Consider the following 72,089-nt stretch of genomic DNA (forward strand, 5'->3'; position numbering starts at 1 on the left):
GTGCTTAACTGTGGAGGGTCAGAAGATGGCCCACGTGTTAGCTAGAACCCATTGATTTTGTGGCCCTCTAGGCCAGCCATTGGAGATTAGAGGATCACACTTTTACTAGCCCTTGATCCCTACAGCCTGCAAAAGCAAGACAGTGTGGCAGCTACCCAGGACAGCAGGACAATGCCCAAAAATCAGGATCATCTCTTAAAAAAACTAGTCTGTTGGGTGGTACGTTGTATCTAAATCTCTATCTCCATGCTTATATTGGTTTTATATATATTTTATTTATTATTTAATACTTGTGATATTTTATTTGATGCCTAAGTCATCTGGAGCATAAAAGAAACTCCCAACAGTCAATTTCCCAGAATATGAAGTATCTTATACAAAATGGATATAAATTTAGTTGAATGAAGCATTTCATTTGCATATAAAAGTAAATTCATTTTCTTGGACTCAAAGAGAACAAACACTGCTCTCTCTAAGCTATTAGAAGCGGAGCATAAAGTAATCTTTTATAGTCAGGTGTTTTGTGTTCCAGATCTGTATCACAGATGGTATTTTATCCACAATCATGGTAACAATTTTCTCACCAAGGTATATGGAAATTCAACCTTTTTTATGGAAATATTCTATTCCAAAATACTCATCCAATTATTATTTATGTTGAATGTCTTTTTTAGAGATTGAGCTCTCTGTCTCCTAGCAAGTAAAACCCTAACTTGTTTAACTTTGTAAAGGGATTAATCTTCTGAAACGTCTCCTCTTTAGCGATGTGAAATGTGCCTTATTATGTATGCAAATACGCACACGCAAAATTCAAATTGTATCTCCATTATTCCAATAATGTTAATATTGTGCTCACAGTGAAATTCCTTCCTGCGTCTCTATGTATATATAACCCTCCCATGGGAACAGAGGAGGCGGTAAATAATTTAGCGAAAAAGGGAATGAGTAACTTGCATAGACTGATTATAGTTAGCAGCTGTCTTAGATAATGTATTCCTCCCAATCTTTTCCGTAACAGTTGTTTTATATAAGTTTTTTTTTTTAAGTTCACTTCAGTAGAAACTCTAGAGAAACCAGAACAGGATGACCTCAAACTCATCCACTTATCCATTTTATATGACTGAGTGATTCAAAAAAGTATTTTTTTCTAGATTATTCCAGTGGCAACTCAAGAGAATATGGCGTTAAACACTCAAACTAATCCAATTGCATAGCTGCCAACAGTCCAGACATTGGACTCTCGCGTAAGATAAGCGCAACCAAGTATGCCACCCCTGGTACAGCGTACCTGTGTGGGATGCTTTAAAATTTGGGAAGTATCCACTGGCCAATAGATGACAAGACGAGTGGTCCGGCCAGGGCACATATTTGTAGGCAATAAATACTCTCTGGTATTAAGCGGAGGATGCTAACATTAGATCAACATTACTGTATGTTTAATGTGCTACATGCTATCTACTGGGCTGAACAAAAAACATTTGCTAAATGCAAATGGTGTAGGGGAGCTCCTGGCTACTCTAAGATTTGGGACCCCTGCAAAAAGTTTAATTTTTCAATTCGGCACTGGGGGAACTAGAGCCTTGGGGTCCTTAGGCTCCATGGACTTTCTATACAGTCTCCTTTTGGTATGTTAGAACTTAATACTAGAGATTAAGCATGTGCCACATATGTTTTGCACAGCTATATCTCACAAGCTGAATGTTGACAGCCCATACCTGCTTGTACATATTGCATTCAAAACTACTTAAGAAAAAATAGAGCCATATTTCATGTTCCTCCAAAATGATATCAAATGAGGGCAACTACTCTTACTGAGGAATAGAAGGGTCATGGATTCTACACACAACACTGCATCCACTGGCTAGGCAGCCGTATTAGCGTATCTTCTGCTGGAATAAGTACGTCTAGGTCATTTATGGAGCAGGCAAACAGAAGTCACAGCTAAGATGCCTGGACAGTAGGTGACCTGATTAAGTCATCTTACATCAGACTCATGATGGCATTTCCCTTCATATAATAAACATTAAGTATTTAATATAAATAGTAGTTAAGAAAATATATACGTTCTCTAAAGGGTTATGTTGAAACCACACTTATCAATATTAATTTATTCTATTTGAATCATTAGATATTTTAATAAGAGGCTAAAACATAAAATAGTGCACCTTTTGGGTTCTACTTTTTCCTTCCATTGCAAAATGTTAATTATAATGCAGTGTATGCAAACTCTATTGCAGGTCACAGCTGAATGGCTCTAAGTTCTATAATAATAGTCTGAATCATTTATGACTATTAATCCACTTCAAACAAATTTAATCACACTTTTGATTAAAGAACAAGTCAGTGAGGGTTTAGTTCATTTCCCGGTTGATTTTTTTTCGTGCTACCAGTAAATTTGGAGCATGAAACTGTCTGATATTACTCAATTATAGTTATATAGGAAAAGAAGATTATATTCTAGAAACCAGAATTTTAAGGCAATCAGTTATTTTCAGGGTTATAAGTGAATATTCTTAGGCAGTGAAGGTGGAAATGAGGACTCATCAGTTAGCAGGAAAAGGTGAAATAATATGTATTTTTTCATCTTGAAATACCAGAGATTTCAAATAATTCCTATGTGACGGTATTGCAACTCAGGACCCAACAAATCCGCAAACTGTGTTTGAATGTGTATTCCATTTGATGTGCTCTCTCTCTTCTCCTTATTCACACCACTGCATAGGCTACCTAAATTAATCAATAACAATCTGAAAATTAACAATAAGGGAGAAATAACTCAATGGAGTGAAAGAATCACAGAGATCATAAAATAAAAGTGTATGTGCATATTGTAGGCTTTTACCACATACAGTCCATACTACACTTAGTACATACACACTACTATGACTAAAAGCGGACACCTAGCTATCACACTTATATAAGCTTGTTGCCCAAACCCCCCCCCCCCTCACACACACACGCATACACTTTCAGCCAAAAGAGCACTTGTGAGGTCAGGGACCTAAGGTATGATGTTGAACAAGAAGATCTGGATCGCAATCTGTGTGTTTGCAGCCACAAAGTTTTCTGTGTCCATTAGATGGCGCTTGTGAGCATAATTGTCAATGTATTTTATTCCCATAATGCATTGTTACAAATCACTTACATAAAGGATTGAATGGTCTTGTCATCAGAAGTCATAAAGTTATCTTTCAGAATCATAAGCCATCTGATTAAGAAAATTCAAGATACACACCCCTCTCTTAGTTCACAAGCAGGCAAAAGTGGTATGTAGGTGTATTTGTGTCTAATTATGAGTTTCCAGTCATGTGTTTTTTGATGTAATTGACTGTATGTCTGATGATTTGTCTTTCTTATTTATTTTTATTTAGTTCTACGGTGTTGATGTAACTGTCTTAGTTGGAACCTGATATGTGCATTAAACATCTGTGAGATAAGAACCTCAGCCTTCTCATTGTGACTAAGGGCGGCATAGTAGAACACTTCACTGCATCAGTGAAGGCCTTGAGATGGTAAAGCTGCATGCAGAAGACAGCCATCAAGAGATGCCACATGTTTTCTAAGGGAAGTATAACATTGGGAGTGATCACAGTTAAATGACTGAAGCAGCCAGTGAGCAAGTAAAGGCTAAACAAGGAAGCACCTTTAAGTTAGTGCAATTAGCAGAAGAACTTGTTAACTGCTACTGAAGTTTAATTGTGCTGGAATTTCATATTTATTCTAAGGACAACAGTGGACATTTTTCTTTCACTGGATGGCTTTATAAGACGCTATAAAGACTAAATTGATAAGTAAATGTACATATGGTATGTTTAGAACAGACTAAATGCTTAAAATTTTAGTATTTTTATTTGTGCATATATCATTCAAGTGTGTTGACATTTATTGCTATGTTGCATTGCTACCATTGCTTGCACTAGAACGTCTTTACCTTTGAAAAATTGCAATACATAGTACTGAACAGATTTAGCATGTCAAACGCAAGTGAAGTTAACCCTGCAGATACCACTGCACAAGACATTGTCAATACACAGCAGGCTGATACAGATGAGCAAGCTGAAGTGGCTGCACAAATGCAACAGCCTCAAGTGAGCACAGGTAATACACAGCTCCCAGACATTAGAAGAAGCCAACGTACACGCATACTCACCGAAAGAGGTAAAGCTCTACAAGACATCAAATTAAATTATCTAAAAAAGGATTTTGAACAGAAATATAGAAGATGGAAATATCACATCAATGGGTTGAAAAGAGCCATTAAGAATAGTGATGAAGCAGAATTGATTATTGAAGTTGTGAACATCATTAATGCGACTCAGTCGGAGGTCGACCATATTTATGATGACATAAGAAGTATCTCAAGCCCTGAACCTGAAATCCGGAGAAAAAATGACACGTGCTACGCAATTACCAGCACTGCAAATGAAAAGGCTCAACGCTTTCTCAATAACGATCTGGAAGACATACCCTGGCCTGAGTCAGAGTCAGTTTTTGAAACTACTGTGTCCAGCATGATCTCAACAACCTCCAGTAAGCTAAGATCTGGTTCTAAGATGTCCAGTCAGTCTTCACTGCAGAAGAAACAAGAAGCAGCAGCGGAAGTAGCAGCGACGCAAGAGGTAATTAAAATAATGAATACACAACATCAATATGAGGAGGAAATTAGAAAACTTGAGGCAGAGGATGCAAGGTTAACAGCTGAGAGAGAAGCTCAAGAAAGGGAAATAGAAGCTGAGAGTGCGAGAAAAAGAGCTCTATTTATTTCAGAAAGCAGCAGTATAAAAATTAAGTTGGAAAGGAAGAAGAAAGAAGTGGAACGACTGGAGGAACTAAAAAGGCACAATGCAGCACAAGCAAGGCTACATGTGTATGCTGAAAGTATCAAAAGGGAAGATGAAGAACAGCTTTTGGCTTCTCTTCCTCAGCAAACAAAGGAAGGTTATGTTTCTCAACCAAGCGATCCAAGTTCTCTTCCTCAGCCATTCCTGCTCACCCAAGCAAAGGCTCCTTTGAACCAACCCCTTTATCCACCTCAAAGGGTTAAATTCACCCAAGATCCTATTTCTCAATCAGCTATATTTACTACCTCTCATGATGCTTCTAATGACCTTGTGAAAGCACTTGTTGAAGCAATTACAGCCAATAGGATTCCAATTCCAGAACCTGCTATTTTCTTTGGAGATCCTCTGAAGTATAATGACTGGAAGTTGTCTTTCCAGACATTAATTGACCGCAAGAACTTACCAACCCAAGAAAAGCTTTTCTTTTTACGCAAGTATGTAAGTGGCCCAGCAAAAAGAGCTATTGAAGGACACTTCATGGTTGGAACAGAAACCGCTTATCATGCTGCCTGGGACATACTTGATGACAGATTTGGAAATCCGTTTGTAGTTGGAAAGTCATATCGTGACAAAATACAAGCATGGCATAAGATTGCCACCAAAGACAGCAAAGATCTCCGTGAATTTGTAGATTTCCTGAGCAGTGTTGACTCAGCCATGCCTTATGTTCAAGGTTTACAAGCTTTAAATGACTGCGTTGAAAATCAAAGGATAACAGCAAAACTACCAGAGTGGTTGAGTTCACGTTGGAACAGAGCTGTCACAAAGTTCCAAGATGAACACAAAGCATTCCCCGATTTCAAATACTTTGTTGAATTTCTTAATAAAGAAGCCAGAATTGCATGCAACCCCATCACCTCACTGCAAGCGATAAAGCCAACAGAACAAGAAAGATCTAAGCAAACCGATCAAGATTATTTTAACTCTCAACGCATTCGCAACTCAAGTGCCAAAACATTCACTACAAGTTCCAGGGAGAATACTAGCGTCCTGTGTGCCTTTTGTAAGAGACATGGCCACACTCTTCATAAGTGCCATAAGATTATGGAAAGACCAGTTGAAGAAATAGTGAAGTTTGTAAAGTCAGAGAACTTATGCTTTGGTTGCCTCAAAACCGGTCATAAGTCAAAAAACTGTACCTCCAGAAGTGTGTGTGATAAATGTGAACGGCGTCACCCAACATGCCTACATCAAGATCGGCAGAATAAAGATCAGGAACAACGAGTTAAAACCGATCAAGAGCAGTCAAAAATCAATCAAGGACCTGCAGAAAGAACAGCTGAACTACAGAGGATACACGAGTCTAAGCAAGTAACGTCCAACAGAGTTATTCAAGAAAGAAGTAACACTCATACCTCATCAGTTATTCCAGTATATATCTCAACAATAGCCAAACCAAATAAAGAGATCCTAGTGTACGCCTTACTAGACACCCAGAGTGACACTACCTTCATCTTACAAGACACAGCTGAAATACTTGATATTAAGAGAGAACCAGTCAAGCTCAAAATTTCTACAATAACTTCTAAAACAAAGGTTGTATCTAGCCACAAATTGAATGGACTACAAGTAAGAGGCATCAAGTCTGAAATAAGAATCAATCTACCAACAACTTATACCAGGGACTACATACCTGCCAATAGATCACATATACCCACATGTGACACCGCAAGGAATTGGTCACATCTAGAACATCTTGCAGATGAAATGTCTCCTGAACTTGATTGTGAAGTAGGGTTGTTGATAGGCTACAACTGTCCTCAAGCTTTAATGCCCAGAGAGGTTCTCAGCGGTAACGAAGACCAGCCATTTGCACAGAGATCTGTGTTAGGTTGGAGCATTATCGGATATAATAACCCCGACAGTGGCTATGAAGATGAAATCGGTGTGAGTCATAGGATTATTATGAAGCAAGTTCTACCAGCTGTTGACCCAGTTCACAAAATCAAGTCTGAAGTCTACTTTGTGTGTAGGAACAAAGTAAAGGAAATCATCACTTCAGCAGATATACTGAAGGTTTTTGAGTCAGACTTTGTTGAAAGTAATAATGAAGAAGTCTCTATGTCACAAGAAGACCTACAGTTTCTAGCAACGTTAAAAGACAGTATCAAACAAAAACAGGATGGACACTAAGAGATGCCATTACCTTTTAAAGATGAGCGACCAGAATTGCCAAACAACAAGGCTTGTGCAGAACATAGACTCAAATGCCTAGAAAAACGTTTGAAGAAAGATGAGCAATACTACCGGGACTACGTGGCTTTCATGAAGGACATGATAGTAAGAGGCGATGCAGAAAGGGTTCCAAAGATGGAGATAAACAGGCAACCATCATGGTATATCCCTCACCATGGGGTTTATCACCCCCAGAAACCAGGCAAGATCAGAGTCGTCTTTGACTGCTCAGCAAGATTTCAGAATACTTCCCTGAATGAACATCTACTGACTGGGCCTGACCTCACAAATACTCTGGTTGGGGTCTTGTGCCGTTTCCGGAAAGGACAAGTGGCCATTATGTGTGATGTGGAGCGTATGTTCCATCAGTTTCATGTTGCTCAAAGGGATCGAGACTACCTCAGGTTCCTGTGGTGGGAAGAAGGCAACATAGAGACCCTACCTTCAGTGTATCGAATGAAGGTTCACCTGTTTGGAGCTGCTTCCTCGCCAGGATGTGCAAACTTCGGGTTCAAGCACCTTGCCACACAAGGTGAAGGCAAATTTAATCAAGCTACAGTGAAGTTCCTACAACGCAATTTTTATGTTGATGATGGTCTAGCCAAAGTGGTAGATGTCTTCCCAGGAACTGATGGCAGGGTCAGAAAACTGAAACTTCTTGTTAGTGACACAACAATAGATAACAAGGGCACACGCACTAGTAAGCCAGTGTATCTAGAAAGACCCATACACAAAACAGTGATTAACGGAAGGGTAACGTGATTGTATCTGATTAATGTGTGCAAAATGCGTTTCCTCTAAATGTTCATGTTAAGTTATGTGTTATAATATCAGCTCCTTTAAGAATCACATGTTGTGATGGTGGGAGTGTGTTTGCAGCCACAAAGTTTTCTGTGTCCATTAGATGGCGCTTGTGAGCATAATTGTCAATGTATTTTATTCCCATAATGCATTGTTACAAATCACTTACATAAAGGATTGAATGGTCTTGTCATCAGAAGTCATAAAGTTATCTTTCAGAATCATAAGCCATCTGATTAAGAAAATTCAAGATACACACCCCTCTCTTAGTTCACAAGCAGGCAAAAGTGGTATGTAGGTGTATTTGTGTCTAATTATGAGTTTCCAGTCATGTGTTTTTTGATGTAATTGACTGTATGTCTGATGATTTGTCTTTCTTATTTATTTTTATTTAGTTCTACGGTGTTGATGTAACTGTCTTAGTTGGAACCTGATATGTGCATTAAACATCTGTGAGATAAGAACCTCAGCCTTCTCATTGTGACTAAGGGCGGCATAATCTGCGTTCAAGTTCCTACCAAAGATGTTCAATTGAGGTAAGGCCAGTGCTTTACCCCACCCTAGCCTACACTTTGGCTACACTTGGGATTGCACTAGTTGGCTAGTGATCTTCGTCTTGTGTGCAGCTGCTGAGCCATGGAAACCCATTTCATGAAGCTCCAGACCCACAGTGCTTGTGCTGATGTTACTTCCGGAGTCTGTTTGGATATCTGCAGTGTGTGATGCTACAGAGGACAGGTGATTTTTACACACTACGTGCTTCTGCACTTGACAGCCCTGCTCTGTGAGTGTACGTGATCTACAGCTTTGTGGCTGAGTTGTTGGTATTTCTAGACACTTTCACTTCATAATAACAGCACTTCCAGTGGACTGGGGCAGATCTAACAGAGCAGAGTTTTTACAAACTGCCATCATATGACAGTGCCACATTTAACCACTTCAAAACCTAGGAAGTATTACATCCACAGAAAGAAGCCCTGGGTGACTGGGGACGTAAAAGTATGTCCTTTTTCTACCCGTGAGTACATTTTCTCATTTGTATATGAAAGATCAGGGTATCATCAGACAGCCTGGATTCTGTCCGGCAACAGAAGCTACCATCACCAGCTTTCTGCTCCCTGACTTGATGTGATAGAGCTCTGTGCAAGCACCTATTACATCAGATTAGTGGAGAATGCCCAAACTTCCTGACAACATTCAAAGTAAAAAGGTTCCCAGAAGGTCTGTCCAGACCCTCCTTATAGTTCAGATTAGCTCCCCCTGCGGGCTGATTACATGTACTGTGATCAGCAATGTAGGACAATGGAGCCCTGCTTGCTGATCCCTCTGCAGAAAGCAGCAGTGGTGATCAAAGTAAAAAAAAAAAGCATAATCAAAAAAAGAAATAAGATTTATGGAAAAAAAAATAAAAGACTTCAGTGGTATGACCAGGACAATGATCCCAAGCACACCAGCAAATCTACAACAGAATGGCTGAAAAAGAAAAGAATCAAGGTGTTGCAATTGCCCAGTCAAAGTCCAGACCTCAACCTGATTGAAATGCTGCAACTTGAGCTAAAGAGCGCTGTGCATAAACAAGTCATTGGCGCTAAATGTGGTTCTACAAGTTATTGAATCGTAAAAGTGTACTTAGTTTTTCACACATGGCTTCTCCATTTCGGCTTTATTTTTGTTGAATAAATCATGACACTGTGTTATATATAATGTCTTGTTATTCATCTGAGGTTGTATTTACCTATTTTTTTTAAGGGTGTACTTTCTTTTTCACATGACTGTATGTGTTTGATTGTATACAACTGTTAGCAATGGGTGTTGCTGAAACAACTAAATCCAGTAATTAGGATTTGGTCATACTGTATAGTGTATCTAAAACATAGGTTTATTTATGTGCTTAGATTTGTACAGCCTTTCATTAAGCCTGGTGCCTCTGTTTTTCTAGGACATATAAAGCCATTGAGTTGGGGCCTTACTTTGTGGACACAAGATTTCTGGGGTATCTTCAAAGAGACTAAGAACACTCTTGATGATGGCAGACAAGTCAATGGTCTCAATCTTAAAATATGCATTCATGGATTAAAAAAAAAAAAAACAGGACGGACAGATCATCTTATGAACAGGCAAGGAAGACTTCTTTCTCCTTACACGTCATTAAAATCAGCTTAGACGTATACTCCCTAAACCAGCTGATGACAGGTGTGACGTCAACTCACTGACCTAGGTGTGACAGGTGTGATGTCAACTCACAGACCTAGATATTAAAAATGGCCAACCACAATGAGCTTCTCCTGGCAATGAGAGAAAATAGAATCTGCAAATAAAAAAGGTTTTAAAGCTAAATGCTTCCATCACACAGAGTAACGCTGTTTATGTCAAACAGATTTGAAGCATGCTACTACACTCAAAATCAGATGTTAATGAGAGAGGGTTGATGCTTACAAAATCAATTAAAACACCTGTATTTTTTCCCACCCGAGTATGTCAAAAAAACTATTTGATGTAGTTACACCATAAAACCACTAGATGTCACTTGAAATCAAAACAAATGTGTTGTGCGCATGTTCCATTACGTGTATATGTTTATTCCTTTCACCTGGGGAAGTACACTGCAGCGCACACACAAAAAAGTTGAATCCAATGTTACATGATCAGATCGAAATCTGCTATATTGTATATAACCAGCTATTATTAGGCTTTATAGTTAAAAACTTCAGGATGTTGCCTGCAAATTGATTTGGTGCTATTCACCGATAGTTGAGTTTTCACCCATACAACTTAGACATTAACTACTCGGTGTTGTCTAAAACGTTTCCATCCATAACAATGGTAGATTTTTTCATACAATTTAGTTCAAGCCCTTAGGATGAGTATATAGTATTTATTAAGTCATTTATTCATTGGTGCCTTCGTAAAAAGTGGTTTTGTCGCTATATACCACATCTCAGCTTTCATGAGGACTTTCAAACTAAATATTCCCTACAAAATTGTGCTTCACATGGTGTTCTATGTAACTTCCATTTCAAGCACAAATATTTCACACTAATTAAGTCAGGCGTTTTTACAGCACACTTAAGTTGGTTTTGTTAGCATAATTGCCAATCTAAAACAATCTCTCTCTGAATAAGTAGAAATCCATTAAGAAAATCTAATAGGCAATAATAGAGATTCATTTAAACGAGCTTCCACATTCTTACCCATGTTACAATTCCTTTAGTCAATTGCTTGTCATATTAGTGATTATATATATATATATACCGTATTGGCTCGGATATAGGCTGCCACTGTCCCCCCCCCTCGAGATATGCTGCCACCGTCCCCCCCGAGATATGCTGCCACTGTCCTCCCCCCCCCGAGATATGCTGCCACTGTCCCCCCCCCAGATATGCTGCCATTGTCCTCCTCCCCCCCCCCCCGAGATATGCTGCCTCTGTCCTCCCCCCCCCCGGGATATTCTGCCAGTCTGCCCCCCCGACTTACCAGAGCAGACTCCCGGGTGTCTTGCAGGGCCAGCGGGGGACATCTACGCAATACGCGTATACAACTTCTGAGTGCCGGCACCGTTAGTTGTATATGCGTATTGCGTAGATGTCCCCCGCCGGCCCCGCAAGACAGTTGGGAGTCTGCTCTTGTAAGTCTTGGGGGCAGGGGTAAAACGCATCGTGCGGCCGATCACCGGCTGCGTCGATGCGCGCAAACAACCTCCGCTGCCGGCACGTCTGCACGATGTGCTTTAACAATTCCCAGGGGGAGATTGTTAAAGCACATTGTGCAGACGTGCCGGCAGCGGAGGCTGTTTACGCGCATCGACGCAGCCGGTGAACGTCTGCACGATGCGCTTAAACAACCTCCCGTGCCGGCACTCCCCCGTGGGAAGTGCTGGCAGGGGAGGCTGTCTAAGTGTATCGGAGAGTAGGATACAGGTCCCCTGCACCGCTGCGGGGGATCTGTATCCTAACCCCGCTGCATGTCCCGGGGGTCGGGCGCTAGACCCCGAATATAGGCCGCACCCCCACTTTAAAGACTTAAAGTGGGGGGGGGGAGTGCGGCCTATATTCGAGCCAATACGGTATATATATATATATATATATATATATACTGTAATATGTAGTTGCACATTTAACCTACAACCACATAAAAAAGAACATATGTCCACTGTATCGTTAACAGCTACAGTAAGAATTATATGTAACTGCGGGGAAGGTTAAACCTCATCTGGAAAGAGAGCACTTGATAATCTCATTTATTGTGCTAGGCACAAAAGCAATGATATCTATACAGCAGTCACACAAAGATTACCTTGAGGAACGGAGTAAGACCGGTTAGAATAGGTAACCCGTGGAAACCCACTAACGTCACATGCATTCTCTAACAGGTGTGTATCGTGTGCCTCTTTGCACAGGTATGCCGTATGGTAATACATTACTTAGGGCTGCCATCTGGGGGGTACGCTCAGCAATGATATGAAGATGCTCACCTGAAAGAGCAGGGAGGCCAGGCCCGCTACTTGAATGCAGTTGGGGTCATATAAGGTGCATTACATGACCTCATGGTAGTAGAGACACTAGTGTAAGGGGACCTCATCTGGCCCCTAACACCAGATACATCAACTGCTCCCAGACAGGTGAGCCTCCCAGCATTTTTTTTCCGTCACTAAGTAGGTCTTGTGTGTCTGTTACTGTATGGCCTTAGCAGGAGTGTGTATATCCGGATGTAGTGTTAGAGTGTGTACTGGTGTATGGGGTTAGCATGCCTGTGCAGGTGTTAATGTTTGTGAGCATAAGATGTTAGTATGTTGTGTGTCTATTACAGTATGACAGAGTGTGTAAGTGTATGTTAGCCTATGGTGTTAGCATGAGTGTATCCGTGTTAGTATTTGGTATTAGCATGTGTGTGTGTCAGCGTATGATATTATCACAAGTTTGTGTGCCAGGGTATGGTGTTCTTGTGGCAGGGGTGAGCTTAGGCTTAGTGGCATCTGGAAGGAGGGCAAAAGAAAGAATGTGTGTGTAAGTGTACAGTGTTAAGTACGTACTGGGCCACAAGATTTCTGATGACAGAGCCTGCGCCAGTCCAAAACAGTATTTTGAATAACTTCCCAAGATAACTAGACAGGATCCCCCTTTATTTATGGTCCTTTTTAATGAAAACTAACAAAATTTAATGGTAAACTGTTTATTGTCCTGTCACAACTAAACAATACTTGCAGGGTACAAGAGTGTACAAAATGCCTTTCTTTCTGCAAGATAAGCAATAGAATTTTGGTGGTCTTTATTGGCTTGTAATCCTTTAATGGGTTAAAGCTGTATTTAACTTGTAAATAAAGTAAAAAGGTTAATATTAATATATTTTAATTTATATTTGTCAGTACCTAACAATTATTGATATTGATAATGCATATTTATACAAGAGTTTAACTGATTTTATTTGATTCACACCAACAATGGACTGGGGATTCATTTTGCCTTTAAGGCCACTTGCTGAGTAAACAGGGGCGCATGCTGCACTATTACAGCCAATGTGAACGCTATATATTTTGGCAGAAGTTTACAATGTATATATATATATATATATATATATATATGTATATTTCTAAGAGTTAAATGTTTCTTTAAATACTCGTGCTACTAATATGTTTTGGTGGAAACTACGCAGCTATTGCTTTGTTCCTTATCAAGCATCTGTGATATAAAACGTTAGAGGGCTTTCAAAAATTGATTTTGAATGAAGTTTTCCACATGGCCCATCACAATGTTTGAATCAGCCCTGCAATTCTCTCTTGTCTGCCTGTCTTTCTGTTTCAGCGTGGTTAGCAGGGTCGTGTGAGCGGGCGGCAAAGGCTTGAAGGAATCCAGTATATGAAGCTGGTTTAAAGGGCTTTGTTTAACATTGTCAATACCCAAGGCTTGTAAAATAACAGGTGCAAACTTGGAGTAATGAGCAGTACACGAGATGAGAACTGGACAAGTCCTGTCCTGCACTCTGTCCGCCACCACTTTGGCAACAGCTGTATGGGTGTCTAAAATGTATCCCGTTGCATTGTAGACTGAATGGATCGCAGCTAAACAGTCTTTCTCGGAACACCAGTCACCAACCAGATCCTGACGTAGAAGCTGAGCCAAGTTATTCGGCAACCGGAAGTGGCCCTGATTTTGCAACTGTCCATAGAGCTCTCTAACAAGATGCCCATCGTTGTTTGAAATGAAATGCAAATATCTTTCTAAGTTGGAGGACTTGAGAATGTCAATTGCAGGAGAAGATGACAGCTGTAGTTGTCTACCCCTGAGATCATAGTGCCCTGTTTTTATAAAGTCAGTTAAAATATGATTTTGGTTAGAGGCACAAATAAATTTTCGGATAGGTATTCCCATTTGCCTGGCATAGAAGGCAGCTAATATGTTACCAAAGTTTCCTGTGGGAATGCATACGTCAACTGGGCTTCCAAACGTGACTACACCTTGGCTAACAAGGTCAAGGTATGCAGATGCGTGGTAGATAACCTGGGGGAGCAGTCTTGCCCAGTTTATTGAATTAGCAGTACTTAAAACGGTTCCATATTCAGCAGTCAGAAAGCCGGTGTAGTCAGCGTTATTAAACATTTCTTTTATGGCAGTCTGGCAGAAATCAAAATCAGATTGCACTCCCAATGCCAGTCCATTCTGTCCTTGGCAAGCAAGTATTTGTGATTTTTGTATAGGGCTTATTCCATTTTCGGGATACAGACAAAAGACAGCAATTCTTTGTTTGTCAATGTCATCGATGCGACTAAAGCCGTCCAAAACAGCGCTACCGGTGTCTCCAGAAGTGGCTACAAGGACAAGATAGTTACCCATTTTCGGAATACAGTAAGCAAATAAATGAGGCATGAACTGCAAGGCTAAATCCTTAAAGGATGCTGTTGGTCCATGAAAAAGTTCAAGAACATACTGGTTTCCCACCAAGTGTCTTACCGGAGCAACTTTATTACAAGCAAAATTTTCTCCATAAGCTTTCTCGATAATTTCTCCCAGGACAACTGGAGGGACATCAGCAGGATGTATGCATCTTTCTAATATTATCTGTGCTCTCTCAGTGTATGTTGACTTAACTAATCGCTGCCATTCCCCTGGTGTGAGCTCTGGCAGACCTTTTTCTGGGACATACAGTCCACCGTCAGGACTCAAACCTTCCAGAACAGCATCACAGAAGTATTTGATGTTGTCCTTTTGTGGGTTTAGATCTGAACGTGTACACCTAGTGGAAACAAATGTTTCCAACTCAAGGTTCTGATATCTTTTAACAGCACCAATTACTTTGTCAGCCAGAACTTCTATACTGTCCCCGGTCTGGCAAAGCACACGCACATCATGCCATTTTTTATAGAAATGTTTCCTTTTCCGAAGTATGTCACCAATTGAAGCTCCGGACTTTTGGCCAACAATGCGATTGACTTTCATAACTTCAAGCCTCTCAACAATATCCTCTGCTTGAACATCTAGATAAACAACTATTCCATTTTTCCTTGTGTGCTCCATGCTACGAGCGTTAAGAGGGTTGGACCCAGTAAGGGAAATTACACTTCCAGATGCCGAAAACTTTAAAAGGGCTTTTCCTTCCTCTTCTAAAAATTGTTCATCGCCAACATCCTGCAATTTGTCTGAAACACTCATGTTCCAGTTTTTTTCAAGGACATCATCGTCAACATCTATGACTGGGCAGCCCAGCTTCTGGCCAAGTACTCGACCTACTGATGTCTTCCCAGAGCCTGGAGGTCCCATAAGTATAAGATTTTTGTCTCCTAAGAGAGAGCTGTGAGTTGATAACCATAATTTCCGGAGTTCTGAATGTTTCAAGGGCTTTGAAAAGAATAGCTTTAGCAAACTAGATGCTGACTGTACATTAAATAAAGGCATGTTTGTTGTTAGTTTCAAGTATGGAAACCGGTAAACAAAATCCAAGAAAAGGCAGCTGAAAAAAAAGGGAAAAAATTATTTAAAAGGCAAAAAAATATTACAATGGATCTTGGCCAATCATGAAGTGGAAATGTAAAAATTTTGTGTTATCAATTTTACCAAAGCTGGTGCACTGGAACCTTCCTAAAGACAGGATGGATATCCCCAATTAGTAGAAATAAATACATGGGTTTCTATATAAGCCTATCTCACCTATTATTTTGCTCAAAATGAGTTTATCAAGTCATGGAACCATTAATCTAAAGTTGGCAAACTTCTCTAAAGGACCAAAAAAAAATGCAACCTAATAAATGCATTCAAGTCAATCACAGAATAAGAATGATCCGTAGCAAGACAAATAACAAAGACCATGAATAAACAAACATTCATGGACATCGACGGCAAACGAAAACATTTTAGCCCACTGGTCTGTCCAATTTATCCCGATGTAAAATGCAGACCTTAATCATTATAGTTTTATGCATGTCTCATTCATGTTTAAATTCCCCCACTGTATTAGCCTCTGCCACTTCTGCCAGGAGGATGTTCCATTTAGCTACTACCCTTACTACCCTACAACTCTCACCCTAGTTTTAGATTATGGCCTCTTGTTCTAACATTTCTCCTCCTTTGAAATAAAAAGTCCTCCTGTAGTTTGTTAAAACCTGTATGTATTTAAATGTTTCTATCACATCCCCCTCTCTCGTCTCTCCTCCATTCTATACATAGAGTCCCCTTAATCCTTCCTGATATTTTGTATCCTTCTGAAGACGGGGTCCCCAGGACCGTACACAATACAGGTGAGGTCTGACCAGGGATCTGTAAAAATCCCACCTCTCTCTTCTTGCTACTAATCCCTCCCGCTATACAACCCAGCACCCTGCCTGCTTTATTATAGCATATTCTTTTCAGAAATGTTTGAATGTTTACAGGGTAACGAGCTAATCTATGCGTTTCAGATGGCATTCTTTCTAGCTATCACCTGGCATTTTTATTCGTCTCGCGTCTGCTTCTGGTTAGCAGATCAGAGGGTTAATACAAATAAACGGAGCCACTTCCCCGGCGTTCTATGCTCTCCTGGCACTGAAAGGGTTCATGAAGTACACCAATGATTGTGGTCAGCAGCTTACTCGGCACGCAGAATGTTTTTGTATTTAAACATTATTTTATTAATAGGAGAAAAAAAAACATGAATCAGGTGAATAATTAAAAGTGACGCACGTTTACATACATTAGTAAGTAACGCGGGGCAATTCACATGCTAACTGAAATCTACGGGAAGCTCCGAATACAGTAAAAGCGGCGTACATTTACAATTCCAGACATGCCACATACGGTATATCTCACCCGATCTGCACACCTAAGGGCGTAAGCACATGGCCACGGCTATCAAAGCATAATATACGTCACTATACGTGCTGCAGGCCCTGCCCATCTGCCACTCCCATCATGCTTCACTCTGCTGCTGCTTCTTAAAGGGGAAACACGTCTGGTGGATTTAAAAGGGCACCTCTTCTGTCTTCAGCGTGTGTATTCTAATGATTGTGGGAGCGGAGGAGGAAAAACACGCATTAGCCTGATTTCCATGGTGCAAGCCTAAAGCAAAACTGGCTCGGCAGTCATAAATCATACGTGTATAGAGCCCCACATTTTCCTAGGCAGCTCCCTGTTTTCATTTGGAGGTTGATGGGAGAATCGGATTACCCATGGTGGTTTTGCTCCATTTTCTATGAGAGCTACAAGCAGACTTTCATGTGTCTGTAAGGAGGACCCCCGGTCTCAGCGTGCCAACTGGCCAACCGAGTGTATTATTTACAAAGTGCATACCTACCAAGTGTCTCTGCTTAGGAAGTAGAGTCCCTCTTTGGGATCCAAACCCCAAAGTCCTTCTTTCCTCCCCTGACTGCTTCCTTGGTATAAGTTTATCACAGTGTTCTACAGACCTAAAAGTCACAATGTTTATGGATACAGCAATAAATAGGTTACTCCAGGAAATCCGGGAAGTTTGGCAGATATGGAGACTTACCCCTTATACTCCAGATCAATTTTTCTACATAACTCCAGAAATGTGTTAGATTGTTTGAGAATCTCAGCTGCGGCCCCTTATTTATTTCACAATGTGCTCCTGGCAAGTGCAATAAAACATTTTGAGAAAGGGTACCGTCACATGATTGTGTTGCGTGTAGAGATGCTGCAGAGTTATGGTCATATCCCTTAATTTCACAGAGATGCATAGAGAAGTGTTATGGGCTCTGGGGAGACTATTCAGCCGCGCAGGGTTTCATATCTGTCAAATATAGCTCTCAATTAAGTTCCTCTAGGAACAGCTGCCGTCACGGACAGCTAGTTTGTCTGACGCTTGGGAATGCATGGGTTGCGCATGATTGAAAGTAGCAGTCTTGCCATTATTTGTCTTAACCTTACATTTTCGGTCCCCCAGGGCTCCCTGTCCCCTGCAGATGAAAAACTTGCAGAGTTGCTAAACTCCTCTCTTTGGTATAGCAGCGGACCTGGGAACTTTCCAGGATTGGCCCGGAGACTCCTGTCACTTCTCCGGGTCATTAAGGGGAAACTCTTGGTTGCGGAAGCGGCGCGCCCCATTCCCAGCACACTTCCCCATCAAAAAGAGCATGCCCCCAACGTCAGCGGGACCGTCCACTGATGTTAGTGGGACCTCCTACCCGCATCTCGCAATGAGGGGTTCCTCGTAGGCGGAGCCAATAAGTTCCCAGATATGTATACCTACCAGTCTCCCTACTCCCTACTACATTGGGGCCCAAGGTATCTGTGTTAACAAGGTTTTCATACCTCCTTTTATTTTAATGGGGACAATTCTATTGTTCCCTGTTTCCTTCCGTAAAGTCCCCCTTTCATAGAAGCTCAGAATGAGTGTATCACAGTGTTCTACAAACAAAATGTGTTTCTAAATGATGTCTAAATAAAACACACTCGCCTTCCGAATGCCTTATTCAGTTTGACGATTGTCAAATAGTCCCATTCTTGGTAAAGCCTCTCATGTGACCTTCCCTGGCTACTTGTAATTTAGAGGGGTTTGTAGGCATAGACCCCAACATTTTAAGAATACAAACATTGCTGGGGTGTGTGGCAGGACCGCGGTGCTTAGCTGCTTGTTGTGAGGCGGCCATGCAGAGCTGCGATGGAGGTCTTTGTTGCAACAGCACAGTCCTCCATCAACGTTACAGACAGAAGAGATCTTCCCAAACGGCCCATGATCCCCACAGAAAATTGGACAGTTGGCAGGTATGAGATGTCAGAAACATACACTATGGCTCAAATGTTTGGGGTCACTTAGCTGTTTTCATGGAAACCATGAACAATTCCATCTGTAACGTAATCAGAATGTGAAGTAAACCATCAGCACAGATGCCAACAGTCCTTTATTTACCAGAACAGTCCTAGCAAATAGCCAGTATGGCAACTATCGCTTTGAGCAGAAGATGGCGTAATGATTCAAGCATTATCAAATGTTTCCTGTGCATCATCCAAAAAGAAAAAGACATTTATCCAGTAATTTTAATACCAACCCTCAGCATCCTAAATTGGAGGGATATTTAGTATCTAAAACTCTTAATGGGAAAACATTGTTGCATTTTAAAGATGTATAATTGTGCTTGACATGCCAAGCAAATGGGAGAGTGAAACTTTGTAAATTGTTATTTAAGTAAAGTTTGTTTAAAAAAAAAAAAAAAGCAAGGGCAGGTAAACAACGTGACGCTGAGGAGAAACGGTCTCCATAACAACAGTTTGTGCAACAGAAAGTAACCAAGGGCTTTCTTTCCATCCTCCTCAGAGACAGAGCTTTTCAGAAGCCGGGAAAGGAGACAAGAAGAGGATTTTATTTTCAGGTTTCATTCAAAAACATTTATTTTTTGAACTCAAGGAAATTAAGCAAGATGAAGGACTTTCATCCTGACGAAACTATTTATAACCTAATCCCTAAAGAAGAGGTTAAAAAACCCAAGCCACCCAGGTGTGTATGAAATACCCTCAGTGCTGTATTTCATTAGTAAGTACATTTTGTGAACCATAATATTATGCAGTGTAATGAAGACAAACATTATTAAAAAATATATACATTAATTTGATGTTGATGGCTGATTGTTTTATTGTGGGCCCAAAGAAGCGCGTTAAGCTCATATATTTTATTTTACGTTACACTTTATGATTTTTATCCATATAGATTCGGATCCTATTGAGCTTTTCATTAAAGACATCTATAGATGGCAGGAGAAGAGAGAGGGAAGCGATAGAAACATTTAACTACTTAAAGTACAGGAGGGAAGTTTATTTCAAAGAAGGAGACCTCATAGAACAAGAGGTCATAGTCTAAAAGAAGAGGGTCAGAGTTTTAGATGTAATGTAAGGATGTTTTTTGTTTACTGGGTGGGTGGTAGATAAACAGAACAGCCTTCCAGCGGAAGTGGTAGAGGCTAATATGTTAATAAACGTGTATGGGATGTGCATAAAGCTATCCTGATTCTAAGACCAAAGATTAAGTCTTTATATTAGGAGAAATGGGCCGACTAATGGGGTGTATTGTTCTTATCTGCCATTGTATTCTATGTGTCTTTTATGCATATGCGTATTTTAAAATGTGTCCCCAAAAATAATTTGTGGGGAAAACCAGATTCCTCCTAAACACTTTAACGTGGTACTGTGACAATAAAGCAAATCTCTCACCTTTATCAAGTATTTTTTTATTATTGGGCTCATTAAGTTTTTTGGGGGGCTTCTGGCAGCCTTCATAAGGGGACAGAATAAGGCAGAAAACTAATACCTGTAATAATATAAAACAAGTCCTGCACATTCTGCAGTTTTTCCAACTACAGTGATTGGCAACCAAAAAAATGAACTATAAGTGGTTTTAACTAATTTTGTTATGCTAAATGCTATAAGGATTTGGGGAACATATAGGAAAAGCAAACAAAAAAATCCAGCGCTCTCTGTGTTTCTGGTCTCTTTCTGTCCTGTAACTACATAATTCACAAGACCTCTGCTTCCAGATGTTCATAGGACTCAAGAGAAACTCAGCCTCTGTCTACAGGGGATGCGTTTATAAAATTCTGAAACACGCTTGCATGCATGATGCTAAATACGTGGTTAAGTTCCAGGTTTCACGTGGTATGACTATGGATACGCTGGTGTTTTAGGCCTATGGATGGTAAGTTCAGTTACTGGATTGTTCCTTCAACAGAAAACCTCTCCAAACAAGACATTTATAAAACAAAAACAAAAAATGATCCTTTTTAGGAGCTGCCAGAATACATTTAAAGGCCAGAAGATTTATGTACATCATATAACATACACTGAAATATTTATGTTACAGTTGGTACAGGGAGAAGAAAAATCTAAAAAGTTATTATAATGATGGTCTCTATTATTTTTACAGGTACATTTCAACATTCCAGGGTTCTGTCAAAGCAGAGGAGCAAAGGAATAAAGCTGCCTACAAAACCATGGGACCAGCTAAGGTCGAAGTTCCTTCTCCAAAGGAATACCTACAGAAACATACACATGAAATAAAGCTGTCACACAGTAAGTTACTTTAACAGAGAATTAGATTATGGTTCAAGTTGTAAATATTAGACTTGTGCACATGGACCAAAAATGATTCAGGCTCATTTTTGGTCCATTCGTCTATCAGTTTGGACAAAATTAAATTTGGAATTAAATTAGTTGTCACTCACTGTCTGTGACAACTCTTTCTCACTGTCTCTACGTCTCCCTGCCTTCTCCCTGTCTCCACGGTTCGACTTCTTTTTCTTCTTTGTCTTCCTGTCCTCTCAGTCTTCATTTTCTTTCTTCTTTATTCTCCGGTGATCTGCAGAGCCTCAGCGAGCACCGCGTCTTTTGAAAGACTAAAGTGTTTTTTTCTACTTTCTTGTACAAAAAACAAGAAAGTGCTTTGCTTGCTTCCACAGAAAAAGCCCCCAAGTGTCTGAATGAAGGAAATAAACGCCCCCCCGTTCCCCAGCACACGGAGCAGCCAGTGATGGGAGTGCATTCAAACAAGAGTTTCATCAAAACCAATGTAGTGGAAGCTGTCATGGCTGTGCCTAAGAAGCCACAACCTATCTATGTGGATACCAAGAAGGGGGATAAGCACCTGCTTGAAACTTCAGGACTAACTCCCAAATATATTAAGAAAAAGGTGATATTTCTCATTGTTAATGAGAAAGCAACACAATGTAGTACAAGATTCAAGGGATATTGTGATTCATTAAAATCCAAGCTGACATCCGCATACATCCTTTTCTTTCACAAAAAGGGGGAGGAAATACAGAATTGTAAAACATGATTAAACTTAATCAGCTCCAAAATCCACCAAGATGAAAAAAAGAGCAATGTGTGTATTTCTAGAAACCCTACTTGTATAAACTTGCGATGAAACTTTGCTTTAGTTCTTGTTATTCACCCCATCATAAACTAGATCCCTAATTAAACAGAAAGGAGCAAGCACGTACATTTCTTAACCAACACACTGCTTGTTAATGAGCAGGAAAGATCATCTAAGCGAGAGTGTTGTTGGACAGGGTTAATAACAAATAATAGGGTAATAATCATAAATAATACAACACCCTAATTTATTCCTGACTTGTGGAAAGAAAGTCTATGACCCTCCTTCTTCAAGGTGTAGCCAGGGATTTTATATAAGTTATTTACTTATTCTTAATTTGGGAGTATTGAGCAGCCACTAGTCCAATTAACTTTTAGGAAATGAGATTGCATAGGATAGGCGTTCTTTGTTGGTGGGGATAAATTAAAAATTATATTTATTTAGATCTTTGTGATTTTTTTTCCAGAAACATGCTTAACAAGAAGGCCTTTTTATTTATTTATATGCATTTTATTTTCATTATTGTGGTTTTAAACATTTTTCAGCATTCAATGCATTTTTCCTTTTATGATATTGATAAACGCTGTGTATTTTAAGGACTATTGGTTCTGTAATGTTGCATTCTCCCTGCAGGATTTTGGATCTACTCCAGAATACTTAGTGAAGAGAAATGAGGAGGTAAGAAGAGCACAAGAAGAGTATGATGCTTATATCAAAGAGCGTCTTAAGATGGGCGCAATGAAACAGCTTTCTGAGGAAGAAAAGCAGTCTACACTTGAGGTGCGTTTAAAGCCAAAACTAGTTGGTCTTTTTATCCACATACAGCAAGACTAGTAGGTTAATTAAAAGACTGAGGTGGAAAGGAACATGTGTTTATTCAACTGGAGTTAATACCCCAACTGAAAAAGGCATGCTAAAAGATAAAGGGAGCAGACGTGAAGCAGCTTAGAAATCTAATTCAATAAATAGTCCACATACTGGGATAAAACCCTCAGTATAGCAGTAAAAATACCTCACTTTTCAAACTAAAAATCAAGCTTCACTGTACTATTTCATGAAGATAAATAACAAAGGGGATGCTATAAATATTTAGTTAGTATAATAGTATTAACAGAAATAGTATGTTTCCAATTTCAGTTTAGGTCATGTGGGTTATGGAACACGACAGGAAATTTACAAGAGACACAATGGGTCCCATGACTTCTGGTGCTATGCACACTGCTGCTAATTACTGCATTTCTGTAATTTTCCCAAAATCTTGTGTTTATCAGTCATAACATGGGGGCAGCCGTCTTAAATTCATGCTCTCGGGATCTGCATCTCCCTATTATGTTATATTTAACCTATTATCAGGTTGTGAATTGCAGTTGATTTGTTTTCTAGGGTCTGAAGAGAAATTGGGATAGCTTGCACCATGACTATCAAGCTCTTTCGGTTGTGATTGATACCCCTACTAAAAAGGCATACAAAGAAAGATTGGAAGCAGAAATGAAGCTGTTAGAACAAGACATCGAGCTACTAGAAAGACACAGGGTTATCTATGTTGCAAATAACTAGCTGACTACTGAAACACCACAACCAGTAGATAAAAAGGGAGTTGTTGAATGAATAAATTGTATGGATTTGTGCAAATAAAGGTTGTTCTTTATGTACCATTACTGGTTTGAAGAGCTCATTGTCTATCAGTAAAACTTCCTTTTTATACTGGCTGCTAAAGGAAATACCCTAAATGGATTATGGGGAAGATGCTGGATATTGGTCTACATTGATATAAGGGATCACTGGCTAGGATCTTATTAGGTTCATCCTGAAGGCCTGTAACATGGACTACAGCTGTTCTCAGAGGGCACACTGAAGGATAGGTAGAGTGTATATATATGTAAAAATATCCAGATACCTGTTTGCCTAGTCTTGGATTACATATAATGCCACATCATTTATAACAAGGTAAACACAGAACAAGTAATCACCACTAGGCCACCACTAAGTCAACATTTATTTAATGTATTTTATACATATTCCCTAACATATCAAACAATGCAAAATGACCAGCATTGGTTCCACCGTTCAGTATAACAATAATAAAAGTATCCTAAATTATAATCCTGTATATGGTTGTTACATAAATCCATTTTACTTGGACACACTAGTGGCCGCTTTAAGCAGAATCCAGGAGGGACATTTATCCTTACTGTTTACACTAACCTCAGAGTAACTTTACTAGTGTTAACACTGACTTACAGTATCCTGTGCTGCAGGTTTACATCGTGAAGGAATAGTAAAGGCTCTGGCAGAACCCTCAGGCATATGAATCCTCTCTAGCAAACAATGGGTTAAGAGGAGACATGCTTTGAGGTTTCAATTTGCAAAGCCTAGTCTTTGAAATACGTGGAATAGCGGCCAGTCCCACTTAACTCCTTCCAAGACACGATAGCTCACATTACACGTGTGCTTGGACTGGGAGTCACATTTCTGTGTTACTGAAAGGGTTACCAAAAGTTTCTCTGAATGCCAGAACATCACAGGGGAACAATCTGTCTTTGAGACAGAGCCCTCCTTCTCCCAGCTTAGCAAGGAGCTGGCTTCCTCACCCTTCCTACATTAAGGATCTGTGGGGCGGTAAGGAAACTGAGGTGAGCATCTGGCCTGGGACCTGCTTCTAAATGGAATAAGTGCAAGTGTGAATGTTCTATGAGGGAAGGTTATGTGATATATTTTGGGCGATCAAGAAAAGCCTTCAATGAACCCACGTGGCTCGGGTTCTGTGCGTGGAAATGGTGAAAATTGGTGAATGAGTGTGATCCTTTTTGGTGTAAATTTGTATGGAGTCCTGAGAATTACTCGTGTGATGTGTTCGTGATCAGCGTGGCTGTTCCAGAGTGTGAATGAATAATAGTAAGGGGCAGTTTTCTTGTGCGAGGCTGTGATTGGCTATCGGGTGAAGCCTGGAAGTAAGATTGTGCTCATTCTGTTTTGTGCAGAAATGTATTCTTGATTTCTGGTGAAAATATTGAATCCTGTTAGATTTTGAATGTGCCAATGGATTCTATAGAATGGTTAAATAGTTAATCATAAGCAATTGAAGAAATGCTTGGGAAACCTACAGCTTTGCCTGATATTTATTTTTACTTTGGGTTTTTGGTTTATTTGCTGTTTTAGTCGCCACATTTCAACAGACCTGATAAACTTAGCAAGTTTACACAGGATCAGTTCAAATTATTACATGTTGTCTCCCAACAGGTAATTGCTATGAGTATTCTTAAATTAGACCATATGTCAGAATGTGTTAAGATGCTTTCACATACAATTTGGCCAGTGATATTTCTTAATGCTAAATCACATAGTATGGAACATGTATGTGTACATATACAGGACCACCATCGGGTTGGTTCAATCTGTGCCCAGGAAAGCACAGAGACCTCGCTTCCTGATCTGTCACAGGCCCTTTAACTGGCCGTCATGGCCCTATACCCGTGTCTGGGCCCTTGCAGGCCTTGGGTCCAGGTGGCCTCTCTCAGGGGGAGCAATGGAAGGAGGGTGATATTACACTTTGACCATTGAAACCACGGACAGACTAATGCTCTCTAGAAGCACATGTCTGCGAAACCGTGTCTGTGAAAATAAGGGTGAATGTGAGCATTGTGATAAAGGGTATCCAGACCATATATTATTTGAACTCTCACTCACTTATTGTGAGTGTAACTGCTCTTCTTTACATTTCTGCCTTCATAACAAAATACTTCCTTACTTTACGTTTTCCCGTGGGCTAACGCTTTCCCCCTTGGCTCTTATCACCTCTTCCCACTTACCTCTGGAACTCACTTCCACCGAACCTCCAGCTTTCACCTTCCCTCTCAATATTCAAGAAAAGCCCTCAAACCCACTTCTTCAGAGGAGCGAACAATCTGTGCAGCCAGAACTTATCTGCCCCTAACACAATACGGCACTATCTCACCCCTTTCTACCTACCTTCCATCCACCCCATTCCCTCCAGAGTGTAAGCATGTGAGCCGGGCCCTCTTTATCTAATCTATCTGTTCGTCTTTGTCAGTTCCAGTTTTGTCATGCCCTGTGAATATTGTTGGCGCTATATAAATAAAACAATAATAATAATAATACTGTCACATGCAAACGGGTCCATTTATATGACATACACACTCTTGTTTTGTAGAACTGCATAAGGTGCCTCACATATACTGTCTCAATATGTCTCAAGACAATGTATCAACATCATCACCATCACCATCGCCCATCAACACACATCATGGACTTGTGGTAACGAAATATTTCTTAACTTTTAATTGTTTTCTGTTTTTTGGGCGCAAAACAATGGTTGTCATGAAAAAGAATCACTGGTCTCCTTTTGACAATCCAGGAGCTGTACTAGAGCCAGCAGAGGCCTGCCCAACTGTAAAAAATAAATTTATATATATATACATAAAAACTAGTAATATAGGTGCCCGTTTAACCCTATTTTATGGTGCAATAGTATTACCACAACCTCTATAGAGTTTTTTTTATGCTCTGTTCAGTGTTAGAGAGGTTAAGGCCCAAGCTAACTTAGAAGACAAAACATTTTCGTGGTTCATGTCCTAGTCACAACGTGAAACCGCACTTTTACACAGTGTTCTATACCGCATTGTGTGCTGATGAAAATTCCTGCGTGGGATGTGAGTTAGTATACAAAAGCACAACAGTCCTTGGTAAATACTCAGGAACCGTGCCAAGTTTTACTGAGGGATTATTGCCAAGGATTCTTTAATCACTATTTCTACCTCCCAAAGTCTGTGATGCACATGAGCTGAGGACACTTTCATGCTTTCTCTCAATTTTAATAGGTTAGGAAAACCGGACTAACCTTTAAGTGCCTGGTGCACAGAGCATTTAAAATGGCGTATTTAGTTCAGCGAATGAATGAAATGAACAATAATTTGTGCAAAATACAGGAAACATATTTTGTTGCTAGAATATCCCTCTGAATATCTGGAATTTTTACAAGATAATCCAAATGTATTTTTTTTTATTGTTTTTAATAACATGCAAAATTTATGTACTTTATGTTTCTAGATTTCAGATTCTTGGACCGGATTTAAACTGGATATGTTTACATTGCCCAACCATTATTGTGAAGATTTGGATTGTGTTTTCATACCCCATGGTGTAATAGTAGACAGGTATTTTAAAATTGAATTGTACAAAATACTTATTGTACATGATTGTGATGTATGTGCAATTGTCTATATTTGTGTGTGTGTAGCACGGAGTCACTGAAGCACAAAACTAGAGTATCTGCGTAAACGAAATTCTGCTGACTGTAGGAAACCTCCAGTGAACTCGCTTGAGGAGGTGAATCCATTAGGTGGCATTCCAGCTATTCCTGACTGCAAGTCACTTTAGAATTCTCAGCCATGAAGCACCTAGGAAACTTAAAACCACATCTAAAAAGCTAGTGTTTAGCTTGTGAGATCTATTCAATAAACCTAGCTGTAGCCCGTGGTGTATGCATAGAGGTCACCACCCTAGGACCAGCACTTGCAGAGCTTTCAACTGCCTCCAAAATCCATCCTCTGTGCAGAGCACTGTGACATAATGTCATATCCGTTGTTTTGTATGAGAATGAGTGGAGGAAGAGATGGGGTCATGCCAGATAGGCACAGACCTCTATAGTGTCAATGAGCCGGTCACAAGAGAGATCAAAGTCTAACCAGTCCATTAAGCAGTAGTAGTAGGCCGATGGCCCATAGTATGATTTGTCTCTTATAGTGCGCCTCCTCGACCTGCCACTCTAGCTTACGCCTCTGGTTGAAGCTATTTAGTTGGGCGTATTGAACTTGGCACCTGACAGACACTTGAGCCATACTCTGCCTATACAATTTGGACCCCAGATTACACTCCACACAGCATGTGGACAACACCACTGGGCAAGATAATGACAGATAACAGCCTTGACGTGTGAATTTTAACACAGGACTTAGTATTAGGTCCTCTAATAGAACATCTTAGGTTTTTTGCACTGGTTGATCAGGGTGTCGTTCGACAGCCTGGGGTCTCCCCGGTCAGCAGTAGCCTGCCTCGTTAAACGGGTATAACTGGTATTAATGCCAGTGGAAGTTTGGAACTCTTCTTCGTGGCTGAGTTGCTGCTGTTCCTTAACTCTTCCACTCCAGTAATACCGCTTACAGATGACTGTGGAATAACAAGCAGTAACTGCAGACTGCATGGCTAGGTGCTTGATTTTATACACCTGTGGCAGTACCCAGATCACCCCCCCCCTGGTGTTCTGTGTATACACAGAAGCGTTGCTGAGATGGATACAAGAGGTTTTTTTTAGGGAAACATGTGACATGAGATATATATATATATATATATATATATATATATATATATATATAATCTCTTAGTAAGCCTGTCTATGTTAATTGCTCTGCCGAGTTAGTAAACCCCTACCACTTCCATAATCACAGGCTACAGTGCTAAAAGCAAGCCGAGTGAGTGCTGGGTGTACTGGATGGATGTGCCCAGTCCCTGTACAGCAACGTGCAATAGTCTCTGACTGCCATCATGAGGCTATAACCAAACAGTACTGCCGGGTCAGGGGCATGACTGCTTTTTTAACAGCAACCACCTGATCCCTTTACCCTTTAAATCTTTACAAGGTGCTGTATATCGGTGCTACAAAATCAGATGGCATTCAGATTCTTTGATGTGAGTTCTAAAAGCCACCTGAGTAATTAATCTGATGATTTCGTAATGTATTTCTTAAAAAATTGCTGAAAAATTGCATCTGAAAACGTAACACTACATGTCAACTAGACCAGACATTATACTTATTGGATGAATGCTATTTATTTCTTTGATGAAGGGCTTTAAAAAATAAAAAGGGATAATCCAGCGTTTTTGAGAACGAGTACACTTGGTTTGGTATCCAGTATCCACTATTATATCTTCCATTTTAAGCTTATTAATGCTTCCAGTTACCTTTGTTTAATTTACTGTAATATATTTTATAATAGCTGGATCGCCTCCCGGCTGCTGATGCGCTGGTGATTGCCCAGGAAACTTACGGTTTTGTTTTCCAGGATAGAGCGCTTAGCCAGCGACATAATGAAGGACATTGGGGATAATCACATCACCGTCCTGTGCGTTCTCAAAGGAGGCTACAAGTTCTGCGCAGACCTTGTTGAACACATTAAGAACCTCAGTCGGAATTCCGAAAGATTCATCTCCATGAGGGTTGACTTCATCAGGCTCAGAAGTTATTGTGTAAGTGCAGCATAGTTTTAGTGCTTGTTCTATATATTTGTTGTGTCTGTAATGGTTTAGAAGTACTATATAAAGGGTTAGCAGATCACCGCTCATGGACAGCTGTTTTGTACTTTATGAGACTCGTCAGGATGAGGTTGTGAGGAGTTAAATGAGACAAAAGTCTTATTTTCCAAGTATTAGAAACGAATGATTGCTTACACCAGTTTGGACGCAGTAAAATGTACTGGGGTCCATACAAAATGGGATCCAATATGCCTTAAACTGGGCAGAAGTGCTCCTTTTAAGTGTGTATGTATAATAACTATGTATGTAAATAATAATTGTTTAACCAAATAAATGTTTTATTTTCTTAAGAATGACAAGTCCACCGATGAGATTGAAATAATTGGAGGAGAGGAGCTGTTAAAGTTGACTGGAAAGGTAGTTTAATTCTACTAAATGTGTTTAATAAGAAATGAATCCCCTTTAATTGCCCCACTTGCACTAACACACTGTTTTTGTGTAATTGCCTAATCAGATATTTAAATCCAGATGAAGTAGCTCATGAAAACCCTGTGTAAATAGCACAGGGTTACATGTGGTTGTTGGGGAAGCTAAGGATGTGAAGGGGTTAAGTCTGCAGGGGTCAGGCAAAGGACAGCATGGTTTGTGTTTGGCATGCGCTGGCGCCGCTTAGTTTGCCTCGCGCCGCTTAGTTTGCCTCGCGCTGCTGCTTTTTGTTGCGCTCGCGGACAGCTCGCACTATGGTTTGGGCGGGATTTTGCCCTATATAAGCGCTGTTCCTGAGGCGTGCGTTTCACTACCCCAGGCTGCGTTAACCGACTGCACTGGCCTTTATTGCGTCTGGTGAGCGGCGGTTTTCAGCAAGGCTTCGGGGGGCAGCATGGAAGAGCTGCTGAATTGTCGCCCGCCCCCCCTCCCTTTTTATTTTACATATATGTATTTTTCTATTTTATAAAAAAAAAAAAAAAAAAGTATATATTTCATGTCGTGGCTTTTATTGGGGTTAAGTTGCTTTCTGTAAAGAGAGTGAACATAGGGGTTGTTTCAGTGGTAGGCCGACCGGCTTTGGGGCAGTCGGCCTTGTTTTAATTTATTAACTCTGTGGTTTGGGCCAAGAGTTGTGGTTATTTATGAAGTTGATACTAAGTTATTGGTTGAGTGTTTATATGGTAAATTTCTTATAAGCTAAATAAAAGACCACGGCCTTTGTTCATCCAAAGAAATTGTATCTGTGTTTTATTTATTATCTGGTTACATTGTAATACGCCATACAACCACATGTTTCATACAATATGTGTGGCCCTTTTAGGGTTGGTTATTACCGTTGACACGAGGCGTTAAACAATATTTAAGAAAAGTCTAGGCTAGCAGGTCAGTTTTCTTATTGTTTTAAGCCGCAGTGTCACATGTGACCTCATGTATTATGACATAATATTGTGGACCCTTTGTGAGTATTATTTAGGGATCCCTTAGAAACCAGTAATACAGTCTAACGTGGAAATTGATTGCCTGACCATGTTCGGGTTCTTGGTCTTGTCCAGCATTGATTTCCGGGCTTCTTATTTTTATGAACGATTACAATGACTTTCCTTCTTCTCCAAACCTTAGCGTTCTCATTTGTTACCAGCGATCCGTATACTGAAACTATATCTTCTCTGTAAGGGTGGAGGGTAAGCAGAAAAGATGCCCAGTAGCAGGAGTCAATACAATAAGGGAATTTAACCACACAAGGGATACGTATAATGGTTTTCTGAACCTAAGACAAGGTCGAGCACCAAATAAATTGTGAGATCTTATAGCACGTAGAACAACCAGATGGGCCGAGTAGCTCTTACCTGCTGAAATAAATATATATATATATATATATATATATATATATATATATTCTGTAATTACGTGGAACTTTTTTTTTTTTCTATGTAACATCAAGAAATAATAAGAGCTCCAAGTCAAGTATGTTCTAATTAGCACCACATTTTGACAGCGCGGGTGCAATAAAATTATTATAAAATAGAACCTCTCCCTGTAACATATGTTGTAAAAAATCTAACCTAAATTATTTTAGTCATTGCTAATTACTGCAGCCCACAGCTTAACGGCTATTTTAATGTAACATTTACCAAACTGCTGACAGTACAGCTAATGTGATTTTTTTTTTTTGTTTTTTTTTTCTTTCCTTTCAATTTAGAATGTGCTGATCGTAGAGGTACGTAGCTCTCTGACCTGTTTTATTTAATATATTCTTTAACCTAAATTAATGTTTTGCTTTTTTAGCTATATTCTACGACCAAGTTTTATAATGATTAACACATATTATCAACGTTGTAAAATAAGCAAAAACAAACTATTTTTTGAGCTTGAAGGCATGACTTAGAAGTTAAAACGTGAAGTTATTCAGTCAGGGGAATAGAAGCTAATTTCATATTTCTAGCAGAGCTCTCTCCATCGCGTTCCTTCAGTCCCAGCACGCTGAATGAGTCTGAACTCCAGGATATGATGTCATTTCCTGGCACTCGGTCCCGGCACACTGAATGAGTCTGAACTCCGGGATATGATGTCATTCCCTGGCGCTCAGAGTCAGGCAGCGTGTGAGGACTGTGAGGGAGCACGAGATCAGATCCAGGTAGGGTTGCAGCCATGGTTTAAAAGTAAGTTTGTTTAAGATTTAACGGTAAGTCCTGAGTGCTGAATGATGGGTTTTCTGACTTCTGATGATTTTGCCTGCTCTCTGACCACTGCTTGATCTGCACTCCCGACTGCCAGGATGTGCTTCTGCTTCTACTACTGCTCCTTCGTGCTTTTAGAAAGTCTAGGCTCGACCTCTTCTATGGCTCCACCATATTCTGCAGCCCTGTACAGTGGGTAGACATAACAAGTAGTGCATAACAAATTAGACTTAAAGACACAAAATGTAAGGAGCTTACCGTCTAAACAAGTGGTTGTTTTTCTTCTTCAAAATGGAAGCGTCCCTTTGGAGCAGAACTGCATCTCTCCCATGTTCTAGAATGATGCTTTTACAGATACAAATCTAAGTTTTTCCATTCCCTTCTTTGTTTAAACACCTGCTGTGGTCTAGCATTTTTTTTAGTTACTTTTAAGTGGTTTTCTTGTTAAACAAAGTTTCTTGTTTGTTGCAAATGGTCTGTTGTCTTGTCTTTGCATTCTGAAGGATGTTGTCGGAACCGGGCAGACGATGAAGGCTCTGCTTAGTCATATTGAGAAGTATGAACCAAAGATGGTGAAAGTAGCGAGGTCGGTACCTTCCAACGCACATCCTATCAACATCTCACATGAATACACATCTATATAATGGCTTTGTGTATGGAAATTAACGTATATGTTTATTAAATGGACCTTCAATTCATGGGGATAAGTTACTATAAATCCAGCGTTGAAAACAGTAATGCACTGAGAATTAGATTTTTTTCCCCCATTTATCATTTCATACTCCAAACACTGCACGGTGGATTTTTTTTGCCGCGGTGGATCCCTTTTGCCATACACCTTAATTAGCCAGAAGGTCCCGCCATTCCGGGAGAAACAAAACATGTTGAAAAGCCGATAGCTTTTAAATGGTATTTTGTGAAAACTCTTTAAAAAAGGAAAATTGCCCTATATTTGAAAAATATTTTTAAGTGATACAAATATTAAAAAGAAAAAAGCTATGGTTGGAGATCCACTTGCTTCCTTTTAATGGTGAAAAGAAAAAATGTCGGTGCGCTAAGCTAGTCACAGGCTCAAATAATACAAATGTATAATACGAGGCCTACCAAACAGGTGTAAGCATGCTGCAAAAACAGTGTATTGGCTGTACAATGTATACAAAAAACAAAAACTGTCTGCGCTTCTTACCCTAATATAGTTGGCAACAAATATATAAACATAATATAAATGAGAGGTTTTGGTTATATGAATTGGCCAAAGCATAATTAAGCTCACCCGCCACGTCAAGGCACACTCTCAATAGGGTGAGAACCTACGCTCACCTCCTACATAGTGGGCACACAAAGCAGTTTATACTGCTACCAAAACCTTATTAATGTGTTTTAATGGTGACAGTATTTGTGAATCCTTCCTAGTCAGCGCCTCCTCTGATACAATAGACACCCGGTATTCTTTACACAGCACCTATATGTAATGTTAAAGTGGCTATTATTTCTTTACAGTTTGCTTGTCAAGAGAACGGGAAACAATAACTACAGACCAGACTGTAAGTAGTTTTTTTCCCCATATTAGATCCCATCTTGTATTGCTGCTGAGATCTCCTCGGCATAAAGCCCTAGTTATTATTATGTTACTCATTCACATCCATAGGGATTGTTGTTGCAAGAGGCTTGCAGGGTAAATAAAGGAGCCGACATTCATATTTGCCCCAGGATCAGCACTACCTCTAGGGACTTGCCTGTGTTGAGCAATTTAGGGATGAAGAATTGGGGGATTACTGAGGTGGGTGGGCATGGATAGAGCAGGACAGAGCTAACTAGTATATTTAGGAAATTGGCACAAACAGCGCCCTTCCCAATGTTGTAACACACTCCTCCTATACTCCATGGCGCATCTCCATTCAGACACCTTCATATCTACATATAAACTAACAGGAGCTCATATATGCCAACTGCCTCGTAGCACAAAATGCATGAGGCAGTTGGCATATCTGAGGCACCATAACTTATAAGTATTACCCCTTACTAATTTATGCTTAGAAAAAAAATTCTTACATTTTGCAGAGCTAATGCTCATTAATCTCATAGTACCCACTCAGCCCTCCTATAGTGCTCTATATATACTGCTTATAAAAAATGTAAAATGAAATGGTTTTGCATTACTTTCTTTCACTTAGTTTGCATCAAAAACAATCCTAGAATATACAAATTGTGTATATATTGTACAATCCATCAATACATACAGACCTTCGCTCTGAAACTACTAATGCCCTCGCTCTCGGATAACTGGATGATCTTTTTGGAACCAGTGGGGCAGAATTTTAGTAATTTATTTATTGCGTTCAGAAAGAAATGTACGTATAAAGACATTTTTTAAAGTAAATTTTTTATAATCCTATGTTGTCTTTTTTTTTTTTTTTTTTTAAGATACTGGATTCCAAATTCCTGACATATTTGTGGTTGGCTATGCCTTAGACTACAATGAACACTTTAGAGATCTTCATGTAAGTATTAGAAACAACGTAACCCTTTGAGTGCGAGGTCTTTAACTGACAACAGCCAAGAAACTGATACTTATTGCGTAACGTAAATTAGAAAGACATTTGTGGCAGCCAAGTGAAGCAGGCATCCCATGAATACCCACCCCAGATGTGGCTTAATTTCAGTATTACTTGTTAAACCATAGCCTGTGTGATGTCCTACGGTAAGCGCTCCATAGTTTTTATTGTTTATTTTTATTATAGTTATCTGTACAATGAAATAACTTGCTTACATGACCCTGCCCAAAGTACATGGGCAACCACATTGCTCTCTGCCCATGAATTGCCTCAAATCCTCCCTTTTTAGAGCATGTATAGCGCAGGGATCGGGCACTATGCATTCTACGCTGTAGTCTTACTTGAACAGGAGATTGATGGGACTGTGAATAGCTGAAGAATATGATGTGCATGACAGAGATGGTCTGAGGCACATATTTCCTATGTTTGCCTAAATTGTTCCATTTTATTCATTTGTTGCATGGTATGTTATCTTGAAGCATGTCTATTTTCATTTTTATTTCAATACTATAGACTTTTGATTTTATTAAAGTGACATTCTAGTGTCCCAGGCAGCCCCCTGGACAATAAATGCATATGTAAGCACTTTTATGTGCGAAAGAGAATGTAAATACTTACCTCAAGGAGAAGCAGCAGCTTCAGAGTAACGTCTCTGTGGTTCGATGTTTCATGCCACTGACTGCCTTTCTGTGCATGAGCACAGGTGGTCTCGTTAGACCCTTCCAGAACGCTCGCCAAGGCAGCACTGGAGCTGTCTGGCAGTAGGTACGTCACGTGTTAAGCGGTATGTTTGGCCGAACACAACTTCTGCATGGATGAGGATGGGAAATGGGTAAAGGCATATGGGTGCTATTGGGTGCACCTTGAGGTCACCCATTTACTACCATGGATGAGGTTACTGGAAAAAATTCTCATCCAGTCTTTGGTGGCAGTAGAACGGGTTGTGTTTGAGTTTCTTTCAGTGAATTGAAAATACTTGGAAAGTAAAATAATACAGTACCCAGGGACTCATAGGATACTAAATTGCTTGAAGACCATTGTAGCGTGAAAAATCCAATTTATATATCCAGTTAATGCATAGATATGCAAAATGTGGTTAAAGCCCAGGGTTTGCAGAACATTGCCACATGCATTTTGTCTTTTGGACATAATCATTGGTCTCCTAACAAATTGCTTTTTGCCCCTTGTAAATGCTGACATTATTATTATTATTATTCTTAATAATACTAATAATAATATAATATCTTTTGCTGTACTGGTTCAGGGGTTTCTGGGACCTGTCACTAAAATGAGCAATATGAGTGTTAGTTGTTGGCAAGGAGAGTCGGAATATTTTATTCTCTACTAACTTTCTTGGCAGGTACCACGTAACCCAAATGTAGAATACAAAAAAAATCCAATGTATTACTGTCACATCACAGAGCCTACAGTTGCGGTGACATCTACTTATTGCTAAAGCCTTTCGTGGTTTACTGCAACATTGCCATCTTTTGGCGATGTAATACAAGTACCGCACATACTGATATCGGGGAAGAATCTAATTCTATTTCTATCAAGAAATTAATCTACTCTAACATCATAGCATTTTGTATCCCTTAAATTATATTGCAGCATTTTCTTCATAAAAAAAAAGCTTGCAATTAATTTTTATTTCCAATAGCAATCTTTTCCTTCTGCCTTGAAGTCTTCCATATTATACCAAAAATGCAGTACTTAGCAGGAATATGCTATTTTGATAATTAGGGCAATGCACTTTTTTCTGTATTGCCTGGGAAACCAAGAGCAAGTGGGAAGAGCTATTCATTAATGAGCATCTGGCTTATTAATTAGTTTGTTACTTGTGTGTCAGTTGTAAATTTGTTAACCTTATAAGGTTTTACCGTATTTGCTCGATTATAAGATGAGGCTTTTTCCAGAGCAAATGCTCTGAAAAATACCCCTTGTCTTATAATCAGGGTCGTCTTATAACCCCCCCCCCCAACTTACCGGTGCTTCTGAGTCCCCGGTGCTTAGTCCGGGCAGCGCGTAGAGCTCTACATGCTGCCCAGACTAAGCACCGGGGACTCAGATGCAGGGGACCTGGATCCTCCTGTGTTATGCCCCCCAATTTACCGGTCAAAAGGCATATCATGGGATACAGTGGCATATAGAGGGTATAAGGCATTTCTGGGGCAGAGTGGCTTTTAGAGGGTTAAAAGGCATATCATGGGGCACAGTGGCATATAGGGGGTATAAGGCATTTCTGGGTGGGGGCAGATGTGCATAACTGGGGGGGGCAGGTTGAAAAAAAAGGAAATAAAAACAAAATATTTTTCTCAATCATAGCTTTTATTAACCAACAATTGTTCACATAGTTTACATGAATTAACATTTACTGGTCGTTTTATATTCGGGCTTTTTCTTTTTTTCATAAATTAATATTCAGATTTGGGGGGTTGTCTTATAATCAGGGTTGTCTTATAATCGAGCAAATACGGTACTTGCAATACATGGAAATGCCAGCATTTTGACCTAGTAGGGTGTTCATCAAGGCAAAGACAATAAGGACTATGTTGAGAATATGTACCTTTTATGAACCACAACTGCATGGACAGTGAGGTGGAGGGAATCTTACTGAACCCTATCCAAGATTTAACGTAATGTGAGTTTTTCCTCCAAAAATCTTAGTTACTATAAATTATTAAGCACCAATGTAACTCTTCTACTAAGAGTCACTCTGAGGTTGGACCTTCATAATCCATAGCAAAGTCGATAAATCAAAATTAACTCACAGGTAAATTCCCTCGGAGTCCAGTTTAAGTGATTCAGAGGTGAGATGAGTAGTACAGATCTTCTAAGTGGTGATAATTTCTACTTCCGTGAAAGAAATACTACAAATTCTAAATAAAATGTTGTTTTTTTTACTTAATTGTACAGATTATATTATATAGATATTTAGTAAATATATATAATTATGTGTGTATGGTCTTTGTTATAATTGCATACTGCATGTTTGTATATATTATCCATACATTTTATAAACCGTTATTACTCTTTTTCAGCATATATGTGTCATCAATGATAACGGCAAAGAAAAATATAAGGTGTGAGACATCTTCTACTTGGTAGATATTAACAGAAACAGAAAACGTTGCCGTACGCAGAAGAACGTAAAGGCCTTGAAACGGACTACTTTTGCAAATGATTTTTTTTATCACAGAGAAGATTTGATACTACAATAAAATATTTACTTTAAATGAGTGTGTATTATAATATTTTATTATTCAGATCCTTTAAATCGGTGTTCTGTTCTTCCCAGGACCCAGCGCAGCAATATCTCATACACCGTATTTGTGCGCTTACATGGGAGCTTGGGTAACTTTGGGACCTTGGTTTAAGCCCAGCCAAGTTGCCCATTAATATAGTGGCGTCTCAACCTCCCAGGGTACCCGAGCTCTCATCTTCTGCATTTAGTGGTTGGGGAATGGGACTGGAGACTCCAAATCAAACCTGGAACGTTCCCAGGAGTGTTTTTGTTACCTTTAAAAACTATTTTGAATTGCAATTATAGTGTTAAAATACCATTTGTAGCAAACATACAGAGCGCTTACCCCCATTATAGCAAATTCAATTATATCATATAATGAGTAAGTCAGGAAACTGTTAATGAATGTCTCCAGTTTGACTTCATGACTATTATTACAACAAAAGACCACATTCCCTCGGTTCCCTTACTCGATTATTCTGACCATGTGTGCCAAGAAATGACATCACATCCTGGTACTCGGCACAGTGAGGTCATGGCTCAACTCCGCGCATCCTGAAACCTAGTACTGGGTCCCAATCACCAGGTTTAAATTTTACTTATTTTTATAAGGTGAGGTTTTGTGTTTTACATAATAAGTATATCTATAGAGATAAGCAAGTTATATTTATTTGTAGACTATCAGTAATGAGAATACTCTGTTGTCAGTTTTATTTAGAATTGGTAAAACAATGATGTTTGCTACGTTTGTTCTTATTGTCATTTGAGTAGAAATACTGCACTATAGTGTAAATTTAGGTGATTTAGGTAATCACTGGGCACCCTTAGTTGGTCTAATAATGATGCGGGGAGGCATTTGAACAAAGCTGCTTATGACACATGCCCTAGGCTTCCGCCCGGAAACCTGTGCCAGTTATCTAATGATGACAACATTGTGTAGTTTTTTTACCTAAATAACAAACACCCCCTCGAAGGGGCACTGAGAAGTACATCAGATCCTGTGAAGGCAAACAATTGGACGTTAGATGCGAACAAATATTCAGACCCTCAAATGCATTCTTACAAAAGCAAAAGAAACTTGATGACCCAGAGACTTTACTGGACAGTGTGGATTAAGATCTTGGGCAGGTAAGTACAGAAAAACCCATGCACGATGGTCACAAATCACTTTATATGCCTGGGAACAAATGCGTTTACTTTTGATAGAGTTGTTGATATTAGGAATCTGAAATTTTCTTCAGTTGCCTCGTGTTATCGGAAGCGCAGACACCACTAACCCATACAAATTACAGAACAGCCCAGACATTTCAGCATTGTTCTTGGTGACAAAGGGATTTGGGTCCCGTGCCTAAAAATCCACACCAGTAATAAACATTATTCTTTTCCTGAACGAGGTAAAGCCTATGAAAAAGCTGTACAAACCAATCAATGTTATCAGCGGCTCACATACTCGTGCTGCGTTCTGCACATTTATTGAAGGCTGAAATATTGATATTACAATGGAATGAAAATAATAGACACTAATTAATATATTTATATATATACATATTTATATATATGTGTGTGTGTTATTTTTCTAACCGCTACCAAAGAGTGTCAGATGCTATAACGCTGAAAATAAAATGTATTTCTTCTGGCATAACAACCCAAAGCGAAGCTGCTTCCAAACATGTCTTGTGCATATCCTTCCCATATTTTCCACTTTGTTGAAAATAGATTATGCAACAGAGCAGATGTAGATGCTTAAAATTTTTGTAGTTAGATTAAAGAGTTTATTTCATGGCAGTCTATTGTGTAACCTCACAAACGGCTTATATTTGTCCCGTGGGATGTCATTTTTATGCATACCTCCCAAGTGCCCTGGTTTCTGCAGAACAGTCTTACATTCAGTGCACTGAGCTACAAAACCTATTGACGCTGCGCACAGACCTTGGTAGTAGTTCCTACATGGCCTTCTTATGATGTAGTGAAGCTGTATGCCAGGATATGATGTCATATTCCAGAATTCAGCTTCACTAGCTGGCTGTAGGCCTGGCTACAACAACACCATGCCATCTGTAAGCACATTTGCATCAAAGATCTGTCTATTTGTGTGCAATGTGGTGTGTGTACTGCATGTGTATGTTTATATGTGTGCTGTATATACTGTAACACTTTCAGCAGATCACACGCCACACAAATCACACTAGCACACACGCTGCTGTAAGACACACATTATGTTTACATTTTCTTTACATTTTAGTTTAATGAAGAGGTTTATTACATAGTATTTTACAATTACCTGCATATATAATATCTGGCTAATTAGAGGTGCCTAAAAGCCCTCTACTCACCGGACCATAATCTAAAGAAGAAATCCCCCTATACGTTACATACTTATTCAATTGTGTTTAATTATCAAAAACTGATATTCTTTGTCTTTTGAAAGGAAAATCTGAGCACGTTTTGGCTACAGCGAATGACCTTTATATTGTAAGCCAGTGTTTGCGCACATCACGGCCAAGCAGAGCAAACGAGTACTCTAATAGTGAATAATAACCAAGAACGCTTCATTAGGCTCAGAAACAAACCATTACAATATATAATTTATACAATATCATTATTAGATCACATTTTTGAAATTAGAATAAATGGCAGATCGGAAGACGTATCCAATTCACTTATTCTACCAATGTAACGGATAACTCTACTTTATATCCCATTTTATGTAATATGATTTCCAGATTAATAAGCGGTTTGATTTTCGTTTCAAAATGCTTTAAGTAATAGACTCCCGTCAATCAACGAGAACGTGGGATTTTCATCTGTTTGAATTTCATTTTAAGGATTGACAGATAAGCTGGGGGTTTTGCACTTAAACTGGCATTTTGATTATTAAGGGCTGTACAATGAGAAGATATAGAGGGAGCCTGGCTTTCAGATCGACATCATCATTCAATCTCTAAACAGAAAGTAACCTAAGTAGCCCCAATAAAAAAAAAAATAGAGGCAAATGAAGTCCCCCGGGGAGATTTAACTGACTATTTTTCTGATCTTTGTGCAGAATTACTTTCAATTAATTTTCACACTATTGAGAGGATACATTTGATGATGTTCTGCCCATTTGCATTGCATAGTTCATAATTGACTGCGAAAACAACACTGTTGAACTGAAAGTTGAAAATTAAAATACATTTTAATGTCATTCAGCAATTTATTGGGTTTGATAGATTTAAAATATAGTCTACATCGTCACCCTCCTATTCAGAAGGATCTCAGTACCCAAAACAGCTGAACCTCGGGTGACCATGTATTTCCAGGACATTTATGTTAAATTTCACCAAGTTGCCCAGCAGTAATGGGGTGTATAAACTCACAGAATGGAATCACTCAGTTATATACCCACATACTCCAGGGCAGAGCCTTACATGTTCCAGGCATTTGTATCCGTGTGCTGGAAAATGATCAATATGGTCACACTAGCTGAAACTCATCTCCAGCTAAAGGGAAAAATCAATTAACGTGTTCTCATGTTTAATTATTAGGTTGAAACATGGTTATAATTTAGAACAGTGTTTAAAGGGGGGGTACGCATAAAATATTAGTTATAATTGATTAGTGTTTCCCAAGAAAAGGCTGCCTATTTTGGAAAATATTCACTCAAAACTTTCCCATATGGATAGTCATCGGTAACAACGTGTTGGATATGAGTATGCAGTGAACCTTGTCACGTCCTCATAAAATCAGGCCATGCAAGCAGCTGGTTACTATATAGAGCAATATGATATCAATAAATACAACATGAGGTTTTCACTCCTGCTCTAGATGGGTGGTAATACAATAAAACCACACTTGCAGATATGAAATCACTGCATTATCTAATTGCACCTACTAAGGAATTCTAAAGAACCACAGTTCTATAAGCACAGAGCTCCACGGTGTTTCCTTATGACATCATCAGTAGGATGCAGTTATATCGGGTGATTTAGCACCATATGTGGCATCTAACAGAGACTGGCATGTTACAAGTAGCAGAGTGATTCTCAGACTGTTACACTATAAGTTATTAGATACCTTAACTCTGTATTTTGTAAGGATTTCTTTATTGTTTGGTCTTTTTGGACAATACCGTATCTGTGTAAACTTTAAACCAATTATCATGGTGGTGGAGTTGTGACCATTGGATACCTTTGACCGTCTGCGACATCTATACCTGGTGTACTGGAGTGGCAGAAATCTTCTCCTTCATGCAAAGTTTCCTTACTAGCCCATAACCACCTGAGATATGAGGCCCTGGAAAACCACCACTCTGTATTAACAGGTAACCAGAGCATTACTTGGGTGAGCAGAGGCTGCACTCCACGTGACTTAGGTAAACTGTTTTTAAAATAGTTCAATATTGGAAGAGACAGAAGATTTCTATGAAACATGAGTCTAACCCTGAGCAGTATTGATTGCAATGGGTTTTCAATAAGTCCTTAAAGAATTAAATGCATGTTTGTATTGGAAATCAAATATATGGATTCTACAGTTACAGAGATTTAAAAAAATACTAATTAAATTAAAAATCAACATGGGAATGCACTGCTAGGACACTCTCTCCTGTATTATTACTTGCAACAGAGTATTATTATCTCAATACAACTAACTTTTAACTAAACTTACAAAAAAATGTTACGTATGTTGCTAAAAAAAATACAGATATACAAGATACAGACTTTTGTTGTAATATGAGGGTTTATAAAACCTTATTTGATTTTTTTGTTATATTTATAGAACTCTAGAGAGCATGTGCGCCAGTAACAGAGGAAGATATAGGAATATTCTTGACAATTGTATGTGTTGTTCCCTTTGAAGAACCCCCCTCCCCGTTCAAACACCTAAAATAAAGACACAACGCGTGACAGGTGGGAATGTAATGGCCACAGCGTTTATTAACAAACTTAAAGCACAAGGTAATGAAACATCTACCAGGTTGCCCCTCCCCATGACCCACCCCTTCTTAAACTAGGACATCATAAAACCACATGGGCCATAGTAAATGCCGGAAACACCGCCAGCCAATCCTAGGCACAGCTGGTGCCGTCATCATCCACCATAACAGAACTGGTGTACTACACACCTTAACTCCCCAAAGGGAGCTAAACGCCATGACAAAGCCACGCCAACCCAAATACTTGCTCCAGGTTGGGCGGGCAGGTAAATCACTGGCTGGGCAAGTACCAAAAAGGCGCTGAACTCTAACTGCCCCAACCTTAAATACTTCCCCAGCCTTCCCATAATACCCTGAACCCCCAGGTAAACCTTGTTTGGACCTTATTTTATCCACTGACCTTTCTGCTAGAGGAACATTAAACAAGTAGGCTTTTCGTCTTTGTTCGGGAACCGGAACAGTCCCATCAAACCTAGAACGCAGGCTCCCCATTAGTCTTACTGTAAAAGGGGGTTGAATGGGTATTACGAAGTTTTCCTGCTAGGCTATAAAAATATTGGAAACCAAGAAGATCAACAAAGTATGAAAGGGTGAGAGGTAGAAAGTGGTAAGATTGGTTATTATAAAAGAGTAATGTCATTGTTTGACTTTGTGCAATGTCACAGTAAAATAGGCATACATTAAAGTGGAAAATAAATGTAAATATTCAGACCCCCAGTAGGGAGAGAATTAGGTTGGAATAATCATTCTGAAAAGGAAAAGTCTCAAGAAATGTCAGTAATTCAACAAAATGAAAATAAAGCTTGCAAAAACAACTATTGATGAATTAAATGTGTTTTCTGGATCTGTGAAGTATTATTTTGTCACTTTGAGTGGGAAGCTCTGGGAACATCTATTTTTTGTCTTCCCTATCACTGTTTGTAAGAAAAAAAGGTGATGAGATTTCACAGGCTTTAAATAGATCCTGTTGAGAATGAAATAATTTAACTCAAAGTACAACTGTGAGCGTTAGCTGAACTAATACATTCCACAGAATAATAAGGTTTGTTTCCCGTTGACCAAAAAAATATTCTTCTTAAAGAACCAAACAGTCCAAAACATGATGAAAGTATTTATATATATATATATATATATATATATATATATATATATATATATTGTATGTATAAGAGCATTTGTGCTAAAGATATTATGCTTATGTCACCATTTGAAGCAATGGAGTGCTCCAATCAGCAGGATTGACGTGTTAATACATGTGTGTGTGCATTGATGACTCCATTGGAGAATGCTTGAGGCATAGACATCCTGAAAATCCCTAAACAACTGCCTTTCACTGGTTGAGTTGGAATTTTCACTACTCCCCTGCCAAGATCCAGGTGCGAGCCTTTGGCTCATGCTGTACTCACGTTGGCAGTTCTGCATTATAGAACCAAAATGACTTTACATAATAGTGATTGTTGTATGCTTAGTTGGGACCTGTTGGTGAAGGCTGTATTTTGTTGAACACACGAATACTAGCAGAAATACATACACACACTAATACACACTCACACCAAACACATCCCCACTCCGTCACACCTTCACACTTCCTTTTCTCCTTATGACAACCGCTATTTTACCGCAGGGCCATGTAACATTGTATACTCCGGCCTCCGACCCAAGTCCATCCGGCTCTGTTTAAAGAATTTTGGACGAGCCCAGGGGGCAATTGCAAGCTCGCTGCTTAGTCTGTGAGGGTTAAAGGGACACTCATGGTGTGCCCCTTGTAAATGCATTGGGCGAACAATCGGACGGGTATCTGTTCGAACTCCTGTGCACATTGCATGTGAAGTGCTTCTATTGATTTTAGTGGAAATGTTCGACAGACCATGGAGGAGGACAGCTGCAGGGCTGCAGTTTCTACATCTAGGGTTTTTTGGTCTCTGAAGAATGCATATGAAAGTATCCGCCCAGTACTTTAATCTGCATTCTTCTTTATGAGGGCCTCCAGGAACATTAAACAAAACATCTTATTTTTATACGTGTTCTGCTACATTTTATAAAGTCACAGTCCACTCTTCTCTGGATCAGATATGGAAATAAATCCATTAAAGCAAGCATCTGGATTATATTGAAGCTATTATGAATGATACAAAGGACATACCATAGATTAAGGACAATTATTGTGGCATCAGATCCATTTCTAACTATTTAAGGGACATACACACATAAAGCAGAGATCTACGGTAAATGGGATTCTGTTTCCATTCTAATTCAGTTATTGTATTCTGTCGCAATAAGAAACTTCACAAATATACTAGTATTTCTGGACTTCTTCATGAAGGCAGCTACATTTGAGTGGCCTTATACAGTATATATGAACACCTTTTCATAGGTTGATAGATGGATCTCATATAGCAACATTTTGAAAGTTTTTACATACATTTAATAAATTTTTACTGAGTTCTGTAAAGGTGTCACTATTTTACAAATTAGACCAATGTGATGTCAAGTAAATGATCAGGATGCTAGTCTGTGTTTATATGTTATATGTTACGTGTAGTTCATTTGTCATGCTACTCATGTATTGCAGGGCACCAGTTATGGGTTTTATTTATTGGGCCAGCATTTGACAGCACATTAAAACGATTCAACCCATCTAGTCTGCCCATTTTTTTCCTTCTTTAGAAATGTATTCTTTCCTTCTATAATATTCAGGATAGCCTTTGCCGTATTTACTCCATCTATCACTTCTGCTGTATCACTTATCTACCACCCTCTCAGTAAAGTAATTCTTCCTTACATCTAAGCTTATTTTAATAAATAGAGCACCAGCGCTCTAGGTATAGACTATGACCTCGTATCCTAACATTACACTTTGGTACTTCCCTGAATCCCCTTATTTATTTAAATGTTTATATCCCATCGCCTCCGGTCTCTATTCCAGGCTATACATGTTGAGATCCTATATCGCTAATTCACTATGTTACCATTGATTTATAGATTTGTGCATCAGAATTCCAAATGGCAAATCCACAAAACAAGGTTTAATGCAAACAACAATTAGAGTTTTCATGAAATAAGGTCTTGCTACATGTGTGTGACAGCTTTACAGCATCTCAGTATCTCTAGTGTCACTCATACCAAAAAAGTTATTTGTCTGCAGAGGCAGATTAGAGGATCCCGCTTCCTGAATGCCATTCTAATATAAGTGCACATTTTTTATTTGTAGAAAGTCCCAGAATAGAAAATGTTTGTTGGGGGTGGTACGTTTTTAAGCACCCAAAACAACCCCCAAAAAATTTAAAATGTGATAAATTATTTGTGATGTTTAATAGGTAATTATTAACTGCTCTGAAGAACACTGACATCATTTATTTCAGCTTTGATTCCAATGACTAAAAATATCTATGAGAAATGTCAATACTCTACGTGTTATTTCCAAACCACACTGCTTCATTGTTTTAGGTAATTACACAATGCTGTTCTTCCATGGCAATAACTTCAGGAACTAGGATACGTTTTTGCATGTTATATGCCATTACAAATTATTTAATAACCACTTGTAATAAAGGGAAAAGAGAAATAATTTAATTTAATTATACTTCTATCCCTGAGAAACATTTCCTCCCCATCCCCCGCTTTTTTTGTTTTGGTTACTACCGTAATCATTTTTATTACATGTCAGTCTACCGGTATTATGACAATTGTGTGGCATTGGACTATGGCACTAACGCTTTATTATATCTATACCTTGTTGGGAGATCCAGAGCGTTCTTGAGCCCAGCATCTGATATGGACTAGATCTTGAGCCAGATCAAACATCTCCCCTACTTTAGTTGTTTGGTCCCTGTTTGGTCCTCATGAGTGTCCGTACGGATGTGGATGAAGAGGAGCTGGAACCCCTACAGTTATATAGCGTGTTTTGCTAAAATATTTGTACATCATAAGAAATTAAAAGATACATTATTTTTATGTGACACTATTTGCTTCATTCAAAATGTTTTTAGAATTTTATGAATAATCTCCACATCTCATTATTATTACCCAATAAAGAGCTTTGTACATTTCTCCTGGACCCATAGTAGAGTACAATCTGGAGGGAAGAAAACAATTTAATAAAATATTAGGGATCACGAGATGAATTCCTTCACAAATTTCCACAGAAACACTCCAAAATCTTCCTCCCTGAAGAATAGAGGCAAAAAGTGGAGGCAACTACATATAAATGCTTTGGAATGGGATGTCCACCAAGTGTGATGGTGTCCACATACATTTGGTCCTGTAGTGTATATTTAAACCAATTTAATCACATGAAAACTTATGGTTGTTGGATGTTGTTGGGTTAAATGTTTTGGGGGTAACAGAAATGATTGCACATGTAAGAAAATGAAGTCATTACTTCATGTTGTCCACTTGACCCAAGTACTAACTGAATATGAATAAATAATTGAAAAAATAATTAATTTTTAATTAATTTAATCAATTAAAAAATGACTCAACCGGCCACTTTCAGTTGTCTAGAATTACAGCCCCTTCAAAGTAAAAAGACAGAGGGGGACTCAGTCTAAGCCCAGCTTCACCAGTTAATGGTTACAATGCATCCTCTGTGAAAGGAAGACACAGAATAATTGTAATGATGATTGATCTACGGTAAAATATTTCAGCAATATGTAATGCTATAAACTAGATTATACTATGTTGAAATATTTTGTGATCAGCTGTGGGTTTATCAGTCTTGATAACATGGAATGTATGTTTAAAATGATTAACCAAGGGTTATTAAGCTACTGTAAAGCCTAATGGATGTCCACACACTATAATAACAGGTGAATAGTTGGCTGACCAACAAACCTATCCGAGGAGACTGCTAACAGATTTTTAAATAGAATGCTGCTTAATCATAAAGATTGGGACTGTTTGACTCGGTGGATTCCATCGAATAGAAAGAAATGCTGCCGTCGGACAAGCTAACAGCCAGTTGCACCTGGAGGACCTTAAGGAAATAGGCCTATTGTATTTGTGTCTGGTTATTGCAGTTCAGTTTATACTCAAATACATAGCTTTTCAATGTCATCCAATAACCACAGATACAAAATAAATACTACATTATGGTAAATTGAGTTTTGAATTAATGTTTAATCCTTTTGCAGATCAGGAGCTAACAAGAGCTCCACAGCCAGTGCCTTACAGCAGGAAGAAGGCCATTTAGGGATTTAATTATAAAGTAGAATTATCAATTTTTAAAATACGCACAGACTGAAATGTTATAAATTAGAAACAAAGGATTAAGAGAGATTTTCTCCCCTAGGGAATCTATCGCTTGTTAAAATGTAACCAGCTTTTTATATCAGCTGGGAGGAACAAGTTCGAAATTGAATGGGGCTAACATTTAGCTAGAACCGGAGTTTCTGATATAATATTGAAGCCGTGACCTTGTGCACTGTATGTTAAGATGTCTCAGCTTTGGATCTCCCCAAGCATTTCATTTTCCGTAAGAGGGACCCTAGTATTTAAGATAGTGCTGAATACAGTTTGTTCTGACCAGGCCCTTACTGGCCATCTGGCACGCTAGGCGAATTACAAAAAACAGAAACTGTCTGCGCTTCTTACCCTAATAAAGTTGGCAACAAATACATAAACATAATATAAATGAGAGCTAGGCGAATTGCCAGTTTGCCGCTGGCCGACGGGGCTCAAACTGCAGCAAATCGAGTGCTGCAACTTGTGGCCGTTGTCTGCATATGCCTGGCTGCACGCTGCATTTAGTATGAAACCTTAAAGTACCAGGACCATCATAGTTATCTCCATTTCCGCCCAGGCTCAGGGCCGGCCTTTGGGGTGTGCGACCTGTGCGACCGCACAGGGCGCCACACTCCAGGGGGCGCCGCCGCGGGGTCCAACGCCACTGTAGCGTACCGCTGCCGCCAGTAGCATACGTAGCGGGGGGGGGGCGGTCCGCACCGGGTGCCGCTCATCAGGGGGGCAACCGGCACCCCTCCAGAGACGGACAGTAATGTCAGCCGCTGGAGGAGCAGGCTCGCAAGGGAGTGGTATCGGAGGTCTTTAACAGACCTCCGGCTCCCTTGAGTGATTTTAAGCTGGTTCAAGGATCTCCCTTGAACCCGGCTTAAAATCACTCAAGGGAGCAGGAGGTCTGTTAAAGACCTCCGATACCGCTCCCTTGTGATCCGCGCAGCAACAGCTGCTGTGCGCCGGGGTTTGTTGTCAGATCCCGGCGCACAACACTGAAGCCGCGCCCACCACTGTCCGTGCCCTCTGACCCGGAAGAAGACAGAAGAACTGAAGAAGAAGAAGAAGAACGAAGAGGAGGAAAAGGAGCTGTAAGGAGAAAAGAGTGGATTGGTATATGTGTGGATTGGTATATGTGTGGATTGGTATATGTGTGGATTGGTATATATGTGTGGATTGGTATATATGTGTGGATTGGTATATGTGTGGATTGGTATATGTGTGGATTGGTATATATGTGTGGATTGGTATATATGTGTGGATTGGTATGCGTGTGGATTGGTATATATGTGTGGATTGGTATATGTGTGGATTGGTATATATGTGTGGATTGGTATATGTGTGGATTGGTATATATGTGTGGATTGGTATATGTGTGGATTGGTATATGTGTGGATTGGTATATGTGTGGATTGGTATATGTGTGGATTGGTGTATGTGTGGATTGGTATATGTGTGGATTGGTGTATGTGTGGATTGGTATATATGTGTGGATTGGTATATGTGTGTATTGGTATATGTGTGGATTGGTATATGTGTGGATTGGTAAGTGTGGATTGCTAAATGTGGATTGGTATATATGTGTGGATTAGTGTATATGTGTGGATTGGTGTATTTGTGTGGATTGGTATATATGTGTGGATTGGTATACGTGTGGATTGGTATACGTGTGGATTGGTATGCGTGTGGATTGGTATGCGTGTGGATTGGTATGCGTGTGGATTAGTATATGTGTGGATTGGTAAGTGTGTGAGAGTGATGGGTGTTATGCTGTGCTTTTTCATGATCTAATTATGCTCTAAAAGTACATTATAACTCCCATCACCCTATACTGTTCCATACAGTGGCAGAGCTGGGAGGCAGAGGCCTTGCACCCCCACCGCAGGACTCCTGAAAGGTAAGTGAACTTCAAAGAGGGAAAGGGTAGATAGTTAGATGGGGGTAGATAGGGAGAAGGGAGTGAGACAGCGAAAGGGGGTAGATAGGGAGAAGGGAGTGAGAAGGGGTAGATAGGGCAGAAGGGAGTGAGATAGGGCAATCATACTCCTATCATGCCAAGTCTGCGAGTACATCCTGGAATCTGGGTATGCGTGGGCATGATAAGAATGTGATTGCTGTTAATCATATATATATATATATATTTATATAATATTGTTATTTAATTGTTTTGTCCTATTTTGGTGTGTTACTTACTTTAAATAAAAGTGTTAGATTTTTTTATGGTGTGGGGGGGTCATATTCGGTTTTGGCCAGGTAAATGCTGCACTTTCGGTTTCAGTCCAGAATTCGTTTCAATGCATCCCTACTACTAAGCCAGACAATGAAGTGGTAGGCCTAGACCACATCAATGTTTGGCGTAGTATATAGTGATTGGGGTTTTGTTACAATTTTTATTCCTTTCTTTTTTTTATGGGGGGGCACCAGAGGAGTAGTCCGCACAGGGCGCCAGAACACCTAAGGCCGGCTCTGCCCAGGCTTATGACCGTCTCATGGCCTTGCTTTAATCGAATGAATAAATAATTTGGAGCAAGATAAAAACTATTTAAGTTTTTAAAACCTGTAAACTGAAGTTTAAACAAACATTATGTTTTATTTCATCTGTGAAATATGCCAGTGGAGTAGAGTGTCAATAGAAACCGGAAACTTTGGAAATGCGCACTTTGGCTAGCAAAAGTTACAATGTCATTTATACATGATTAAGGTGCACAGTTGTGAAGTGTACGAAAGAACAACAAATTCTTGAAATTAAGTATAATACACAGATAAATAAAAAGGAAACCTTACTCATAGTGTCTAATTCTGTTCTTTCTCAGATTTTTTTTCACCAAGGTCACCCCCTCACATACAGTTATTGTTAAAATTGTGTATTTTTGGGATACCAGTAAATATTAATAATTTCCCTGTTAGTAAGGAAGGTGGATATCCTATTACACTTTAGTTTGGCTTCTAGGTTCCTAATTTACAAGAACGTGGATATCTCTAAATAGCCCAATTTTCTTAATATTTTCTTAGATTTTGATATATTTCACCCTTCAAAGTAATTCCACTTCCTCATCATTTAACTTTTTGCAAAAACGGTGGTACTTATTTCAAAAGAAATGCGTACTTTGCTAAAATATCCATTAGTAGTGAAGCCTAAAGTAGAAACAAGCCAGTTCGATTAGTATTTTATAGTAAATATTACATATACCAATCTATTATTGAAAGAGCTCGGTAAGTGGTTTAATTGGAACAGGATTTCGTTGCAGGTCACACGACTCACCTTAACCTCTTGTGGAGTCCTTTTTTCCCTGCAACTTGCTGTTTCCGCTCGAGCTACCGCTGTCCTACTAATGCTGGGTCATGTAACACGCATTACATGACCCTAATGTGTGCTTCAGTTACTGGGCATCTTGGTTACTGGGCGCTTGGGTGTCATGCACCTCTGGCACAGCCATAGCACGCCTTTGTTTCTGTGGGTTTAAAAAGTATATCCACTATAGTGTAAGGTCATACTATAGATGGTTGTAAATGTGAACCTTTGTGATATATTTTTTATATTTGGTTTAACACCACAGTAAGCAAGAAAAATGTGGCAACATGGCAACCCTAGCAGATAGCCAATGAATGAAAAAGATATGGGAAACATCAACCATCACTAAAAGTAAAAACACATCTGGTCATTTTCCCCGGGAGAGATCCCACAGGCAAATTTGGTGTATAAACGGGCAGCTGCCCCTCATTGGTTGATGCCAGAGGAGGCCCGTGCTGGCAACCAATAGAGTCACTCTTACGGACCTTTAACTCCTGCCGCGATCCTATGGATTCCCGTTCCTGTTAACCCCCGCTATGCTACAAAGATTTAAGGTAGGCTAGAGGCAGTGGGAAGGGACCAGGGAGATTAGCTAGGAGACATTTACAAAGACAAAGACGAAGAAACGAAGATTCTTTGTGTCCGTTTACCCGCCGCCATATTATGCTTTCATGTTCTCTCGAATACGAATGCACAAGTCTACTAATATGCCTGAAAAGAATCTAATACATGTAAATGTGGCGTTCCCAGCATTTCCATTCAACTTCCCAGTATAAACCAGTGAGAGGTTTAAACCTGCTTGAGGAGGATTGATCTCATTATGTTTCTTACTAAAGATTATCATTATTTTTTACTAAAATCTCTGTGGTGCTTTTGCTTTTAATCACATATGTTATTTACATTCCAAGAAGAATCACTAGAGAATCCTTATCCAGGCAAAATCAAGGGGTTATTTGCATAAAATTATAAATTGATTCTAGAATACAATTAATCCCCAACTAATCCCTGATTGTGTTTTTTTGTTAGCACAATGTATTGATCATCTTACATTCACACTATAATCAGTGCTTTGGTGCCAGACGTTCCTGCTACACAGAAATTGCTAAGTGGGTGTTATTCTGCATAAAAATCTTCAATACGTAATGAATACTCATTAATTTAATTATGGTGTTTTACCGATACTAGCGACACACCTATGACCTTGTTTCTAATTTAGATTTACGAATTTCAGTAACCTTCTTAAATCGTGATTAGGCAATTAGAATCGCCCCTAGCAGTTTTAAGTCTGAAATTCACAAAACACTCAACCAACTTTCTAACATTGGCTGGAGGTAATGGGCTTTGTAGTCCAAGAGCACAGAAAGTCACAGGATTCCAGATGTTATGTATTTTTTTCATAACACTTCTGAAGAACCAAGCTTAATATTATTATTATTGTTATTATTACTATTATTATTATTTCTCTGATGTATCAAACAGTAGAACATTTTCAGTTTCAGTTCCTCAGCTTCATTAAGCTTCATTGAGCTCTAATTTTAGATAGGCTTTGTCTAGTTTCACCTCCCGAGGGATCGGAGCAAAGTGCAAAGAAAACACTGGGAGGTGGAACGATTTATCCAGTACCACTAAGAGGGCAGGGGTGGTAATTGGGAATGTGATGAGGTCATCATCACAGTTGAGTAACTATTTCCTGTCATTATATGATTAACATTAAATGTGTTGCTGCAGTTTATTAGCTATGATATAAAATCAAAATCATTTCACTAAAGATATGAGCTATAATTTAAAAAAAAAAGAATAAAAAATGACCTTGATGTAACTTTTACTGCTAACTTGTATGGCAACACCCAAATGTTTATCAAGAATACTGAGCAATGACTCACACAACCGGCTTGGATTTCAGGGTTTGTTATTTTGGCAGTCGGTTTTCCAAATGACATCTTTGGGAGCAATTATTAAATCTGGTCTATTTTGAGCCACCTCCAATGTACACAGAAGCAGCAATTTCAAAGATATCCTTGATATATTAATAGGAAAGGGTGGAAAGGGTTTATTTTTGGCATACCAGCCCAGAAAGGAAAATAACGTCTCCTCCTTCACAAATCCATCTCTTTTCATTCATGAAAATACAATGTGTGTGGGAGGAAACTCCACAGTATTAAAAAAAAACATAAATGGAGGCAGAATGGAAATAATAAATCGCTGATAAAGTTGTTATATGAAAATTATTTCTAAAATAAAAATTATTGACCAGGGTAGGGTTACTAAGTGGCCAATATTTGGCCAGCTTGAAAGTTTCTTTAAAAGTGAAACTGGTTGGTTCGATACTCTCAATGTTCCAATAGAAAGACATTTTTTTGCTGTATTCTGACAGCTTGGCATAGCTGGCTCCTTGCAGGCAGACGCAGTGTAACGATGTTCGCAGGGAGGAGGCAGCCATTCCTCTGTTAGCAAACTGGATACACTGTAGTGGATACACTGTAACTAAGATTTGTCAAAACTTTCTGCTAATTAAAAGCTTGAATCTACATTTACACCTACATCTACGTGTTGAGAATCATCTGATAGGAGCAGCTTTTGGGATTTTTACCCTTCATCCCCGGACTTTTTCGAGTTGAAGTGCCTTGATACTTCTACAATCCTGTAAGTGCATTCTGACTTTCTTTTAACACTACAGGAAGATACTGCACCATTGGCCATTTCTATTTTTATTCAATTTTAGATAAATAGAAGAAATAAAGAACATTTTATTCTGAAGAGCCTCTTATACAAGTTGTGAGTGCATCCACATCACATTTACATTATATTATTTTTCTTACGTTGTCACACTATTGCTTTTTTATTTTTTCCCACATATACATGCGCCCCTATATCCGTTGTATCTGTTGCTGAACACTGAGAGGAGTGTTTTATTGGGCTGCTGCAGTATTGTGGGAAGTATACATCCATCACCTTTTTATTTATTTATTTTATTTATTTATTAATTTACGTACTGGTGTTTATTTCTTACATTTGGGTTTCAAAGCCTCCAAATATACACAAAAAAGTGAAGCACACTCTAAAAGTATATACATTCAAACATACATTTGGGGTGCTACACCAATATGTACATTGTTTATATATATAGATACATTTACATATAAAATATTGACATACAACTAACCACAGAGTCAGCACCAATTAAAAAGCATCAATTTGAGTTCTAGTTCCTTGCTTCAGATAGGGTCTTTCAAATAGTTTTTTTCTGGATATGTGCTTATCCTTTGTATGTTTTTTTTTCCTGTATAGTAGTAATATTAAGATTTATTTTTTTCCCCTCCTCAGAGTCACATAGCGTTTTAAGGCGATCTCAGAATTAGTTAATGGTAATGTTGATGAACATGACCTTCCAAAGTAACACAAAATTGTGTTTAGTTCTTCTTAAATCTTTTGAAATCAGAATCGTTGAACCGGATATTTTCATCAACTATTTTCATTATCTCAACTTCTTAAGAATAACACATTATATTATTATAATATTATAATAAGTGTTAGTTATAAATAAACTGATGTTTTTTCCTGGCCATCCCATTTGTTTTGTGGTATCACCATCTATAAAATATGAATAAATGACATACATTTGTTATAGGCTAATCTGCAAAAAGAAGCAACTACCGCAATTTGCATTGGATTTTCTCAAATGATGCCTTTTGCTGCAGGGCTGGATCAATATTTCTTACTTTGTTTTTATTGCAGCAATAACCACATGAACGATTACTGAGCTGTGTGAAAACGTACATAAATCTGTAACTCAGATTATTATAATGATCACCTTTTTTAGTTACATAGTATTAGTCAGCACTAAAATTTAATTTTTACAAAATGATTAAAGCGGTCAACTAGAGGTCATTATAAAGAGTATCCGGTACAGCAAATGGAATTAATCCAGGTCTGGCAGAGAGGAGTTATGGCACGGTGACAATTGACATAACGGCACACTATGCCAACCATCTGCGAACTAGCTTCATTCTTCCTGTAGGAGACAGGTATAGATAATGATTTTATAAATCAATGTCCTCTTTATAAATCATTAGGGGAAACTATCTTGGCATGTCGTTAACCGAAGGGGTCGAGTAAGACCACTAGCACAGAGTAGCATTTGCCACGTCCATCATATGATGGTGTTAATATTCTTCAACCAAGAACTGGAACAATGTGTAATTCTGCATGCAAGTACTGGAGCAATCTGGAATTTGGCATGCATGCATTGGAGAAAAGTAAAAATTCAAAATGTGACATTGGCGAAGCGAAATAATTCAGCTTGAAACATGCTCAACCCAAGTGCGCTTTTTGGAAAGCTGGTAATGCTTACATGGCCATGATATCATCAAGATTGCAGGTACCTCGTGGTGGTATTAAGGTCAGCTTGGCCTAAGGTATTTGTGTGATTAGTTTTTATATGAATTGTTGCTTTTGATTTCTAAAGCCCATTTTATCAATCTAGTTACAAAAACAACTGTTTTTAAAATCAGATATAAAAATCCATTTAAGGGGAAGGGACTTATTTACCTTGTGTGCTCCCTAGGCTTGACCCCCCCCCTCTCCCTAATGGGCATTACAGAGAGCCAGTATATGACATCATATCCCAGCACTCAGTGTCTGAAGGGCACACAGGACCTTGCAATGGATCCAATGGAGGCACAGTCTTCCATAATGTAACTGGGAGAGTTGGGGAGATATTTCTTGCAACTGGCTCGCTGAGCAGCGGCACAGCAGGGGAGAATCTGTCTCCCGGTTTGTGGCTGAAGACACCCACTCCCCTGGACCTGCAGCCCTAGACAAGAATATGTTGCTGTTAAGAGGGGTTCTCGTATAGCATATTTGACATCTCTTCCATTGTTCTTAATTTTTTGATTGGTTCCGATGAAGGGTGCATTTTACTTTACAAATAAACAATAAATTGAATGTGATAATCTATATGGAAATGGTGGTTAAAAGTCATCTCCAGATGTTGTTGACATTAACTTGCAGTTGATGATGGTTGCAGTTGATATGAGTTCTATGCCAGCTAGAAGTGTACTTTCTGGCGACTCATTGCTTTTAATTCAGGTTTCAGCTTTTTCACATATCATTACTTTGACATGTCGTTGTCTACTTCATGCAGGATCCTTTTGCAGTAACTCTTGGTTCTGAGTTTCTTTTTTGGCTTTGGAATCTAAGATCCATAAAAAGTTCCCACCCAACAGCTGCATTTAGTTATTGGCATCCTTATATATTTACTTTTGCTCATTTTGTGATTTAAACAATGAGCCAAAAAATACTATAAAAACTTTTCGTTTTCAAGCTCTAAAAAGGACTATTAACCGTAAGCACACATTTTCTAAATTTATCATTGATGCTAGCTTTCCAGGTAACAATATATGAATGTTACCATGACCTTTCTGGAAAAGAAATCTCTCCAAACTGAGTTGTAAAATGGGAATGTGAAGATAAAACCACTCAAAATTGTGAATATTCAAAGCGTACTTGGAAAATTATTAAAATAACTGCAATTCATTGTGGGAAATAGGGTGGTGCATCACATTTATAAAAAAATGAACAAATTTGTTAAAAAAAAGAGAAAGAATGTTCTGTCTCTACGCACTGTTTTTTGTTTTGATTTGGCAGGAAACAGAATGTGTATGATGTCACTGATGTCCCGTTCACGCTATGGTCAACTGCAAATATGTCAGATGGTCAACCTTTCCTGATCAAAATAAGTATGGAATATATAAAGCCAGAATGATTTAATTCTTCATTTTCCATAATAAAATCTAATATTGACATATTGATTATCGAGAAATATTTGTATGCTTTAGTCATCAACCAGGCAGCAATGTATTCTGGACATGGCCAACTAGGCCTAAACCTGCGGCGGCAGGACCAGAGGGGTGTCAGTCCCCCTTCTGGGTGGCAGATCATCCTCTTGGCCCCCCAGTGTGCTGCTGCTCAATGGGCTGGTTACATAGACTGCATCCAAAGATGCTGTGCGCCTTTAAGACACAGAGAAGAGGGATATGATGTCATATCTTGGTGTTCCATGGTGAGGACGGAGGATGCGCTGGGGGTGCTGCCCAGCGTTATTTGTCAGATGGCAATACACGTTATATTACATTATACGTATTATATATTTATTACAATGAAAATGTACTGAATTTATACTGATTTTCGGACTTAACACAACTTTCTTCTTTGGCACTGCCATAGGCTTAATTCAGGGCAGCACAAACTGTCACCCCTCCAAAATGCCAGTTGAGGGGATCAGTGATTTCTCTTTTTAACTGGCCCGTTATGCAGTGGCACTGATCACCCAAAAGGGCAACTGGCTCTCTGTTATGTTGTGGAGAGGCCAGAATACGCCACAAAATGCAAATGCCTTATCGAATTCAGATTTTTTTGAGAACTTTACTTTTACAATACAGCCTCCTTAACAATTTTTCTACGATAAATATTTAGTCATATTACCGTGGAGCCAGTGATCTCAAACATCTGCATACAACTGCCGGGTGCTAAACACAAATGTAAATATTTTGCATTAAATTTACATTTACTTTGGGCTTTACATAGTAATATATATACTATATATATATAAAAGGTGATCATTGTTGACCTTATTTGCATTTGCCTACCCAGAATCCCTTGCGGTTGTGGTACACCATGGGAATTCTGGAGAAAAAACAAGCCTTCTGGCTTGTCTGGTGTCTGCAGATGAGTGTTTAATACCGGTAATACTTCTACTACCCCTTAAATTTAGATGGAAGGGTTTTTGTTATATAATATATATATATATATATTATATATATATTAAAAATTAAAATCATAGAATCAAGTAAATGTTGTCACGGATCTATGTTTCTCTGCGAGGTACATTTAATACAATATATTTATTTCATTTTAACATGTAATCCAATAATGTTACACACAAATTAGCAAAAACAGATGCAACAGAGTTACACCTACTAAACAGCGGCACAGACCATACCTCAATATAAGCAATAAAAAGTTGCTATTGTTGTAAACAAAATGCTAAACCTATGGCAGATATCACATTTTAATTATAGGAGGAGAAGCCAATAGCGAGTTCTGAAACAGCTGTGGGACTATCAGGAATACTTGTTCAGATGCACTTTCCTTTGACAATGCCAGTTGAGCATTATGGGAGTTGTAGTTCCTCAAGTTAGGTGCGGAATACATTTGTTATAAAGCAAAACAAAATGGATGAAAATGTAATTAAAAAATGGGAGGAAAAAATGTTCCTCAGTTCAGTGGAATTTGTAGGCATTAAACAGAATATGTGTGAAAGGGGATAATTGCATGCGCAGGCACAACGTCGCCTTGCCAGGCCTATACTCGGCTAGGAAGTGCAAAGATGTGGGTGAAGTGCCATGCTTGTTACCTAGCAACATCACGCTTCCTGCAAAACACGTCTGTGGGATACAGCTCGGTGTTTAGAGCGAGAAGAATAAAAAAAAGAAACTTAAGTATTTCAAATGTAAATATTTTAATGGGTTTGTCATGTCTCTAAAATGAGCTGAATAAATCGGTCTCCCGTGAGGATAAGAGTACAGCAAGTAACAGCAGTGGAAAAGAAAAATGACTCAACAACCAAAGACGCTGAAAGGATCAGGAAATAATTTAGCCCCCCCATTTCAGTTCAATATCCACCCACCCATAAACGATTCTCCTCCAAATCATTATGCTAATGGGGAAACTGGACTAAAGACAGCAGAGAACGATGTTTCTCCTCTGCTAGTATAAGAAAGAACTACTTTTGTTATATGGAAAGAGTAATTGATGTTACCAGCAAATTCCATGGATACAAAAACACAGCAGAGGTAACATAAACAGTGGAAACGAGTCCAAAATAATGAGTACAGTATGAGGACAGAGGGAAAATGTTACAATGTAAGCTAAATAAATTGAATTTTGAAATTTTTAGAAAATGATCAATTGATTCCTTTTTTCCTAGGTTGGGCCAAATCTGGCAAAGAATGATGTCATAAGGTTTTGCACATGTTCCAATTAGCACATACCTGCAGAATATGAATTATCCCTCAAAATGTCATTAGCTCCAAAACCAATTAAGCTGACAGCGTAATTGATTTTTTATTTCAGTAGGGTACATGATCTGGAAATAACTTGGGGGTTAACAGGATTGTGGTCATCCACACCACACTCGTGGTCATCTAGAATGTATCGTAGAACCTACCAAAGGGGACCCATTCCTAACAAACCCATTAAAGCAATGTGTTATGTACAGTGGCATCACAAAAAACACATACATTAACATACTTACACACTAACACACACATACTAACAGAATAACCAGAGAAGGGCAGGCACCATATAGCCTGGTGTGCCCTTCATCCCATAGTTATTATATATATACACCAAAGCACACACTCACCATAACAGACAGATACTCACTAAAACACCCTCAATCAATCATGACTCTTCACTCCCTCATACCTATAACACATCGCTCCCATCGCACATCACTCCCTCACACCTGTCACATTTAACAACTCACTTCCAATGTGAGAACCTCCGTCACACCAATGGTCGTGTACTTGGCTGCAGGGTCTGCAGATGACTTACCTGTTGCGTGCACATCCTGCGCATCAGATGAGAACATGGGGAAGATATTGTTGTGTCTATGTGGCCGAACTTTGACAACGTAGCTGCTTCTAGGTCACTCAGAAGCTGGTAATGGACGGATCAGTGTTCTCCATCGGTGGTACTAGCTCAGGTATAAAGCCTCTCCCTGTAGCCTCAGTATGTTGGTCAGCTGCTCTGGGTGCCCCTAGTTGTATTCTGATTCCACCAGGCCCATTGCTGAGCTGTAGCTTTTAATATCTGACTTTTATCTGGGTTTTGTTCCTGGTTCCCTTTTGGTTGTCATCCTGGTCGGTTCTGATCTTCAGGTTGGACATCGGTTTGACCTGGTGGGTGTTTGCTAAGACTGTGACATGAAACAAGCAATACAAGATCTATGGTTTAAAGCCACCCACCTGTTCTTACAGGTAGGTATTTAGGTTTTAAGGGGCCCCATATATAACAATATAAAGTTCTATGAGCTATATATCAAATCAGTGTTAAATCCATAAAAATATATATAATAAGCAGTCTTTGCAATCATACCTATATATATATATATATATATATATATATATATATATAGGATTTAGGTTCTAGGTATATTTTTTAAATACAAACCAGTTCCGTAAATACCAGAAATAAGCAGGGGGCACCTGTTTCACCAACACACATGGGTATTATTTTGCCTGCTTCAATGCCTGGCAGCTTGAATCTGGAAACAATGACAAGTTTAATCTCCTGAGTGGAGAACAGAAAAGACAGCTGCACCAATCCCACGGGGTCCAGTGCGTACCACATACTGCTAAAGAATCACGCTTCACAGGCGCAAAATCACTCCTGCACTACCATGGCCCAAAAATATTATATATATATATATATATATATTTACTCACAGAGTCCATTGCACACCATTCCAAATATTCCAAGCCCGGTTCTAGTAACCAGCAGTTTCCATGTAAAACACTTTCAAAAAGATGGTCAGCACTCCAGGTCTTTAAATAGACAATTTCATTTTATTCAAAGTCAAGTCGACGTTTCAGTCATTGATGAAAGTCAGTAATGACTGAAACGTCGACTTGACTTTGAATAAAATGAAATTGTCTATTTAAAGACCTGGAGTGCTGACCATCTTTTTGAAAGTGTTTTATATATATATATATATATATATATAATTTTTGGCCTTAAAACTTTAGATTAAATATTAAATTGCCAGATGTGAGGCACTTGCATAAAAGTGGAGAAAAGCATTTTTGAGACATAAAAGGTAAATTGAACATTTTTGGACAAAAAACTGAACAATATTTAAAAAACGATGAACAATGTGTTTAGAAGGATTGTCTTATTTTTTACTTTTATTATTCACCTTTCCAAATAAAGTTTCAAAATATTTGACTCCAATAGTAAACCTTAAACACTAAATATTATTATTATTAAATAATTGTGTTTTTTTTAGCAAAGTTACTTTACCAAACATCACAACATTTTAAATGGCCAAAGAAGGACATTTTATTTTTGAGGTTTTGCTGTGACTGAATTTTTTTGGCTTATTATTAGCTATTTATCAAATGAAACCTCTGCCATTCTCAATATAACTTCAGTAAAGAAGTAAAGCCAGTTCCGAATACAATTACACAGCGCAAGGCTGCCAGATTATAAATCAGCATTTTACCACCTATTATTCAAACATTTTTTAATTAACAAAAGTCTAGACTCCAAGCATGTTATTAGTCAGAGTTAGGGAAACATATTCAAACCCTAGGCCTTAAGGGGAAAATAATATATATCTGTAAAAAGGGTGACGGAGCAGATGTATCATTTATTAGCTTGATAAAAAACAGAGGTTTTTTTCCCATAGAAAGGAAAGGACAATCTGTAAATTGCAGCTTGTAAATTTGCCCTCTGGGTAGTAAAGAATTGTCCTGCAGAAGCTAACCTTATGCTAAGTGTCACACTAAACACAATGTGTTCTACGGTATAATATAATACGGACGTGCAGATCACTATCACTATGTGCAATTATGGATTTTAGTTATTTTATTATAAGTTATAAAGCAACCTTCTAAAAAAGCAAATCCTCTTTATCTAAAATATTCAGCGGTTACAATTAGAATTCATTTGAAGAGAGGAGATAAACTCCTAGTATAGTATTTAATTAAATTCAAGTGGAATTCATGCATGTAATCCATTTAGTGCCAGAATGCTACCATCTGCCTATAATATTTATAAAAAGGCTCTATTCCCATTATACTGACAAAGACCAGAGGAATATTAAGAAAAAAAACATGACAGAGGATGTGTCACTTGTGAGGCTTTCCTCTCGTTCGGTTTACCCTTAGAAATTTAATATTTATGGTTTTAGATTTTTTTCTCAAACAATGGAATAGTTTTAAAGGCATTTGTTCAATGTTCTATTTCCACTTGCTATTTGAAGCTTCCAACAAAGGTACCAAGTTATTACTGAGATACAGAATCGTGAAGAAGTTTGTTATGTAGGCCTTTTTTAAGTGAAATCTGAGTAGTTTTGTGGGGATTTCAGTTTATCTTAACATAGAAATATGGAATTTGACGGGAGATAAGAACCAATCTGTCCATCTAGTCTGCGTGTTTTTTTTCCTGATGTAAATCACAAATTTTAATCATTCTTTGGTCTCATCCTAGATTAAGAATAGCTATGCAGCTATCCCATGCACGTTTACATTCCCTCACTATATTAAAATCACAGAAGATGCCATCCCTCTCACTTCCACATAAGGAAAAATAAATGTCTGATGTCATCCTTTCTTTGCTAGACCAAAAACTCCTCGATTCAAAGCTTACATTTGAGCAAATACCATAGCAGTTGGTCACTAATATTCCTAACAACCCCTCATTGTATTCCGCATGGAAGATTATTTGCTTGTTCCTTACGTTACAATAGAGGTATTCAATGCACCTGCTGTTATTATTTAATCCAGGCATTCACTCCACTACTCGTTCCAGCTTTGGTGCAGGGAAGGTTTTCATACGATATAAAATGTTTTAGAAGACAGTAATTACTGTACTTTATCTAAGCAACTATTTGGAGATAAATCCCCCTCTTTGGCTCTATAATTTTTTATATATGTCCAAATGGACAGTTGAATTACCACAGTGACAAAACACTTCTTTCCCCAGGACTGGGTTAGCCCACTTAACGCACATATTTCATGTATAAGTGAGAAGCACTCAACGAGCATTCTTTCATTATTCAATAATTGCCCATCTTTCTTCCCAAATATTGATCCAGGGACCTTAATGAAGGCGACTTTATAAATAAGCACAGTGTTACCATCTTCAATATGTACTGAAATGGCCTTTAAAATAGTTGACAATGCATTGTGGTACAGGCGGCACGAGCTGGTCTAGGCCTCCATAATAACTGCTCTAGTTGTACCACGTCTAATCCAGATTTATGTTAATGCCCCGGGGCATAAAGCTTTTGGAAGAAGGTCTACTTGTTCATGAAAAAGGGGTATCATGTGAAATAGTGTAATACTGTTTAATGATGAAAGTTTTTGTGCACATTGTTTAAAACAATAGACGACAAAGTGTTGAGATGGGGCAATATTTGTTGGACTACAAATCAGTGCTTGGACCAGTCTTTTTAGCTATATCCAGGCGTAGTCCTAAATGCAATACTTGCCTTGGCATGGGGCTGAATTGCCTTTTCATCTCTTATACCCGAAATCCTGCAGTATCTGTAGAATCAAGGTTGTTTTCCAGTGGCCCAAGTTATGTACATATCTGTACATAGGTAGGTAACTATAACTCCCATGATCCGCCAATGACCATAAGTTTACAATTGAAGAGTCACATGTTTGCTAATGTTACGTTAGTATTAAAAATAAATATCAGACATGATGAAATTGCTGAATAATTCCTGTTTCTCATAGAAGCCAGAGGAAAGATAAAAAGATAAAAAGATCAGATGCCGCGGGATATAGAATGTTCAGCAGGAAATGTCAGCATGCTGGTGCTGTGGTAATCAAATGCCTGGGTGAACGCATCAGTCTCCAGCTTGCTCTAATGGAATCATTGTCATAATATTGTTAGGGCAACATTACAGTCATTCATGTCATACATTTTTCATAAAAAAACTGGCAGCAGCAATCATTGTTACATAGAGGACAATTATTCATCAACAGAGTCCATTTGCCATTCAGAGTGTAGAACTTAAGCAGAAGCTCAAAGAAGCTCAGAAGTGTTCTCACTGCATAACAGATGCATTATATCATCTTCGCTCATTCTTAGTAGTGTATTTTGGTATACGCTGTACTGCAAAGGATATCTGGACAAGACGTTTAATATAGACTTTTTTTAATAATATGATTTTTTACATTTTCCAAAATAATACATGAAACAAATGCATAGTTAACAAGCTGGATTTAATTGTAGATTGTTTTTCAATTCTAAATGAAATGAAATGGAATCTGAACAATATGGAGAAATGTGATAAATTCAAAATAGTTTGGTATCCCTAAATAAATAGATTCAAGTAAATCCTAAAGGATACACCTCCTGATGAGCGCGTGCGAATGTGGGGGTTTATAGTTACATTTTGTGCTAGCTTATCAGGACAAATACATGGAACTGTGGTATATTTATTGTAATGTATTGATGTTTATTTATATGTTTATATCTGATTTTCTGGTACAGTAAACAATATTAATTTATAAACTATACTGTTGTGGAGATTGAAGGAAGGTACTGGGATAGAGGTATTAAAGGTATAGGTACAACGCATCTGTTACAGCACTTGATTCATGAGGACCAGGGTCAAAGCAAAAATGTAATCTTTTCAGATGTTACTTTTCGTCTAGTTGTTCATTTTTTCCAATACATTTACTTTACTGTTTTATTTAGTAGAATGTTTAATCCATCAAACCAATATTGATAGTACATGTAAAGATGAAGAAGAATGTGGATATTTATTATATGTTTTATACTTCCCATATGATAACACCTTCACAGTGAGATTCCAAAATACAACCTCAAATGTCCCACTATTTAATACAAGCTGTAAGCTCGTTTGAGCAGGGCCCTCCTCACCTGTTGTCTCTCTAAGTCAATTTGTTTTGTTACATACTACTTGTTATGTCCTGTCTACCCATTGTACAGCGCTATGGAATTTGATGGCGCTATATAAAACAATAAATAATAATAATATATAATTTGTTGGTACTTACTGATAAAGACTTTGTATAGAAGGAATTAGATCGGCAAAGTATCAGACAATTATAGAAATTGGGAGCATTTTAGGTTGCTTTTAAAAAAAACACAAAAATTCATTTTTACATATGAAGAGGTGTATTTTTTGTTATATATTCCCATTTCACATATTCCTTTTTTCATTTCCTTTACAAATCTATGCTTTTATTTTCTACTCCAGCAAACTTTGGCTGAACTCTGTGTGCCCTCCCTTTAGAATGCGACAGCCCTGTCTAGAATTTGGAATCCACAGAACAGAATGTAGACCAAGGAATTTCCAAATATTCCTTTTAACTATTTTTATTATCTTGTGTATATGAACAGATTCTACACTCCATAAACGTCAAACACTCATAAATGAGGAGTACACATTCTTAAGGGGAAAATAACATTAGAATGAATTATAATTGATTATGATTGAAATATCTTTTTTCTAGTGGATAGACGATGGTTAGGTTTTCTTTTGTTTTGGGTTCTTCTGTTTCTTTTTATGTGTTGTCATGTTTGCGCCTCTCTTTTATGCCAGGGTGCAACTGGTGGCCCCAAGCAATATATTTATTCACAAAAATAACACAAAGAAATCTTATTTATAAAAGAATAATCAATAAAAAGTGGTTACAATGGTTACAAATAAAAAAAGAAATACATAAAATCTGTGAATACTAAGAAAATCAACCACATGATCCCCAAGATCTTTAAAAAAGATATGTCTTAGGAACTGGTCTCTAATAATATTGCCTTCCCACCGTGGTATTCCTGTATAAGTTCATTGACTCTTAATCTATTAATATCTTTGTAAACGTGTACAGGCTTTATTGCGGTGTAAAATGCTTTGCGGAAAACTTTAACCCTACGCTTTTCAGTCTCGTGGCACTTTATTATACCTAGTAAAGTGGCCTGTCATTTACTGCAATCCAGAACCCTGCCACGAGGGAAGAATGCACTGGAAAGGGACACCGGGAGTCCGTTCACGCGTACCAGGAGAACCAAACTGAAATTAGAAGCAGCCACTAGAAAAAAAGAATGGCATTTCTACGTGAAATATCACAAGCGTAACAAAGAACCAGGGAATCTCAAGAACAAATATGAGAATGACTCCCCACCTAATTGTGCCAACGGCATTCAAGCGCTGTTTGAAGTATGAAATTCCACTAAGAATATGCCCCGTTTTTAAGTAAAAGGATCACTAGATCAGTGACAATTACATCCCCATAAAGCTGTTTGTGCAAATTGAGTAAGAACAGTGAAATTTTTATTAAGACCAACTACTGCTGGATGAAATTTTAATACCATCAAAACATAATTAACAATAATAAGGGTAGAATAAAATCTCTGATGGCAACATGACAATAGAATGGATATAATATAAATGGATGGAATTGTACTAAGAAACACTTCAGCAGAGAATAGCAGGTGTTTGATTATAGTATTTAGTTAAATAATTACATACTCCTGAGTAAACTACTGTGCTATAATTATTTAGAATAAATAAATTATTTAGAAAAAAAAAATTTCAGAAAGCTGTGCATGTGATAAATGTCTCAAGCTGGCTAGCAATGGCTGCAACAGCACAGACCTCCATTGACTTTAAAGCTCCATGGTCCTCCAAAAGTGGGACAATTGGGCAGCTACCAACAACAGCAGGTCATCCCCCTTGTAAAACTGGACAGTTTGGGGGTTTATGATATGTGTTTATTACAACCACACGATGACCCTATACACTGAGCGTTTTAGGTGACTGCGAAGTGCTCTCAACGGAAAACTGACTCTTGTGAAATGTTGTTTTTAGTTACACCCTGTCTGTAATCACTTGATTTGTCTTTTTAAATTGTAATTTTGTATGTTCTTGTGATCTAAAGAAACACAGATAGAATACATTTCCCAAATATGACCAAACAAAGCAAATAAAAGCACTTGTGGCGACCTGTTTGTTAAAGTAGCAGTAGTGTGTTTTGTTTTTTTTTTATTTATTACACGCAGTGTAATAAGAACATTGGTTATGCTCAGTGATAAATATTATATATATATATACACAGTGTCAAGTAGCCTTGGGGTAGGCTTCCCTTAGATCTGATGTCCAATCTGTCTGCACGGGGCTGTGTTATGACTCTGGCTCCCAACACTTTCTACTTGTCAGTGGCACGCTAGCCTTAGGCTGGGAATCAGCATAGCAGAGCGACTAGCGGTAATTGTGGTCATAGACTAGCCAAAATTCAATAAGGTAGAGGGTGTAAACAGGGACTTGAAAGAAGCGTAGAGAATCACACCTAGATCTAATCTATATGAAAACATATGTACAATATTACTGCTTTGTTTTTGTCTGTTTTTGCCCGATTTCAATCATTGTCATTAAATTATAATAGTTGGGGGGGGTTAAAACAATGGTTATTTGTCGAAAGATCACACTAGTTTTCTTTGACTTTCTTATATTTAAAGAACAAAAGTACTAACTACAATACACTAGATTACCACTGATTAATTCTGCTGGAAGTGATTTCAATTTCATGTCACTGTGTGTCGAAGACACAGTGAAAGTAATAATAATAATATGTTGAATCTCTTAATTACTAGGTTTTCCTAAATATCAGAGTAACCCCTTTTTATTTAATAAGTACATTCTTACTCTGCCCAGCAAATGCTTACCCAAGGAACAAAAGACCGCTTGAACCTGAATTGGAATCTTTGTGAAAGTAATAGTTTTATGTTAGAATACACCTTTAATACAGCTGCTGATTTTGATACTTTAATATTCAATTTAGTAATTATCCCCCTCTTCCCCCATCCTGCTCTTTATGAGATTGCTTATTTTTTTGCCAGACTTTTTTCTTTAGCAGTTATTATTCGTTGGCTCAAAGATGAGGATTTCAGGACATTACTGGATGGGCTCTGAAAGATAAGATCATCTTTTTTCTCCCATAGGTGACAATGGGTAAGAGGTGGCAGCATGGGAGGGGTAGAAGGGTTTATTATTTCATTTCTTCCCCCAATGAATGGGTTGGGGATATTTTTATTAAGCCACTTCAAGTAGTGAATGGAGGCAGGAAGTATAGTTGGAGACTAGGCCTGACCCCTGGGCCGTACCCCAGCTGCCCCCTCCATAGCGGCGGTCCTCGCGGCAGAAGTGTATATTGCCATATCCCAGTGATCCTTGATTTAAAGCGATCTCCCTGCCTGATGTCTGGAACCTCTTTGTGCTTCCCTCTGTTATGATCGGATGTGATATTAGCCTGGGGTACAACATTTGACCTTGCCCACGGTGCCAAGACTCCTATTTATGGCTCAGCTTTAATAGTAGGGTACTATAGGGAAAATTCAAATGCAATTTGAGGCAGTTGAAGTAGAAGGTCCTTATGACCTAGGGGGTTTTAAAATGTTGGTGGGAATAACAATAAGCAATTTTGTCAACCCCCACAATAAGACTTAAAAAAACAAGACCACAAGACCAGGTGATTTCGATGTAAGAAACTGTTGGTTTTGTTACTCTTAGCTATTTCTCTAATGATATCAATCTGAAAAATGATTAAGTATTCTGTGTACACAATGAATTTACACACACTACCTCAATATACACATTAATTTGATATTTACGTATATGACGTGTATGTCTGCTATACAACCTTATTCCTAATCTGTTATTGGGAAACGTATCTGTGCCCAAAAGAGGGACTCTTGCTTAAAAAAAAACTGGGAGGCTGGGTGAGTATTCGTGAGTCAGAGAGCATTTCCTCCAAATAAAATGAAAAGATGTTTGATTACGGGGTGATTATTAGAGAGGATTATGCTATCTTCACAAAGACAGTCTCACATATTAATGCGTATGTAATTATACCCGCTTGTTGAGTTCTCCTTTCGATTATGTATATACTGTATGTTACGCACAATGAGTATCATCCTAGAGTGGGTGTGTAATGAGCTAATGATGTTTGATGATGTAGTATTTAGTAATGGCTTTAAATCTTCATTGTAGCAGACACTGGTGTTTAAGTCCAATTTTCGGGAGCGTCTTCCAATCTTTTCATAATATACCAGGCCTGTAAACAAGAACCGTGTGCAGTGTTTAGAGAGAAGGCTAAATCAGTTTTCAATATAACACTTCTAATCTCTTTACTCAATCAGTAATCAGCAGTATATCTGGCTGTCCCTCTGTTTATTTAATTCTGTTATTGAAAGACCCAGGGAAGAAGAGTTTCACCCAAAGACTCCTGGTCAAACCTGGACGGTTCTCAGGTACTAAATCCACCAGCAATGTGTAAAATCTGATACACAGCCAGGTAATCAAACAATGTTTTTCAGTTAAAAAAAAACAAATAAAAACTTTTATATAAATATATTATAAAAGTGTTATATAAATATTACAGTTAGTATATTAATTTTATTTTAATGCATTTTGTAATAGTGCTGAGTGTGTAAGCATTTGAAACATATATAATAGTTTATTCACTAAAGGGAGAGCTGATAGGAGAGTTGGCAGGAGAATTGTGGTTTCAGGTTCTTGTGAGATTCTGCTGGAAGAAGCGCTTGTCTGGCCCTGAGTAATATATAGTAAATCAGAAGTCTTCTTACACATTGAATTATGCATAATGCATGGCCTGCTCAGACCTTCATGCTAGAGAAACGTTCTAGGGTTGGCCCATCACAATGAACTGTGATATGAGAGAGTTAAAATGACAACGTTCCTATTAGTGAATAAACCCCCATTGTTATTTTCTGTGAATATTTAAAGAGAGAGAGGCTACCAAACATCATTGTCTCTTGATAAAACAAAAACTTTTAGATAGCTTAGATACTGGAATTATGGTATTAAGGCAAATCCTAGAATCCCTGCTGGGTCACACTTACATAAGAATAAGAGTCATTTGGTTCATTGTACATCCCGGCATTTGAGTTACTAAAAAACATTACTGCCTGTAGATAGTTTTGTCTGTCTTCCTTCCTAGTGCTTTGTTTCATGGCTGTTGCAAAAATGGTTGCAGACCCAAACATTTAATGTGCTAAGAGATTGTGCATAATGCAAAGGTTAAGTTTGCTGTGACTAAAGACGATTTCACTGTGACAACTCTTGAAAAGAAAAATGGATAGAATGAAGAATGGCAGGCACAGACATGTGGAAAATGCATGCCTGATCGGGGCGCAAGCTAAATGAAATAGTAAATTGGCCAGGGGCACTATAGGACTATATTCATTTGCAATTGAACTATCTGAAATATGTTCACTAACCCTGAAAAGGTGTTTAAATTCTTTATACTTTTTAATATATATATATAACTCAATGCAATGAGTCATGGCTTAAACAGACCTGAAAAATTCATACAGTAGGTATAAAAACTTGTAGACAGATCTGAACTAATTTAGTGCATATTTAAAATGTACAACATGCTACAATGTATCAATTTTAAGTACCAGATGGTTTTGCCAGACAGATTTTTGATGTGCCCAGACAAATAAGTCTTCGTATTGGTAATAGCCATTGTACTATACATTGATACATTGTAGTAAGTTGCTGGAAACGTCCCAGAAATACATTAAAGATGAAGTTAAAAAAATAAATACAGTTGGCACATAACGTTATACTTTTTATGGTTTTAAATAAGGGTTGTAACTGTCTAGTATCAAGGGGATCTTGCAACTAGTTTACCATACAAAAACCTAATTGGTTACTCATTTGCCTCTCCAAAGGTTTGCATAGATAATGATTTTAAATTGAAGCTAGCTTTCAATGGAGGAAGTTCAGAGTAATGCTCTTTAAATGTGTACATGTAGTCCAGCTTCTTACTTGTCTTTGTGTCCTGGGAGTTGAATCGCTTACTATTGTGTAGGATTTCAGCATTTATTCCTTTTTTTAATAAATCCAGATTTCAGATGGCGCGTTCAATAAACCCCTAAATATGAGCATGCTCAGTGTGAGTTTTGTGAACCATATATCAATAATGTTATTAAAAAATAAAAGTATTTTCTTTATTTTTTGTCTTCCACAAGACTGGATACAGCATTTAATCATACATTATGTATATTGTGGACAGTAAAAAGTAGCTTGTACTGTAGTTTTAAAATTACACAGAGGGAAACTGAATGGGCCTTTCCTGTAGCACATAAATAATGAATGTGGAATGTGATGATGCAATGTTAAGTAATTCATGAATTTTAAAAATGCTAAATAGCATGATATATGTAAAATGAAGGATGAAAGGCAGGTTGTAACAAAGTTTTTCTAGATGCACTATAAGCTGACACTAGTAACGTCTGCAGCTTATGATTTCTAAAATAATTGAAAGGATTTCATATACCATAAAGGCCAGCCTAAGGCCCCTGACAATTTGTCCTTTATATAAAACAGTTGTGATCCATAAAACAATACGTAGCCATGAATATCTACTGTGGACCTCTCACCATGGATGGATGCCTAAATTCATACCCTTCATATGACCATATACACTATAGGGTACATTCTAGTGGTTTTTCATGTATTTATAAGAAGAGTAATATATTATTGATTCATTATTTGTGTATCAATTCTGGATGCTTTGTTCTTTTGAGAGTAATACTAGAGTGTGATGTATTACTATTAATAGTAGTAGTTCTAGTATTGACTCTTATCTAAAGACCTTGCACTGTATTCTTTTTAAACCTGAAGCTTTCTAAATACTTGTTTCATCAGCTTGCCATCATGCAGATACAACTGTTGGATCACTGTTAACATGCACGTATTAATCATTTTGCGACCAAAATGTGTTATTTTTATTGTATACTGGTGGTAAAATACTAACTCAATGGGTACCTTAGTAAATACCTGTCCTTGAAGGTTGCTTCTAATGGACACCAGAACAGATAACCATCAAAAGCACCAGTAGTCATCATAAGTGGGAGTTTTAACTTTAGGCTTCACGTTGGGTTAGGGCTGGCCATAGGCAAGAAGAGGGTAGTTCAACTTGCATCAAGTTATAGTCTCTATACATTTTTGCTCTGGGCGTGTCTTATTT

The 72,089-nt window shown here is 38.4% G+C and overlaps 3 protein-coding genes across 3 annotated transcripts; 2 read left to right on the forward strand and 1 right to left on the reverse strand.

Moving 5' to 3' along the window:
* Positions 1-13,507: 13,507 nt before the first annotated feature.
* On the reverse strand, positions 13,508-15,661 carry LOC149287209 (threonine synthase-like 1). The gene has a single exon (XM_089493192.1). The coding sequence runs from the start codon at positions 15,566-15,568 to the stop codon at positions 13,508-13,510; it is 2,061 nt and encodes a 686-aa protein (XP_089349318.1). The 5' UTR covers positions 15,569-15,661.
* A 3,995-nt stretch (positions 15,662-19,656) lies between these two features.
* On the forward strand, positions 19,657-23,657 carry LOC149287210 (enkurin-like). Its single transcript, XM_089493217.1, has 5 exons — positions 19,657-19,733; positions 21,153-21,298; positions 21,661-21,914; positions 22,734-22,880; positions 23,484-23,657. Exons 1-5 carry the CDS (start codon positions 19,657-19,659, stop codon positions 23,655-23,657), a joined length of 798 nt encoding a protein of 265 aa, XP_089349343.1.
* A 2,649-nt stretch (positions 23,658-26,306) lies between these two features.
* On the forward strand, positions 26,307-37,679 carry LOC149287211 (phosphoribosyltransferase domain-containing protein 1-like). The gene is made up of 9 exons (XM_089493193.1): positions 26,307-26,375; positions 27,168-27,274; positions 29,180-29,363; positions 29,721-29,786; positions 31,558-31,575; positions 32,539-32,621; positions 33,536-33,579; positions 34,460-34,536; positions 37,632-37,679. The coding sequence occupies exons 1-9, from the start codon at positions 26,307-26,309 to the stop codon at positions 37,677-37,679; spliced, it is 696 nt and encodes a 231-aa protein (XP_089349319.1).
* The last annotated feature ends 34,410 nt before the right edge of the window (positions 37,680-72,089 follow it).

Source organism: Sceloporus occidentalis, unplaced genomic scaffold (assembly GCF_023333645.1).
Source record: "Sceloporus occidentalis isolate IW3139 unplaced genomic scaffold, rSceOcc1.0.p SCAF_63, whole genome shotgun sequence".
NCBI lineage: Eukaryota > Metazoa > Chordata > Lepidosauria > Squamata > Phrynosomatidae > Sceloporus > Sceloporus occidentalis.

What these genes read in the sequence shown, in the direction of transcription:
- LOC149287209 (XM_089493192.1), bottom strand. Translation starts at nt 15,568, where the DNA reads ATGGGACCTCCAGGCTCTGGGAAGACATCAGTAGGTCGAGTACTTGGC.
- LOC149287210 (XM_089493217.1), top strand. Translation starts at nt 19,657, where the DNA reads ATGAAGGACTTTCATCCTGACGAAACTATTTATAACCTAATCCCTAAA. An exon ending in AAAAAACCCAAGCCACCCAG is followed by an intron (nt 19,734 to 21,152) that starts GTGTGTATGAAA and finishes TTATTTTTACAG; the next exon opens with GTACATTTCAACATTCCAGG. An exon ending in AAAAGCAGTCTACACTTGAG is followed by an intron (nt 22,881 to 23,483) that starts GTGCGTTTAAAG and finishes TTTGTTTTCTAG; the next exon opens with GGTCTGAAGAGAAATTGGGA.
- LOC149287211 (XM_089493193.1), top strand. Translation starts at nt 26,307, where the DNA reads ATGTCTCAAGACAATGTATCAACATCATCACCATCACCATCGCCCATC. An exon ending in ACACACATCATGGACTTGTG is followed by an intron (nt 26,376 to 27,167) that starts GTAACGAAATAT and finishes TTATGTTTCTAG; the next exon opens with ATTTCAGATTCTTGGACCGG. An exon ending in TCAGGCTCAGAAGTTATTGT is followed by an intron (nt 29,364 to 29,720) that starts GTAAGTGCAGCA and finishes TATTTTCTTAAG; the next exon opens with AATGACAAGTCCACCGATGA.